Below are 72,089 nucleotides of genomic sequence, written 5' to 3'. Positions count from 1 at the left end.
TGCTAAGTTGCTTCAGTCGTGTATGACTCTTTGAGACTCCATGGACTATAGCCCACCCGACTCTTCTGTCCAGAGGATTCTGCAGGCAAGAATACTGAAGTGGGTTGCTATGTCGTCCTCCAGGGGATCTTCCCAACCCAGGGATTGAACCTGTATCTCTTGACTGTCTCCTGCATTGGCAGGCAGGTTCTTTACCACTAGCACCATCTGGGAAGCCCTGAATACTCCCTACCTCAATTTAATTTAGTGGCTGGCAAAAACCAAGCACTCAATAAAGAGTGAGTAGTGTTATTATTTTTATCAATAAAATGTTATTCCATTAACCTGAATTATTAATTGCCAATTTTTATTATTACCATTTAAACTTCAGAGTCAAAGCTACAGACCATGCCTGCATACCCACACACATACAAAACACACAATTATATTTCAGAAATACCCCTGGGGCCCGGCCTGAAATTACAGACTTATAAACCTGAAACAAAGCCAGTAAGATACCATAAAACAAAAGATCCAACAGGTGTAAACTTGTACCATTTTGTTAAAAGGGAAATACAGTCTGAGACACCAAGGGGATAGACAGGGACCCAGGTGACTGGCAGAATTGGGACAATAACCTGGGATTACTTTCTGTTCTGATAAGATTTTTGTAACTAGAAACAGATGGAGACCATGCTGCTTGAACAGAAGCACAATGGCCTGTGATGGACCTTATGAGCCCAAGGAACTGGATCTGAAAATGTAACTGTATCATTGAAATAATTCCACACATCGCTCTTTAAGAAGATGGAGTAATGGAGAAAGTGCTGGCTTGGGAGTCCCCAGAGGGCCCATGGAGGACTTCTGGGAGAGGTTCACTCTCTTAAAACCTGGCTCTCCCATATTGGCAGCCCCTGACCACGGCATGCACGGCTCTCCTCCATCCTTGTGAGTATGGCCTACTCTGTCTGGAGCACCTTAATCTCACTCCTTCTCCACCTCAGCCAGATGCTCTCAGGATCTCTGAGTTTTAAAACCAATGTGTGACAATTTGTATGGAAATACAAAAAAACCTCGAATAGCCAAAGCAATCTTGAGAAAAAAGAATGGAACTGGAGGAATCAACCTGCCTGACTTTAGACTATACTACAAAGCTACAGTCATCAAGACAGTATGGTACTGGCACAAAGACAGAAATATAGATCAATGGAACAAAATAGAAAGCCCAGAGATAAATCCACACACCTATGGACACCTGTAAAAGAATGAAACTAGAACACTTTCTAACACCATACACAAAAATAAACTCAAAATGGATTAAAGATTTAAATGTAAGACCAGAAACTATAAAACTCATAGAGGAAAACATAGGCAAAACACTCTCTGACATAAATCACAGCAGGATCCTCTATGACCCACCTCCCAGAGTAATGGAAATAAAAGCAAAAATAAACAAATGGGATCTAATTAAACTTAAAAGCTTTTGTACAATGGAGGAAACTATAAGCAAGGAGAAAAGGCAGCCTTCAGAATGGGAGAAAATAACAGCAAATGAAGCAACTGACAAAGAATTAATCTCAAAAATATACAAGCAGCTCCTGCAGCTCAATTCCAGAAAAATAAACAACCCAATAAAAAAATGGGCCAAAGACCTAAACAGACATTTCTCCAAAGAAGACATACAGATGGGTAACAAACACATGAAAAGATGCTCAACATCACTCATTATCAGAGAAAGCAAATCAAAACACAATGTGGTACCATCTCATGCAGGTCAGAATGGCTGCGATCCAAAAGTCTACAAGCAGTAAATGCTGGAGAGGGTGTGGAGAAAAGGGAACCCTCTTACACTGTTGGTGGGAATGCAAATTAGTACAGCCACTATGGAGAACAGTGTGGAGATTCCTTAAAAAACTGGAAATAGAACTTCCATATGCCCACTGCTGGGCATACACACTGAGGAAACCAGAATTTAAAGAGACACGTGTACCCCAATGTTCATCGCAGCACTGTTTATAACAGCCAGAACATGGAAGCAACCTAGATGTCCATCAGCAGACAAATGGATAAGAAAGCTGTGGTACATATACACAATGGAGTATTACTCAGCCATTAAAAAGAATACATTTGAATCAGTTCTAATGAGGTGGATGAAACTGGAGCCTATTATACAGAGTGAGGTAAGCCAGAAAGAAAAACACCAATACAGTATATGAACGCATATATATGGAATTTAGAAAGATGGTAATGATGACCTTATATGTGAGACAGCAAAAGAGACACAGATATAAAGAACAGACTTTTGGACTCTGTGGGAGAAGGCGAGAGGGGGGATGATTTGAGAGAATGGCATTGAAACATGTATATTACCATATGTGAAATACATTGCCAGCCCAGATGCATGAGGCAGGGTGCTCAGGGCTGGTGCCCTGGGATGACCCAGAGGGATGGGATGGGGAGGGAGGTGGGAGGGGGGGTTCAGAATGGGGAACACACGTAAACCCATGGCTGATTGATGTCAATGTATGGCAAAACCCACTACAATATTATAAAGTAATTAGCTTCCAATTAAAATAAATAATTAAAGAAAAACCAGTGTGTGAGATTCCCCAGTGGTCCAGTGGTTATGACTTTGCACATTCACAGCCAAGGGCCTTGGTTTAATCCCTAGCTGGGGAACAAAGATCCCACAATTGGGGCAGCGTGGCCAAAAATAAATAAAATTACAACGTGTCCTCTCTCGGAAACAATATTTTATCCCAAAGGTCAGTTGGTAAACATGGATATCGACCTTGGGTCATAACCCAATGCTATTGAGTAGGCCACTTCCCTGGGTAAAGAGGCATAAGGAATTTAAGCTCTAAAGCCACACTTCCCACCACTCTTCTGGATGAAAGGAGGAACAACTTATTCATGTTCCAGATGAAGAAACTGAATCTTAGTGAGATGAAGTGAGTTGCTCAAGATCACAGAGCTGGGGGTGGCCACTGAGCCCCACATCCACCTTCTCTGCTTCAAATCCAGGGTTATGCCCTAGACAGCCTTACTGTCTCCAGGTTCCATAGGCTTTGAGGGACCTTCTGCATTCAGGGTCTGGGGAACGGTCCCCTTCAGGTAGAGGGGAGACCTTAGGACGAACTCCAAGATACATCTAGAATCATCCTAGGCGGAGTTTGGATTCTATCTATGAACAAAGCACAGAGGTCCCCGTCTCTGGGGAATTTACCTCCTGGTTGGGAGGGAGAGCCAGTAAACCGTAAGTGTAACGAGTGGACGATAGTGTGCGCTTCCCGGGCGGTGCTAGCAGTGAAGGATACACCTGCCAATGCAGGAGACTCAAGAGACGTGGGTTTGATTCCCGGTTTGAAAAGATCCCCTGGAATAGGAATGGCAACCTGCTGCACTATTCAGGCCTGGGAAATCCCATGGCCAAAGGAGCCTGGCAGGCTACAGTCCATGGGGTCGCAAAGAGTCAGACACGACTGAGCGACTGAACACAAGCACACAGATGATAAAGTACTATTAAGAGGTAATAGAGGCAACTAAAAAGAAACAAAGGAAAAGGAATCAGGACAGGAGGAAGTGCTGCAGTTTTAAATGAAGTGCTCAGGGAAGGTCTCTCTGAGAAGATGACAATTTGAGCAAAGGCTTTGAAGAAGTTCAGAGGTTGACCCATGAGATATCTGGACACAGGGGATTCCAGGAAGATAGAAGAGATGGTGCAAAGGCCCTGAGGCAGAAGTATTCCGAATGTGTGCAAGGAGGACAGAGTGAGCTGCGGGCAGAGAGGTAAGGGAGGCAGGTCACAAAGGGCCTCTTAGGTGACCGGAAGAACTTTTTCTCCGAGTGAAATAGTATGCCATGGGAGGGTCCTGGGCAAAGGAGTAACATGATCTGACCTATATTTTTAAGAGTAACTCTGGCTGCTGTATTAGGAGTAGATTGTAGGGAGCAAGGGCAGAAGTATCTGGGCCCATTAATATGAACAGGTCAGGAAGACAGGAAATGAGCAGAACAGAGTTAGGAGATCAACCAGAGTGCTTTCCTAGAAGCCACAACAAGAAAGAGTTTTTTTTTTAATTAAACTATAGTTGATTCATAATATAGTATTTGTTTCAGGCATATAGCAAAGTGACCCACATATGTAAGTGTGTGTGTATATACACCCACATATATAAGTGTGTGTATATATACATATATATGTATACTTTTTCCTTATAGGTTATTAAGATATTGAATATAGATATAAGATGTTGACTTTATTTCCCTATACAGTAGGTCCTTATTGATTATCTATTATATATATATTAGGTTGCATATGCTAATCCCAACCTCCTAATTTATCCCTCCCCTCCACATTGCCCCTTTGGTAACTATGACTTTTTTCTGTTGCTGTTTTTTAAAAACTTTAAACTTTTTATTTTGTGTTGTGGCAGTTTCAGGTGAGCAGCAAAGGGACTCAGCCATCCATATACATGGATCCACTCTCCCCAAACCCTCCTCCCATCAAGGCTGGCACACAACACTGCGCGCCCCATGTCCTGCGCTACGGTAGGTCCTGGTTGGTTACCCATATTAAACATAGCAGTCTTTACACAACCTTCCCAAAGCCCCTCACTGTCCCTTCCCTTCCAGCAACCACAAGTTCTTTTTCTACATAACTTTGTTTTCTAAATCTGTGAGCCTGTTTCTGTTTTGTAAATTAGTTCATTTGTATTATTTTTTTAGAGTCCACATATAAATCAAATCATATATTCATCTTTCTCTGTCTGATTTACTTCACTTAATGGGATCACGTTCAGGTCAATCCATGTTGCTGCAAAGGCATTATTTCTCTTTTTTATGACTAATATTCCATTGTCTGTATGTACCCCATCTTCATCCGTTTGTCTGTCAACAGACATTTAGGTTGCTTCTGTGTCTTGTTTCTATTGTAAATAGCACCGCTATGAACATTGGGGTGCATGTATCTCTGTGAATTAGAGTTTTCATCTTTTCCGAATATATGCCCAGGAGTGGGATTGCTAGATCACGTGGTAGCTCTATTTTTAGTTTTTTAAGGTACCTTCATACTATTGTCCACAGTGGCAGCACCGATTTACATTCCCAACAGTGTAGGAGAGTTCTCTTTTCTCCATTCCCTCTTTAGCATTTATTACTTGTAGACTCTAAAAAAAAAAATCTTAAATTTATTGAGCACCTAGATATCTTATGTATTGTTCTAAGCATTTTATACATAGAAGCTCATCTAATCCTCATAACTGCTTTAGAAGGTAAATTTTATAGGTGAGAAAAGTAAAGTTTAGGGAGATTAAGTAACTTGTTATGCAGCCAGCAAACAAGAGAGTTAGGCTCTGTGGCTCCAAGGTGGTTCACTTAAACTCCTCTCTCTCATTATTCGTAGACTTTTTGGTGCTGGCCGTTCTAACTGGAGTGAGGTGATACCTCATTGTGGTTTTGATTTGCATTTCTCTAATAATTAGTGATGCATCTTTTGGGATCTTTTACTGGCTGTTTGCTTTCTCTGGAACAACTTCCCTTCAGCTCTTCCGGGTCTCAGCTCAGCCACTCCTCCTCAGAGGCGCCGCCCCACCCTTGTGTAAACTCTTCTGTGCACTTCTCACTGTGTAGGCCGACCTTGCTTATTTGGTTTGCCTGCTGGTGGTGCAGTGTAAAGAATTAGCCTGCAATGCAGGAGACGCAAGAGACATGGGTTCAGTTCCTGGGTTGGGAAGATCCCCTGGAGGAGGGCATGGCAGCCCACTCCAACATTCTTGCCTGAAAAGTCTCATGGACAGAGGAGATGGGGGGCTACAGTCCATGGGATCTCAAAGAGTTGGACACGACTGAGTGACTGAACACACATACATACTTCTGAGTGTCCTGCCTCCTCCTCTTGCACTGCTAGAATATAAGCTCCAGGCGGGCAGGGACCTTCTCTGTCTTATTCCTTTAGGTATCATCAGTGTCTGGAACAGTGTCTGGAAAATTTTCAATGCACTATAAACATCTGTTGCATGAATAAAGAAGTCCCTGATTTCCCCTGACAAGGAGCCTGAGGACCCGTATCACACAGGTAGTAGAATCTGACCCTGTTATTCCTATAGGCATGGCTCCTCCCTTCAAGCCACTTTATCTAGGGAACCTGGAAAAACACATTCCTCCCCTTCTGCGTCTTGATCTCAAGTTTTATGACCTTGTCTTTGGCTCCTGTGTGGGAATACCATGGCCATCCCTCTGGGGCAAGTACTAATGGCTAAGTTGCAATGAGCTAGCATCTCCTTACCTGTTTTTCTCCATTCTAAGATGGCTACTTTTCACATTTTAGCATTCCTCCAAATGGAATTCATTTTACAATTGATGAATACTTCCTTTTCTCCCTTGAAAACTCTTATTAAACCTATGGTGTATCTTGTGGTAATGGTGTCTTAGAATCTGGAAGTAAATTGCAGTGGAAACTCTATTGGTTTCCAGCAAGTAATGGTATTTGGAATAAATAATGGAAATTTCTCCCTTTCCCCTGGGTTGTATTCTTTCTGTTTTACACAGATACCATACAGAGTAGCCTCTGATATTTATTTTGTTGCTAATGATATATTTTCTCCTTGTCTACCTTCCTGATAGAATCTGGGAATTGAATAATGCAGGAACATAAATATATATCTAGATTTGTTCTGACAAGTTTCATATCACTGACTCTACTTGGAGGAGAAAATTTGACCTTAAGAAAAATTACACTGAGAAATCCAGCTGCTATTACAAAAACCAGGCACCACAGAGAAAATGATGCTTGGTCTATTGTAGTACCCATGTAATTTATGTCAACAGAAAGCCAATAACTTCATCATGATATGGAAGTAAATTTCAGTTGTGAGATCTTGGGATCTCTCCTGATCGGATAGAAAGAAGCATACTGCATAAATTCTCAGCTCCAACTTCCCGAAAGGACTTTGGTGGGAGGTGGGGGGTGATGGTGGGGACGGTAAGACAGATGGCTCTCAGATTGCTCTGATTTCTCATCAGCCATCACCAAACGCTGCCAGGCATTTGACAGAGAGAAAAGATTTATGCAGGAGCATCAGGGAGGTAATGGGAAACAGAAAATATGATTTTAATAAACATTCTTCCTAAAACTAAGGCTGTCATTTTAAATTGACATGCTGAAATTGATGCTTCTCCATCAAATATAGATTCATCTGGTCTTTTTTCTTAAAAAACAAAAACAAAAAACTCCAATCTGGATGCAAAAGCTGCTTAATCAACCTTTGGACTTTGGATTGCCAATCTGGATCTGGCAGGTATTAACACCATTTGTCCTAAGCTAGTTGTACAACTTTTTATTTGCTGTCAGTTGAAATGTGTTTTGAATGTGCTTACCTCCACTCTGCTGGCTGGTGGGCAGTGATCTCACACATCCTCCACACTGGACCACCATTCTGGGGTCTTGTGATGTCACGTCCTAGGGAGTGAGCATCCTTTAGTGACCAGGTGCCTGGGGTCACTGTGGACACATCCACCATCCCAGCCCACTTCTATGGTGCCCCCTCGCCACTCTTGGGCCTGGAACGCCTTTGTACAGATGTCCATTTTCTTACCTCTGTGGTGAACTAATTATTCTTCTTTGGGGCCCAACCTCTCACTGATGCTGGGAAAGATAGAGGGCAGGAGAAGGGGGCCACAGAGGATGAGATGGTTGGATGGCATCACCGACTCAGTGGACATTAGTTTGAACAAACTCCAGGAGGTAGTGGAGGACAGGGAGGCCTGGCGTGCTGCAGTCCATGGGGTCGCAGAGAGTCGGACATGACTGAGCAACAGAACAACAGCATCCACCTCTCACTAGGTCTCCAGGGGGAGGCTTGAATAAACTCTAGGAGGTAGTGGAGGACAGGGAGGTCTGGTGTGCTGCAGTCCATGGGGCTGCAAAGAGTCGGACACGACTGAGTGACTGAACAACAGCATCCACCTCCCGCTAGGTCTCCAGGGGGAGGCCTGGGGCTCCCAGGGCCGAAAGAATCCTGTTTCCTCAACTGGGAAGAATCTCTGTGTCTGGTTTGAGGGATATGCTTCCTTCCTCCTCTCTCTGAAAACTCCTTTTTCCCTCCCTACACCCTCCAAATTCTTCCTCAGGTGGGGCTAGGGTTATGATGAGGGGAGTGAGGTATCCTCTTCAGCCATTAAATATATGAGTACAAAGTTAAAAACTGTGGCTTTTACGAGGGTTTTCATTTGGATTTTTAAAAACTATTGCATTAGAACATTACTTTATCCTGATTATTAAGTGTTTGGGTGGTTCCTTAAATTTTGGGACCGGGGACACTGCTTCACCTGACCTCACCCTAATCCTGGGCACAGATTTTAGAAACAAAAGCAGAAGAAAATCCTGTGGCCTGAGTCTCTTTTTGTCTTGCCATGGACCCTGAAACCATCTTGAACTGAAGAAAGGAGGGAGGGGACATGTGGGGAGGATGTATCATAAATTAATATCTCAGGACACTATTGGGCCACACAGGAGCAGAGGGCTGGGCTATGTCTCAAAGACTCTTTCCAGCCTTAATACCAAGGAGCAGAGAGGATGAGATGGAGCTGGGGGCTCCTGGATAGACGTAGAGAAAGGGAGAAGCCCACTCCCCCACCCACCTCAGTTGTCAGCAGCAACTAAAATTACCTTTCAGCTCAGATTCCTGATTGGTCGACCGAGCATCGCTGGCTAGAAACATCCCAGCAGGGATGACTGGCTCTAACCTGCTGGACGCCTCTTAGTTTTCTTTTCCTCATTTCTTTGAGGCTCAACTGTTGACTTTCTACCTGTGGCCCTGGGACGCTCTATACTGCTGCACTCATTAAAAAACAAAACCCCAATCTCTTTTTCCCTGAAGAGTCTTTGTTTCCCAAAATGCCACTGGTGCAGCTTGATTCTATTTTTGTAAAAGGCCCCACTTTTGCCCAATGGCATCAACACGGCACTCTCACTATGGTGGGGAGCTGAGCCTTCAGATCTGAGGGTGAGTCCTTTCATCCTGCTCCTTTCTTCACGCTTGCCCTCAGGGGTGAAAATCACCACCATGGAGATCGTCTTGAAAAGTCTGAAGAGCTGTTGCCCTGCCTGGAATCGGAGGGGCCTGGCCTCTGTGACCCCGAGGCAGCTGCTTTCAAGCTGCCAGGCTTGGCGTTTTCAGCCCTCACAGACATCGCTCAGGGTTGCACATCGCCGTTTTCTCCACGTCGCGAACGCCCCCGAAAATAAGAGGAGCACCACAGGACCGTTCGTCCTCTGGCTGCCACCTTTGAGTGTTTCTTTTGCCACACTTTCCCCCAGCATCCCTTCCGTGGGCTTGGAGGCACTGTGTGCTGGTTTCGTGCGTTTTATTGTCCCAGGTTGTGTTTCTGTTGCTCCTTCCGGTCACTCTCGCACAGGTCAGAGCCTGCAGGGACATTGCACATCCTTCTGCACATTGCACATCTCTATCTGTCCCTTCCTTTCTAAGGCACTCTTCTCAGTGTGCATGTCTGTATAAGCTGCATCTTCCCGACGTCGTGAAGCTGCGAGGAAGACGAACAGGTAGAAGCGGGTGTATTGCTGGGTCATGGGGTGGGGGAGCTCATAGAAAAGGTTTTCTGGAGAACAGTCACTGCACTCCAGCCTTGCTGTCTCTCTGAGGCCCAGTGGCCTCGAACTGGTGGGCCCCCGCACCTGCTCCTGCACACTCCTTGATTCACCCCAGCTTCTTGGGCCTGCCTCTGTAGCATCTGTGGATGTCAAGGTACCCACGCTAGCTCTTAGGTCCCCATTACCCTGAAGCTTCTCTCCTCAGAGCCAGCAGGGCCACTGTCTCTGGGTCCATTTCCAAGTTCCTGGGAATAACCTCTGATCAGTCAGCATGGGTTTGATGGGAGATCACAGGGTACAGGGCAGCCCCTTTTGGAGGACACTGGGTTTCTCTAAGAGGAGGAGATGGGTTGGGCAGGAAATACTAGGTATCTGTGTGTGTGCTCAGTCATGGCCAACTCTCTATGACCCCATGGATTGTAAACCACCATGCTCCTCTGTCCTTGGAATTTTCCAGGCAAGAATATTGAAGAGGATGGAGTGCCATTTCCTCCTCCTGGGGATCTCCCCACCCAGGGATCGAACCCGTGTCTCGTGTCTCCTGCATTGGCAGGTGGATACCTTATTGCTGAGCCGCCTGGGAAGCCCAGGGTATCTCTGGTGCCCCACTAAATTCTTCTTCCTTTCTATCCACTGCTCCGTGGAACTTCTGAGAAGTTCACCTTTGGAGGGAAAAATGATCCTCTTCCGATGGTCTGACTCCCTGGTCTCCTCTGTTCTGGGTTCTGAGGCTAATGTAGGGCTAAGAGAGACCTTTCCCACACTCTGACTAAATATTAAAAAATTTTTTTCTGTGTGTACCTGTATGGGCTTCTCAGGTGGTGCTGGTGGTAAAGAACCTGCCTGCCAATGCAGGAGGCATAAGAGATGTGGGTTCAATCCCTGGGTCAGGAAGATCCCTTGGAGGAGGGCATGGCAACCCACTCCAATATTCTCACCTAGAGAATCCCATGGAGCCTGGTGGGCTACAGTCCATAGGGTCTCAAAGATTTGGACACGACTGAGGTGACTTAGCAGGCGTGTATCTTTATTAAACTCTTAAACAATAATTATCTCATCTATCCAGAATTAATTTTGGTACAAGGATTCAGGTAGGAAATTCAGATTTATTTCTCCCAAAGGTGACTAGTCAGCTATCCTGACACACATTTTGATTCATCCATTTTTTCGTTTCATTTTAAAGAATATCTTTTTTGTCACATGCTAACTTTCCTTATTACTTAAGCCTGTATCTAGATTATACATATCTTCCTCAGCTTATGACGGGGTTGTATCCCAATAAAGTCATTATAAGTTGAAAATATCTTAAGTCAAAAATATATTTAATACACCTACTTTACCGAATATCATAGCTTAATCAAGCCTAACTTACATGTGCTCAGAAACACTTACATTAGCCTACAGCTGGGCAAAATCATCTAATACACAGCCCATTTTATAACAACTGTCAGGACTTCCCTGGTGGTCCAGGGGTTAAGACCCTATACTTCCAATGCAGGGGGCCTGGGTTCAATCCCTGCTCAGGGAACTAGATCCCACATACCACGGCTAAGAGTTCGCGTGCCACAACTAAAGATCTGCGTGCTGCAACGAAGACGTGGTGGAGCCAAATAAGTCAATAAATATTCATAATAAAGTGTCGAATATCTCATGTAATTTATGGAATTCTGTACTGAAAGTGAAACACGGAATGGAATGCTTTTAAGTGTTATCTTTTGTTTACCCTCATCATCATGTAGCTGAATGGGAGCTTCCTCTGCCCAGCATCACAAGAGAGGACCTATTATAGAGGACTAGCCCAGAAAAGATCACAATTCAAAATCTGAAGTAAAAAACCAACTTTCTAACTCAACATACTTCTCTGTGCCACACCATAGAGTCGAGAAGCCATGTTGAATCACCGGAAGCCAGGGACCACCTGTATTCTAGTTCATTCATGTATTAACCCACGTGTCAGAATCACCCTGTTTGGATCACTGTGGGCTGCTTCTTTTAAACTGTGGAGTCGTTCTGTACATCTCGTCATTATTCTGACTGCTCATCCTTACAGAGGGGACTGGACCCTGCAGCAGGTCCCTCTCCACGGAGGGAGACCCCTGCCTCGGGAGTGCCTGCTGTGTGCCGGGCATTTCCCTGCCATGCCCACGTCGGCTGACCAAAGCTGCAGGGTCTGGCTCTGCTCACTGATCAGCCCAGTTGCCCATGCGGGAGCCTTTCTCAGCAAGGCCCGTGTACCCGAGCTTGCTTCCCACAGGCTCAGTGCAAGGGTGAGCTCAGCAGAGAGTGAGGTCACCCAGCCAAGAACCCTATTCCATTGAGCGTTGGCGGCGGGTTTCCTGGGATCCCATCACTTCATTTCCAGTTGGGTTTTTCTTAAAAGCCCATTTAGCAGACAGTGGAAAGGTTAGCACTGCTTCCAGGGTTCCCTTTGTCTGTAATTTTCCAGTTTTTAAGTTTTAGGCCTGTTTTTGCTCCTCTTCTGGTTTCCTGTTGCAATTTAGAATTTTTGACCCTAAGCTCAATTAGCTACTTTGATGGAGACTTCAGAAATGGAAGAAGAGGGACTTCCCTGGTAGTCCAATGGCTAAGATTCTGCACTCCCAATACAGGGGAGTATTCTGCACTCCCAATACAGTTTTGATCTCTTGTCAGGAAATTAAGCCCCACATGCTGCAACTAAGAGTTGACAACTAAGAGATGACATGTCACAACTAAGGATCTTACATGCCACAACTAAGACCTGGCACAGCCAAATTTAAAAAAAAAAAAAAAGAAATGGGAGAAGAGAATTAAATGCATAGATTTAGTTACCCCATGGATGGGAGCTTCTATACTTTTTAAAGGGAGAAATGGGAATATAAATGATTCCTTTCTTAAAGGCAATATTTCTAAAATGTGAGTCTGTGATAGATTATAGGGTTTGTCCACAACTCTACCTTCCTTCCTGGCCCTTGTCCTGGCTTCTCTCAACTTCCGTGGGAGAAATTTACATCCTGGTCCAGTTGATGTTGGCCATGTGACTTGCTCCGGCCAATAGGATGTGAGCAAAGATGACATGAGCAGAGGCTTTAACCGTGCTTACCTGTAGCTGGGTTTCTTGTGCTTCTGCCACCTGCCACAAATAGAGCGTGAGCTTGTTCAAAGATGAATGACACCGGGAACAGACTGGAAGCTGGCCTGCAGACTGGTGGACAAGAAAAACAGAGGGTTATTATGAGCCATTAGAATTTGGCGGTTGTTTGTTACACAGCACAGCTCTAGTGCAGCAACACCTGACAAATACTGAGTAATATATGGATCCTTTTTAGAGAAAGAAAATTCTAGCAAACTCTCCGTGTTGACAGAATTCATTCAACAAGTAATACTGTATATGTGTGTGTACTGAGGTGAGGGATAGAAACAGGGGGACCAGTTAGAAGAAGTAAATTGTTGTATATAATGAAACGTAAATATTTCAAACAATACTAGGCACACATTTCCTATTCTTTAAGTCCTGCTACTGCTAAGTCGCTTCAGTCATGTCCGACTCTGTGCGACCCCATAGACGGAAGCCCACTAGGCTCCCCTGTCCCTGGGATTCTCCATACAAGAACACTGGAGTGCGTTGCTATTTCCTTCTCCAATGCATGAAAGCGAAAAGTGAAAGTGAAGTCGCTCAGTCATGCCCGACTCTTAGTGACCCCATGGACTGCAGCCTACCAGGCTCCTCCGTCCATGGGATTTTCCAGGCAAGAGTACTAGAGTGGGGTGCCATTGTAAGTCCTAAGCAACCATAAAAGCAAAGCAAAATTACAAGTTAACCAAATAAAGCTATATCAATGACCTCTATCAACTCAGTGGAATGGATGATGCTTCCACAAAATTGTCTTTGTATTGCACGTATACTCCTTGCTGTTCTGTCTCAGATTCTTTTGGGTCACATATGCTCAGACCACTGTAAGCCCTGGGACTTTGCTGGTGGTCCAGTGGTTAAGACTCTGTGCTTACAATGTGGGGGGCACTGGTTTGATCCCTGGTCAGGGAAGTTCCACATGCTGTGTGGCATAACCAGACAACCCTAAAAAGACCACTGTGAGCCCTACAATGATGTAATTCCAAAAAGACTTTTCTACAATTGCTATGGCGCTCACAGCTGAGTCCTTTGGCTTTTCCTTCTTAGAATAAATGTTTCCTTAAGAAGTCAGTCCACGTCTGATCTTTTTCACTAAGAGGCAAGAATTAAAACAACAGCGGTGGACACAATCTCCCAGTAATATCCTACCTAACAAATGTAAAACAAAGGCCTGGAATTTGGTCTGATGATTTACCTTTATCAGGCTGACAATCTGGCACATGTATGTATTAACTTTTTAAGGCTATCATGAAAATTAAAACACAAAGAGGTCACACATCTTGGAAAGATTGTCAGACCCCCCATCCTACTTATGCAGTTTGGGATCTACTGCATTCAAGCTTTCTTCTTGTTGCTGAAAAGAAAGGAAGAGACAAGACGTTTCACAATCTGGGCAGCAGATGGCACTCACGACATTTAGAATCACACAGGGGAAGCACTGGTCCACAACAATTTGCTGGTGTTGCATTCAGTGAGTGTGCTGTTTTAAAATCTTTTAAAAACACCCCGCTCTGTACGGCCTTATTTGGGCTGAGTCGGCCGAGTTTAATCCAGTGTAGCTCAGGCCACTGGCCGCTCCTTGGGCTGTGCTCTGCTTTTTGCAGCAGCGTGGGCTTGTGGGGAGAGTTCCTACCCTTGTAAGGCACGGGCAGGTGGCTTTCCCAAGATGGTCTTCTCCAGAGCCTCTCACCTGCAAGGGTGTAAGCCCTATCTATTCTGCCCTTTCCATCAGGCCAACGGGCTTCGGAAAGGGCATCTGTGCTTTTACCCTTAGCAACATGGAAATCCAGCATGCACTCCCTTCAGTGGTATGGAGATTGTAAGATATTTTGTTTTCAATGTGGTATATGGCCTCAGCCACTCTAAACCTTGGTTTTCCATTTGGAAACTTGGAATAGCAACATCTTCTTAAAGAATGGGTACTTACAGGGTGCCTCACTTATATAAGGACCATCACCCTGAGTTCTTTGGGATGGAGAAAATAAAGAATCAGTCATAAAATGTAAGCTGTCACTTTGTCCAGCTGAATATTTAATGCCCAGGAAAGAAAAAGAAAGTTGCTCAAGGGAGCAAGTAGATGGGTATAGAGCTTAGATCTTTTCTCTCCCAACACAGCATGTATGTATGCATGCATGCATGTATGTATATGTATGCATGCATGTGTGTATGTATGCATGTGTGTGTTTGGCTGTGCTGGGTCTCAGTCGCGGTACAGGGATTGTTAGCTGCGGTACGAGGGATTTTTAGCTGTGGCATGTAAATTCTTAGTTGCAGCCTGTGGGATCTAGTTTCCTGACCAGGGGTCGAACCCAGGCCCCTGCATTGGGAGCATGGAGTCTTAGCCACTGGACCATCAGGGAAGTCTACCAATGAAGTTTTAAAAAAACCCATAATGGATATTTTCCCCCTTGGGTGCTCCAACTCTATGCTCACTGCTGGGCCAGCACTGTGTCAGGGCTGCTCACCTGGGCATGTCCTGCCCACATAATCCTAGTGTGGAGAACAATGGGGGCCACACTCTAGAATGAGAAGAATACAGGGCCTATTCAGTCTTCATTAACCTAACCCAACCCTGCGGTGTCCTAAAGTCCAGAAGCAGAGCCAGTAGTGTGTTACATTTTACAGTTTGAAGATGTCTTTGATATATATATACACACACACACATAAATAATTTGTATATGTATGATATAAATATACATATACATCATGATGTACATATATATATATATCATGTTGTGTGAAGTTGCCTCAGTTGTGTCTGACTCTTTGTGAACAATGGACTCTAGCCCACCAGGCCCTTCTGTCCATGGGATTCTCCAGGCATATGCTTCCAGATTTCAGGGACACTCATAGCAAGTATTGATTTTTCTTTCTTTTAGGTTGAGGGCTATTTAACATCCAATAAAATGCATTGATCTTAAGAGTTTAGTTTTGACAACTGAGTAATTGCTTTTTGAGAACGCAACTGAAGTCTAAAGGGGGATGGAGTAACACAATCTGTATGTGAGAGAATGAAACTTGCTCTCTCTGGCCTGTCTGGAAAGGGAGAAATACTGACTTCCAGAGCCCCATCAGGCTTCCTGAGAGGCAGGACCCCTGACTATACCTCCCTGGAAATTCTCCCACATCTCCCCCAGCTCACGGGAGAAGATGCTCAGGCCAATTTTACCGAGATCTCAGAAGACAAGGGGGGAGAGTGCACCAGAGCTGTAGCTGAGAGTCACAGGCTCTACTTTATATGCCCAGGACCCTCATTGAGGATCTGGGGGTCACCCTTCATTAACATGGGCAAATACCAGGCCTGTCTAGGTCCACTGCAGGGACCCCGTGTGGCTCCCGGCTTTAAATGCTTGGATTTTAATTCGTTACTTCTGAATCTTTGTCTTCTGTCTCCATTTTATGTTTCCTACTGGGTCCCACTTATTCTAGGGGCTGGTTTCTGCCAAGTCTCTGCCTACCAGTGTCTGGAGTGGTGTGAATCTGAATCTATCATCCTGGGTGGGCAGAGAGAATCATCTTTCTTTATGTTCTGTTCCTGTAGCCTCACTCTGCTGGGTGGACAGGAAATTCTGCCTTGGGTGTTACTGTGGGCATCTTTCCACCCTGGGATCATTTACAGAGATAAAGCAAAGGGTGGTTTTATTGCTAAGTCATGTCCGACTCTTGTGACCTCATGGACTGTAGCCCACAAGGCTCCTCTGTCCATGGGATTTCCCAGGCAAGCATACTGGAGTGAGTTGCCATTTCCTTCTCCAGGGGATCTTCCTGACTCAGGGATCAAACCCAGGTCTCCTGAATTGCAGGCGGTCTTCTGCATTGCAAGCAGATTATTTACTGACTGAGCCACCAGGGAAGCTAAAGGAAAGGGGAGGCCTCTCTGATCATGAATCATGGACCCACATTGGCTGATGTGGAGACCACTGATTGTCCCAGTCCATCAGGCCTGTTCAAGTTCAGCTTGGAGCACCAAAGTCTTTGGTGAGGATGGGGGCTTTGGGTCATTCGTCTAGCCCTCCAACCCTAACGTCCCCTTGAGGTCTCATGGTCCCCCTGTAGAGCCATCCCCAAGTCTCATGGACTCACAAGTCTCCCCATGGACCCTGCGTGGCATTCTGTCCTTGCCAGCACACCTGTTCCTCTCTCCACTCTGCCTCTGGGACATTTCCTCAACAGGGAGCCGTTGTGGAGACAGGAGAACACGCTCCTGAGCTCTAGTCACTTCTGCATCCCACTCTGCAAAAACAAACAAACAAACAACCCTGAGGCAAAGAATGACAAAGGCTACTTGCATGAAATTCAAGATAAACAACCAAACAGCACCCAGTAAAACATGAATTACTATCTTTCCCCAAAAAAGTATCCTGCCCAGTGTTTACAATACCCTAATGGTCTGCTTTGCTTATAATGTTTCAGAGTTTTCTCTCACTCACTTTCCAGAGCATTCAGTGTCCCTCTTGTCTGCTGGGATTTCTCTGGCATGATCAGGATGAATATGGCAGGGGCTTCATCAGTATTTTTATCTGGAAATAGTCACTACCTGTACTGATCTGAGCAGAAAGGCCACATCCTTATGGAACCATTTATCATACCTGGGGCAGCTGTCCTCAGAGGCATTGTTGCTTAGTTACCCACACTTATTCTCATGTTCGCGCTAAGAGTTTTGGGGAGAGCTGGAATATTGTCTCCTTACGGTGTTTAAACACAGAGATGGGACTTCTCTGGTGGTCTAGTGGTTAAGACTCCATGCTGCCAATACAGGGGGCATGGGTTAGATCCCTGGTCGGGGAACCAAGATTCCACATGCCACTAGGTACGGTCAAAACATCTAAAATTTTTTAAAAAATATATATTTAAAAAAATAACACTGAAATGAGCATTAATTATAAGAAGAGTTTTTCTCTGATGTACTGGAAAGACTTTGGCCACCTGATGCTAAGAACCATCTCACTGGAAAAGACCCTGATGCTGGGAAAGATTGAGGGCAAGTGAAGGGGGCAAAAGACGATGAGATGGTTGGATGGCATCACTGGCTCAATGGGCATGAGTCTGAGCGAACTCTGGGAGATAGTGAAGGATAGGGAAGCTTGGTGTGCTGCAGTTCATGGGATCACAAAGAGTTGGATGCAACTTAGCAACTGAACAATGACAACTGAAAAGACAACTGGAAAAGGCTAGGAGAAGTCTCTGGAACAATCTGGCAGTGTGGGTATATCATTTTGGGCTGAGGACAGCCCTCGGGGGTCACACTTGAAGGGTGAGGCTGTGCTGTAGCCCTAGGTGGCTTCCAGGTAAGACTCTCATTCCCAGTCCTCATTCCCTTGCCTTTGCAAAGTCACTGGACAGGGGAAAGATGGGGTGACACACACTGTGCTGCCGTCCATGTGGGCTGGCACGTACCAGCACTGGTTCTGGCTGATTAGATGTGCAGTGCAGCAATGGCACCCCCTCCAGTACTCTTGCCTGGAAAATCCCATGGATGGAGGAGCCTGGTGGGCTGCAGTCCATGGGGTCGCTACGAGTCGGACACGACTGAGCGACTTCACTTTCACTTTCCACTTTCATGCATTGGAGAAGGAAATGGCAACCCACTCCAGTGTTCTTGCCTGGAGAATCCCAGGGACAGGGAAGCCTGGTAGACTGCCGTCTATGGGGTCGCACAGAGTCGGACACGACTGAAGCGACTTAGCCGTTAGGCTCCAGAGGCTGGCACATCACCAAGGGGCCACCAGGTGGCGCTGCCAGCCATCTCACGTTTAAGACTCTCGGGTGAGGCAGGAATATCTGGAAATCGGTCCTTGTCTCCAGGGCACTGCGGTCGGGCAGAGGAGCCAGCTTGGCTCTGATCAGGGGGTGACCTGAGTTTCACAAGATGCAGCAATGCTCGGTCCTGTCGCCTGCTTCCTGACCCCGTACCTGAAGGATTAGAGTTGTATTGGCTTCTGATAAATGCTTTCCTCCACAATCTGGGTTTGGTATCTTTCTCATTTTCTGCCCTGCTAGGTTTAGTCTCTCAATGTTTCTGTCAGATAAGATAAAAACTGTGTCACTGTAACAAGATGTTCGTCACTGTAACAAGATGTTCTTGCTCATGGCAATGAAAAGCTTTGGGGATGAAGCATGCAACCCCATCCCTGATCCTCATGTAGCGTCCCTGACTCACTTCGTCCCACCCTAGCGGTCAGGGCGGAGGGCGTGTGTGCGGACCAGGCCCAGAGGTGGGCTGGAGCTTGGACAGGGGCTGGGGAGAGGGAAGAGCTGAGGATGCTGGGTGGTCAGAGGACAGGGTTGTTAATGGAAAAGGCTCAGATCTGTTGAAGGATCAGTTCAATCAGTTCAGTCGCTCAGTCGTGTCCGACTCTTTGCAACCCCATGAATTGCAGCATGCCAGGCCTCCCTGTCCATCACCAACTCCCAGAGTTCACTCAAACTCACGTCCATCGAGTCAGTGATGCCATCCGGCCATCTCATCCTCTGTCGTCCCCTTCTCCTCCTGCCCCCAACCCCTCCCAGCATCAGAGTCTTTTCCAATGAGGCAACTCTTCACATGAAGTGGCCAAAGTATTGGAGTTTCAGCTTCAGCTTCAGTCCTTCCAATGAACACCCAGGGCTGATCTCCTTTAGAATGGACTGGTTGGATCTCCTTGCAGTCCAAGGGACTCTCAAGAATCTTCTCCAACACCACAGTTCAAAAGCATCAATTCTTCAGCGCTCAGCTTTCTTCACAGTCCAACTCTCACATCCATACATGACCACTGGAAAAACCATAGCCTTGACTAGATGGACCTTTGTTGGCAAAGTAATGTCTCTGCTTTTGAATATGCTATCTAGGTTGGTCTTAACTTTCCTTCCAAAGAGTAAGCGTCTTTTAATTTCATGGCTGCAGTCACCATCTGCAGTGATTTTGGAGCCCCCCAAAATAAAATCTGACACTGTTTCCACTGTGGGGTGAGGCTTATGCACATACTTTGCAAAGAGTGAAAAGGTGCTCTGATGCTTTGATCAGGTGCATGTTGCTACACATGCCATAAAGACTGGATACAAATGTCTTAAAGATTAGAAGAACCATGTCACACTTCTGCCTTGAGGTGTCCTGGTTCCTCCAATGGACGGCTTCAGCCTTGGGGACATGTCTCCCAGGATGACCCAGGACACTGGCTGAGCTGCACCTGCGGGAACAGAACTGCAGACAGACGCGTCGTGGGCGGGGCCTGGAGCAGGGATGGGCGGGGCCTGGAGCCGGGGTGGGCGGGCCCTGGAAGGTGACAGGATTTTTAGGGAGGGTTTGAATGTCAGTTTTGGGGAAAACTAACTCTCTCTTTCTCAACAGCTAACAGCCCTAAAGAAGCAATAAATGCTTCCAGCTGCTCTGCCCAAGCTTGCCTGGAACCAGCTGTCATGAAGAGGAGATAAGGTCTCAGAAATGTTCAAATTGTATAGTTTTTTTCTAATAACAGAGTTGCTGACAGTTGTGAGGCCTATGCCATGTTACCTATTAAAATAGTTAAGGTCAGCCAACGTTTTAAAATCAAGAGAATTAAATTGTGTTAAATAGGCCCAAGACACACTGTTGGTTATAGCTTCAGAAACTTGGGTTTTTGTGTGTTGAAGAAGGTCAGTTTGTTATAAAAGAAATTCTCTTTATATAATAAAATCATATCATACTGCAAAGTCTAAGAAATCTTCACATTTGGAAGGGGGTGTGTTTGTGTCTGTGTATAAGAAAGTCTAAGTTTGGGGACTTTCAATGTGTACTTTTCTAGAAAAGTTTGCTTGCCAACTTCCCAAGATTAGCTGAAAGCCTCTCAGAACCTTCTGGAATGCTACTAACTTCCAAGAAAATGTATTGTTTCTTCTAGAAGGTTAGGGAGAATTGGTGGTGGTGCTCAGTTGCTCAGTTCTGTCCAACTCTTTATGGCCCCATAGACTGTAGCCCACCAGGCTCCTCTGTCTGTGGGATTTCCTAGGCAAGAATACTGGAGTGAGTTGCCATTCCCTTCTCCAGGAGATCTTCCTAAGGATCAAACCCAGGTCTCCTGCATTGCAGGCAGATTCTTTACTGTCTGAGCCACCAGTATGCCTTTTCCACGGTTGTTCCCAGCATTGTCCTGCCCTTCCTTCCATGAAAAGAAGGGAGTAATATTCCTCAACTTTAGTTTCATAGGTGTCCACAATCATCTGCAAATTGACCAGCCTCATTGACAAAATTTCCGTAATTAGGCAGGGTGGTGGTGGTCGGGAGGGGGTTGGAAATGTGCTCAGTGTATCAGGCAGCTGTTACTTTGTAACAAGCAAGCACACAAAAAGTCTCAGTGGCATACAACAAAAAGCATTTATTTAGCTCCTGCATCTGCAGGTCAGCTATATACCTCTCAACTGGACTAGTCCTTGCATCCTAAGTTGGCTGGGGGTTGACTGAGCTCAGTGGGGCATGACTGAGCTCTTCTGCTTTGACTGAACTGTCTGGGGAAGCACGTCTCCCTGCAAGCCTGCTGGTCTGTTGGGCAGGGTGCCTTGGCCAGCCACAGACCCAGGGCATATTTTTACAATGGCAGTGGCCGAAGTATAAGAGGAATGGACCCACTGCAAATGCTAGCTTTGTGTCATGTCTGCTAAGATCGCTTTCACCAAAGCAAGTTTTAGAGCTGATCTTGAAGTTAAGGGGCGGGGAGGCACTCTTACTCGTGCTTACGTGGGAGACCTGCAAAGTCACTTGGGAAGGGATGTGGACAGAGTGAGGGGTAAAGGGTTGGCTCCCAATGTTATCCATTAATACCACAGTGTACAAGATACTTCTCTACACTGCTCAAAAAACATGGGTGCTCTGTGTTATCTTCAGCCTGGCACTCAAGAATAAAGGGACACTTTCCTTTATCATCCTGGGTTGCCCTGTCTAGTTTTTGTTTGCCTCTAAGCCCTAACCCTGTTTCCCAGTGGAATTCGGGGTTTGCCTTCTCCAAGCAGTGTCACCCCTGGCACACCACCTCTCTGAACCTGCATCATCAGTCCCCTTTCTTGGCTGCTGGTCTGGGTGTAAAGCTCCTGGAAGGCTTCATAGATCTACTGAGCCTCTGAAGCCTGTCATCCAGCCTGTATGGTGCCCCGCAGGCGGTAGGTGCGCTCAGTAAATATGTTGTTTTCGGCCAGGAGCTGGGAATGAAAAAGCAGAGAAAGAAAAGTTGGTCTTCCAAGTGCTGTAGGGGTGGGGGAGGGGGAGAGCTTCTGCCTCAGCCATCAGGACTCTCTCTCTGCTCCGTTTTCAAGCTGGAGTTAGAACGAGACAGAGCAGGTCACTGGCTCATTCCAAGTCCTCGTACCACCCTGGGGGCCTCAGATCAATCCATTTTCTGTTTCAATGACTGTGTCTCCGCCTCACTGATCTCCCTCAGTTAGTTCACAGGGTTAGTTCTCAGGGTTGATTAGATGATGGAGATCATCATGGCCAATAGAAGGGGAAAAAGAAGTAGTGACAGATTTTCTCTTATTGAGCTTCAAAAATCACTGCAAATGGTGACTGTACCTGTGACATTAGAAGACACTTGCTTCTTGGAAGGAAAGCCACGACAAACCCTAGACAGCATATCAAAAAGCAAAGACATCACTTTGCTGAGAAAGCTCTGCATAGTCAAAGCTATGGCTTTTCCAGTAGTCATGTATGAATGTGAGAGTTGGACCATAAAGAAGGCTGAACACCAAAGAATTGATGCTTTTGAATTTTGGTGCTGGAGAACACCCTTGAGAATCCCTTGGACCACAAGGAGATCAAATCAGTCAATCCTAAAGGAAATCAACCCTGAATATTCACTGGAGGGACTGATGCTGCAGTGCCAATACTTTGGCCACCTGATGCAAAGAACCAACTCATTGGAAAAGACCCTGATTCTGGGAAAGATCGAGGGCAAGAGGAGAAGGGGACAACAGAGGATGAGATGGTTGGATGGCATCACTGATTCAATGGACATGAACTAGGGAAAACTCTGGGAGACACTGAGGGACAGGGAGGCCTGGTGTGCTACAGTCCATGGGGTCACAGAGAGTTGGACACAACTTAGCGACTGAACAACAACAATGAAATGTACACTTATGAGTGGCAAACAATCCTTTTACAGTGTCATCCCATCCTGAGGGTCTCATCTCAAGAGAAATTTTTCCTGTTGCCTCCTACCCTACAACAATAAGTTTACAATGGTTTATAATAAGTTTCCCTCTTTGTGCTGTACAGTGCAATGGGGGTTTGACAGATGTATAAACTCATTTATCATTAGTTTCATAGAGAAACATTTCACCAGCCACCTGTTTATGCATCCTTCTCCCTCCTTCCCTCCCCCAAACCCTCTTGTTCTGCTTTGATAAGTGAATTAGGAAAGGCAAGATGCTATTCTATGACCCTGGGATATTGGCATGGCTTTGCCTCTGACTTCTGTGTCATCAGGAAGGCTAGAGGGCTCCTCTGACTACAGCCATCCTGCAGGGTTAGGCAGACAGTCTGTAAGTGAGGCAGAGGGTGCGGAGAGCCCAGCACATGGTTGGGGGCTGCACACAGGTTGTCCCCCTCTCGCTTGCCTCTGTTGTGGGTTAGCTGATATTTGGCAGTTGGAAAGAGGGTGAGGCTGCCCTGGAAATCTGAGTAATTATACTTCCTTGAGATAACTCTTTCCCCTGCCTGCATCCTGAGGGGATGAGCATCAGGCTTCCCTGGCCCCAGGTAGGGGGAAGATCTGATGGGAAATTTGATTTTCTCTGTGAGTTTATGGAAGTCAGAGGCCAAGACTTGCATTAATCACCATGAGGATTATTGATGGCCCCATTGCTTGTGGGCATCACCTGTTCTGAATTGTCTTTTTGGGAGGACCATTGAGAACAACCTGAACCAACCCCTCGTGATTGGCTCTGACCCACCCTGACACCAGCTGCTGAAGGCTGGCTTCCTCCAGCAAGCCACCATCCACCCCCCTCCATCCCCCCCCGCCCCCCTCACTCCCCCCCCACCCGACACCATCCCTGCTCCTCAGTTCTCCTCTGACATGGGGAAACTTCTTCCTCTATGCATATTCAGCCGTCTGTGGCAGGATTTCACAACATAGACACTTTTCTTTAGCACAAGCTTTCATGATGCAGATTGGAAATGACGTAGCTTAATTTGGAAGCTTGATTTACAGTCAGGATACAGATATTGGTTCTAATGTAGAGCTTGTGCCTTGAACAGGAAAAAGGTGTTACTCACAACTCAAAACATTTGTTGGAGTGACTCTGTGCTTGGTTTATTTTATCAACAGAGGATTGATCAAGATCGTGCAGGAAACAGATGGCACATGCAAATGTAACGTAGGAGGGTTGAGAGAGGTGTTTGCTCCCAGGTAGTACAGTGGTAAAGAACCCTCCTGCTAATGCAGGAGACATGGATTCGATCCCTGGGTTGGGAAGATCTCCTGCAGAAGGAAGTGGCAACTCACTCCAGTATTCTTGCATGGAGAATCCCATGGACAGAGGAGCCAGGCGGGCTACAGTCCTTGGGGTCACAAAGAGTCGAGTCAGGCACAACTTAGCACCTGAGCACACACGTAAGGGAGGTGTTTGCAAAGGTGTGGATGGGGAAAGAGCACCAACAAGGAATGGGGAGATGCTGCAGGACCAAAGTCAGTGAGAAGCTGCCCACCTTCCTCGATGAGCAAGAGGCAGGGGCTTGGCAGGAGCTGTGGGTTTCAGAGAGGGGTGGTCTGGAAGGAGTTGTGACTTTGGGTGGAATAAAGCAGACGCTGTCAATGTGCTGTCCAGCAGGGAGAGAATCAGGGAATAAACACCTCACTTTCTCCCCTGCTATTCACTGGCTTGATGGTACCTCCACTTGCCAAATCCAGTGAGAAGCCAGAAAGCAAAAAAGCCTGAAAATGCTTTCCATCAAGATCAGCTGTCTGGGGCCCCAGGCAGGGTGGGGAAGTGTGGACAAAAGCTGGGAAGCAGAAGAGTGTGGTACCCAGCACACTTGGATTATAAGCAGGATAAAGGTGATAAGAATGGGAGGTGATCAGGGCTACTGAACGTGTTGCTGGTGAAAAGGAAACACCAGCGTTAGTTGCACGTGAAATAAAATCCTACATGTGCTCCCTGATGTCTGACTTTGCAGCTAGGTGGTAGAGAGGTGACCCTTGAACAAAACAAGAGTTAGCAATGCCAACCTGCATGCAGGCAAAAATCTGATGATAACTTTATACTCAGCCCTCCATATTTTCTGCACCCTCAACCAGCCATGGAGAGTGTAGTACATATTCATTGAAAAGAATCTGCGTACAAGTGGACTCAGGCAGTACAAACCAGTGTTGTTCAAGAGTCAATGGAAACTAAAATAGTATGGAGATCTCTCAGGAAATGAAAAACAGAATTGCTATACAATCCAGCAATCCCACTCCCAGGCAAATATCTGGATAAAATTATAATTCAAAAAGATACATGTATCCCTAATAGCAGCACTATTTACAGTTGTCGAGACATGGAAACAACCTAAAATGTCCATTGACAGATAAATGGATAAAGAAGATGTAGGACATACATACAATGGAATATTACTCAGCCATAAAAAATCAAACAATGAGATTTGCAGCCACATGAATTGACCTAGAGATGATCATACTAAGTGAAGTATGTCAGAGACAGCAAGATAAATACTATATAATATCGCTTCTACATGGAATCTACAATATGGCACAAATGAACCTATTTATGAAACAGGCTCACAGTTTGTTTTCCCTAAAAGTAGTCATAATTTGCAGTGATGTCATCGGTGAGTTTCTTATTGATTTGGAATGATGAGAGAAAAGGCATATCATCAATTGATTCTAGAAGCTAACATTAGTAGATGAAGGCAGTGGACATGGGACTCTTTCCTGTCTGGACTGAGTATGAGGGGAGGGGGGACCTCAGGCTTTCCGACAAAGCAAAAAGACTTAAAGTTACCAAAAGGGAGGAGAGAAGGGATGGAGTGGGAGGTTGGGATTAACAGATGCAAACTCATACATACAATGGATAAACAACGAGGGCTTACTGTCTAGCACAGGGAACTATACTCAATGTCTTGGGGTAAACCAAAATGGAAAAGAATAAAAAAAGAATGTATATATATGTGTGTGTGTGTGTGTGTGTGTGTGTGTGTGTAGCTGAGTCACTTTGTTGTACAGCAGAAGTTAGCACAACATTGTAAATCAACTCTACTGCAGTTAAAAAAAGTCAATGTCAAACATAAAAAAACCCTTTTATTTAAAATATCTGTGGGGCTTCCCTGGTAGCTCAGTGGTAAAGAATCTGCCTGCCAATGCAGGAGGCACGGGTCCGATCCCGGATCCAGGAAGATTCCACATGCTATGGAGCAACTGAGCGCATGCATCACAGCTACTGGGCCTGTGCTCTAGAGCTCAGGATCCACAGTTATTGAAGCCTGTGAGCCCTAAGGCCTGTGTTCTGCAACAAGAGAGTAGCCCCCACTCGCCACAACTAGAGAAAAGCCTGCAAGCAACAAAGACCCAGCACAGCCAAAAATAAATAATAAATAAAATAAAAAATATCTACATAAAAATAATTTATGAATCCCAAATTCTTAAAGCCCTGCCTTTTCACCACCTCCACATCTATTGCCACCGAAATAACAACTTTTATTGTGGTTTTTAAAAGTACATAGTGTAAATTTGTCTTCAACAATTTATACTGGCTTGTTGGCTATGTCCGGGTTCTCAGACCCCAGATTTTGCAAGCAAAATCCATCAGTTCTCCTTTTCATCAGAAACGCCACCGAGGGTTTTAACATTTAGATTCCTTTCTCCAAAAAACATTAGAATGGAGCCTTGGATGCCCAGAAATAGACACTTCAAGAGGAGGATTTGTGTATGAGTGATTTATGAGGAAATCTCTCTGTTGGGAAGGGAGTGTGGGAAGCCAAACAAAGGGGTGAGTCCAGGGGAAGCCACTGCCTAAGCCGAATTCTGAGGAGGGGCTCTCGAGTGTTAACCACCTGGCAAAGTCTCCCCAGCTTCCAGGCAGGGAACCAGGCTCTTACTCCCCTACATGTGTCATTGATGGCCACGGGCCCCACAGGGATACAAACTCCTGGAGCCTCTGGTTGTCTCCTCACGTGTGGCAGGCTAGCTCTGGTAGCAGAAAAGTTCTCTGAAAAGATCAGCTGGTGTAAACCCCCAGGAGTGAAGGAGGAGGGGCATCTGGGTGGAGCACGGGAGGTAAATGTCCCCTTGGAGTCTCAGGCACCAAGTGCCCGGGCTTAGAGGCAGCGATGGCTGGGCTCACCCTGGCACAGTTTTTTCCGTTTTCTTCTCTGTCTCCTGAGGTTGTCCCCTCTCCTCCCCATACTTGATATCAGAAAGACACATTTTATACTTTATACTTTTATATTTGCATGGTTATGCTTCTATATTTGCATGGTTCCTTGGGAGAAAGATTACCAGTTGCCTGGTTCCTTTCATTTTCAAGGTCATAGGGCTGCCACACTTCTCACTGTGTCAAAGCCTAAGATTTTAGCAGATGAGCATGTTTCCCATTTCCAAATATATGTCTGCACAATCTGGAAGAAATGGACAGATTCTTCTAAGACTGAACCAGGAAGAAATAGAAAATAAGAACAGGCCAATCACAAGTGCTGAAATTGAAACTGTGATGAAAAATCTTCCAAAAACTGAAAGTCCAGGACCAGATGGCCTCACAGGCAAATTCTATCAAACATTTAGATAATGTGTTCTTCTCAAATTCTTCCAAAACACTGTTGAGGAAGAATCACTTCCAAGCTCACCCTACAAGGCCATCACCTTGATATTAAAACCAGACAAAGATATGCTGCAAAAAAGGGAAATTACAGGCCAATGCCACTGATGAACATAGATGCAAAAGTCTTCAACAAAATACTTGCAAACAGAATCCAACGCATTAAAAGGACCATACACCATGATCAAGTGGGATTTATCCCAGGGATGCAAGGATTCTTCAATATAAATCAGTGTGATGTGCCATATTAACAAACTGAAGGATAAAAACCATATGATCATCTCAATAGATGGAGAAAAAAGCTATTGACAAAACTCAAAACACTTTTATGATGAAAAGCTGTCCAGAAAGTGGGCGCAGAGGGAAACTACCTCAACATAATGAAGGCCAAATACAACAAATCCACAGCTAGCATTGTTCTCAGCGGTGCAAACTGAAAGCATTTCCTTCAAGTTCAGGAAATAGATAGAAAATATAGTTATAAAAATATTTTTACCAGAAAGTGATGATTTAGTTTTCCAATTATCCATGCAGTTTGATTCCATTTTACTTTTAATCATCACATGCTTCAGGAGACTGGGAACAGAAAAAAGAAATGCTAAGATTTAAATGGGCCTCACATTCAACTGAGCTTGGTTAGTAAGAGTTATGTATTGACCCCTTCCACATGGTGTCTGCATTAATGTGACTCATTTAAACAGGACACATTTCCCTAAAAGTAGTCATAATTTGCAGTGATGTCATTGGTAAGTTTCTTATTGATTTGGAATGATGAGAGAAAAGGCATATCATCAATCAATACTAGAAGCTAACATTAGTAGCTGAAGGCAGTGGACGTGGGACTCTTTCCTGTCTGGAGTGAGTATGAGGGGAGGGGGGACCTCAGGCTTTCCAATCACATCCTGCATCCGCTCTTCCTTCCTCTGTGTAGACAGAACTTTGGCAGAGGTGGCTGGGCTGGTCCGTCCAGCCCGGTCTCCCCTCCTGGCCAGCACAGGCTGGTCAGTGATGTGTTTGTAGTCACTGTGTATATGCAGTCGTGTCCGACTCTTTGTGACCCCATGGACCGTAGCCCGCCAGGCTCCTCTGTCCATGGGATTTTCCAGGCAAGAATACTGGAATAGGTTGCCATTTCCTCCTCCGTGGGTCTTCCCGACCTAGGGATTGAACCCAAGTTGCCTGCGTCTCCTGCATTGGCAGGCGGATTCTTTACTGCTAAGCCAGCTGGGACAGTCTTTGTGCTATTCCAGCTTCCTTGTCACCACTGTTTCGGATGTGTCGGGTGTCCTGAAGTAGCTAAAGCAAACACAGATTAACAGATGTGTATGCACATTTTCTGTCACAATTCGAATGCAAAGGATGACTATTCTCTTAAGGACTTGTCCAAGACAATATGAGGCCAAGACAATATGAGGCAGTTTAAGAGGTGTCTTTTTGTCTACAAGTAATAAATGCTGGAGAGGCTGTGGAGAAAAGGGAACCCTCTTACACTGTTGGTGGGAATGCAAACTAGTACAGCCACTATGGAGAACAGTGTGGAGATTCCTTAAAAAACTGGAAATAGAACTACCTTATGACCCAGCAATCCCACTGCTGGGCATACACACTGAGGAAACCAGAATTTAAAAGAGACACGTGTACCCCAATGTTCATCGCAGCACTGTTTATAATAGCCAGGACATGGAAGCAACCTAGATGTCCATCAGCAGATGAACGGATAAGAAAGCTGTGGTACATATACACAATGGAGTTTTACTCAGCCATTAAAAAGAATACATTTGAATCAGTTCTAATGAGGTGGATGAAACTGGAGCCTATTATACAGAGTGAAGTAAGCCAAAAAGAAAAACACCAATACAGTATACTAATGCATATATATGGAATTTAGAAAGATGGTAACAATAACCCTGTATATGAGACAGCAAAAGAGACACCAATGTATAGAACAGTCTTGGGGACTCTGTGGGAGAGGGAGAGGGTGGGATGATTTGGGAGAATGGCATTGAAACATGAATAATATCATATATGAAATGAGTCGCCAGTCCAGGTTCGATGCATGATACTGGATGCTTGGGGCTGGTGCACTGGGACGACTCAGAAGGATGGTATGGGGAGGGAGGAGGGAGGAGGTTTCAGGATGGGGAACACATGTATACCTGTGGCGGATTCATGTTGATATATGGCAAAACCAATACAATATTGTAAAGTTAAAAAATAAAATAAAATAAAAAAACACTGAGCCAAAAAAAAAAAAAAAAAGAGGTGTCTTTTTTTTTCCTCTCCTACTTTACAAAAGCAGATCTCATGCCACAACTGTGCCAGTAAGCAGTTCTCAAAAGGCAGTTTAAATGAGTGTCTGTTAAGAAGTAGGCTCTGATTCACATTGTTGTATGGTAGAAACCAAGACAACATTGTAAAAATTTAAAAATGAACAAAAAGAAGTAGTGTCTCTGTTCTCTTGAAGATAAGGTTCTCAATGTCACATTATTAAAATCTGTGTTAAATGTCTAATCCAATTAGATTTCTCCATCTTACATTTACTGCTGTATTTCCTTGTAATAAGATTAGTAGATGCAAGCTATCACATATAGAATAAACAAGGTCCTACTGTTCAGGATAGGAACTATATTCAATATCCTATGATAAACCATAATGAAAAGAATATAAAAGAATGTATATATGTATATACTGAGTCACTTGCTATATACAGCAGAAATCAACCCAACATTGTAAATCAACTATACTTCAATAAAATAAATTAAAAACAAGGAAGAAGGAGCCGTGTGCCAGCCTCCCAGGTCCAGAAACGACAGAACTGTATAGAGGACGCTGGCCCGAAAGGTGGGCGACTGCTGCTGTGACAGCCTAGGATGCTCTTTACTGGCCAAACCGAAGAACCTTCAAAACCTTCATTCTAATCTTCATGAGTCCTAACTTTCCTCAATTAGAATTATCCAGCAGAGATCAGAGTCTTTATGCCACAATGTTTCATATTTGAATTTGGTTCACATGGGGCCTCCCAGGTGGCTCAGTGGCAAAGAGTCTGCCTGCCAATGCAGGAGACGTGGGTTCAGTCCTCGGGTCAGGAAGATCCCCTGGAGAAAGAAATGGTAACTCACTCCAGTATTCTTTCCTGAAAAATCTCATGGACAGAGGAGCCTGGCAGGCTACACTCCATAGGGTCACAAAGAGTCGGACACGACTGAGCATGCGCACATCATAAAGGGCAAAAATACAGCATGGCACACTGAACGTATAGAGCTAAACTTGTCTAGACATTTCTGACTTGTGTCCCCTTGCCCCCTAATTTCTAAAACATACAAATAGCTTATACAACTCATCAGTTCAGTTCAGTCGCTCAGTCGTGTCCGACTCTTTGTGACCCCATGAATCGCAGCACGCCAGGCCTCCCTGTCCATCACCAGCTCCCGGAGTTCACTCAGACTCACGTCCATCGAGTCACTGATGCCATCCAGCCATCTCATCCTCTGTCGTCCCCTTCTCCTCCTGCCCCCAATCCCTCCCAGCATCAGAGTCTTTTCCAATGAGTCAACTCTTCGCATAAGGTGGCCAAAGTACTGGAGTTTCAGCTTTAGCATCATTCCTTCCAAAGAACACCCAGGACTGATCTCCTTTAGAATGGACTGGTAAAAGCCAAAACAACCCAGTCAAAAAATGGACAGAAGACCTTAAGACATTTCTCTGAAGAAGACATACAGATAGCCAAAAGGCACATGAAAAGATGCCCAACATCATTAATTATGAGGGAAATGCAAATCAAAACTACAACTCACACCAGTAAGAATGGCCATGATTCAGAAGTCTATAAATAGCAAATGCTGGAGACGGTCTGGACAACAGGGAACCCTCCTACAGTGTCGGTAGGAATGTAGATTGGAGTGGTCACAATGAAGAACAGTATGGAGGTTCCTTGGAAAACTAAAAATAGAATTACCATATGATCCAGCAATCCCACTCCTGGTCATATATCCAGACAAAACTTTAATTCAAAATGATATATGCTCCTCAACATTCACAGCAGCACTATTTACAACAGGCAGGACATGGAAGGACATTGACAGATAAATGGATAAAAAAGATGTGGAACATACAGACAATGGAATATTACTCAACCATAAAAAGAATGAAATAATACTATTTGCTGCAATATAGATAGACCTAGACATAATCATACTACATAAAGTAAGCCAGACAAAGATAAATATCATATGATTTTTTTATATGTGGAATCTAAAAAAATGATGCAAATGAAGTTAAAGTCAAATGATCTTTAGGAAGCATTACTATGAACAAAGCAAGTGGAGGTGATGGAATTCCAGCTGAGCTATTTCAAATCCTAAAAGATGATGCTGTTAAAGTGTTGCATTCAATATGCCAGCAAATTTGGAAAACTCAGCCATAGCCACAGGACTGGAAAAGGTCAGTTCTCATTCCAATCCCAAAGAAGGGCAACGTCAAAAAATGTTCAAACTACCTCACAATTACGCTCATTTCACATTCTGGCAAGGTCATGATCAAAATCCTTCAAGCTGGGCTTCAACAGTGTGTGGCCAAGAATATCCACATGTACAAGCTGCATTTAGAAAAGGGAGAGGAACCAGAGATCAAATTGCCAACATTCGCTGGATTATAGAAAAAGCAAGAGAATTTCGGAAAAACATCTACTTCTGCTTCATTTACTACACTAAAGCCTTTGACTGTGTAGATCACAATAAACTGTGGAAAATTCAAGAGTTGGGAATACCAGAGCACCTTACTTGCTTCCTGAGAAACCTGTATGCACGTCAAGAAGAAATAGAACTGGACATAGAACAATGGACTGGTTCAAAATTGGGAAAGGAGTATGTCAAGGCTGTATATTGTCACCCTGCTTATTTAACTTGTATGCAGAGTACATAATTTGGTACATAATTTGCTGGGCTAGATGAAACACAAACTGGAGTCAAGATGTCAATAACCTCAGATATGCAGATTACACCACCCTTATGGCAGAAAAGAAAGAGGAACTAAAGAGCTTCTTGAGGAAGGTGAAAGAGGAGAGTGAAAAAACTGGCCTAAAACTCAGCATTCAGAAAAGTAAGATCATGGCATTTGGTCCCATCACTTCATGGCAAATAAATGGGGAAACAATGGAAACAGTGAGAGACTTTATTATCTTGGGCTCCAAAATCACTGCAGATGGTGACTGCAGCCATGAAATTAAAAGATGCTTGCTCCTTGGAAGAAAAGCTTTGACAAACTTAGGCAGTGTATTAAAAAGCCGAGATATTACTTTGCTGACAAAGGTCCATATAATCAAAGCTATGGCTTTTCCAGTAATCATGTACAGATGTGAGAGTTGGACCATAAAGAAGGCTCAGTGCCAAAGAATTGATACTTTCAAACTGTGGTGCTAGAGAAGACTCTAGAGAGTCCCTTGGATGACAAGGAGATCAAACCAGTCAATCCTAAAGGAAATCAATCCTGAATATTCATTGGAAGGACTGATGCTGAAGCTGAAGCACTAGTATTTTGGCCACCTGATGTGAAAAGCCGACTCACTGGAAAAGACCCTGATGCTGGGAAAGATTGAGGGCAGGAGGAGAAGAGAGTGGCAGAGGATGAGGTGGTTAGATAGTGTCACCAACTTGATGGACATGAGTTTGAGCAAACTCTGAGAGACAGTGAAGGACAAGGAAGCCTGGTGTGCTGCAGTCCATGGGTCACAAAGAGTTGGATGTGACTGAGTAACTGAACAACAACAATAATAAAATAGAAATAGATTCATAGACATAGAAAACAAACTTACGGTGAACAAAGGGGAAAGGTGGGGGAAGGATAAGTTAGGAGGTTGAGATTAATGTATACACTCTAATATATACAAAATAGATAACCAACAGGGACCAACTGTATAGCACAGGAAATTATACTCAATATTTTGTAATAAGCTATAAGGGAGGAGAATGTGGAAAAGAATAGATATGTGTATATGTATAACGGAATCATTTTGGTATACACCTGAAACTAACACAACATTGTAAATCAACTATGCTGCTGCTGCTGCTGCTGCTGCTGCTGAGTCGCTTCACTCATGTCCGACTCTGTGCGACCCTAGAGACAGCAGCCCACCAGGCTCCCCCGTCCCTGGGATACTCCAGGCAAGAACACTGGAGTGGGGCACCATTGCTTTCTATACTTTGATTTAAAAAATTATTAAAAAAAGAAAAAGAAGGCATCAAAATACAAGAGCTTTTCATTCATGCAGTTTTTAAAAAAATGAAATGATAGTTGATATAAAAATAACATGATAAGTTCCTTTAGAAATACTTAAATAAGTGATATAATGATCTACAGTGGTCTGATTTCAAAAATGTCAATACCTGTAGCTAAGTTCCTGTGCTGCTGCTGCTACTGCTGCTAAGTCACTTCAGTCGTGTCCGACTCTGTGCGACCCCATAGACGGCAGCTCCCCCATCAGGCTCCCCTGTCCCTGGGATTCTCCAGGCAAGAACAGTGGAGTGGGTTGCCATTTCCTTCTCCAGTGCATGAAAGTGAAAGTGAAAATGAAGTCGCTCAGTCGTGTCCGACTCTTAGCGACCCCACGGACTGCAGCCTACCAGGCTCCTCCGTCCATGGGATTTTCCAGGCAAGAGTACTGGAGTGGGGTGCCATTGCCTTCTCCAAGTTCCTGTGCTATCTACCTGAAATTATATCAACATTTTTGACTATACTCTAATATAAAACAAAAAGCTTAAAAATATATCAATACTTATGTTTGACACTATATCCCTTGCAATTCTTTAAATTTATGAAGAAAAATATGTGATTATATACATGGCTTTCCAAATTTCTCTTAGGGTATATGTGAATAAGAAGGTTGAAGACCATAGTGTATACAGACAGAATAGGGGGATATCTAGAAGGTCTTTTATTACAAAGACCCTTAAAGACCTGAAAGTTCCAAGTCTAAGCACTGTTCTACATATGAGGGTCAGTGCATCTATCTCATCTGCTTTCTGGGCCTGCTTCACAATGTCCCTTCCAACTTGTATATATTCCAATCACCTATATCTTTTCTCATGTCTTACTCAGTTCAGTCGCTCAGTCATGTCTGACTCTTTGTGACCCCATGAATCGCAGCATGCCAGGCCTCCCTGTCCATCACCAACTCCCGGAGTTCACTCAGACTCACGTCCATCGAGTCAGTGATGCCATCCAGCCATCATGTCCATCGAGTCAGTGATGCCATCCAGCCATCTCATCCTCTGTCGTCCCCTTCTCCTCCTGCCCCCAACCCCTCCCAGCATCAGAGTCTTTTCCAATGAGTCAACTCTTCGCATGACGTGGCCAAAGTACTGGAGTTTCAGCTTTAGCATCATTCCTTCCAAAGAAATCCCAGGGCTGATCTCCTTCAGAATGGACTGGTTGGATCTTCTTGCAGTCCAAGGGACTCTCAAGAGTCTTCTCCAACACCACAGTTCAAAAGCATCAATTCTTCGGCACTCAGGCCTTTTCACAGTCCAACTCTCCCATCCATACATGACCACAGGAAAAACCATAGCCTTGACTAGACAGACCTTTGTTGGCAAAGTAATGTCTCTGCTTTTTAATATGCTATCTAGATTGGACAAAACTTTCCTTCCAAGGAGTAAGCGTCTTTTAATTTCATGGCTGCAGTCACCATCTGCAGTGATTTTGGAGCCCCCAAAAATAAAGTCTGACACTGTTTCCACTGTTTCCCCATCTATTTCCCATGAAGTGATGGGACTGGCTGCCATGATCTTCATTTTCTGAATGCAGTAACATAAAGACAGCATTTCTTATGGAATCTGGCACAAATAGAAGGGAATGGCTTAATGTACCTATGAAAGGAGACACTTGGAATATTCCATGCCCTTTAGGCTATGTTCTATCTTATTAATTTCCCCATTTTCAATATTCAATGAGACTATAGCTTCATTTAGAAAGCTCCCTAAGACTGAGGACTGTTAAATAGGGCATGTGGAGCCCTGGGGCTTTTGTGGGGGTGAAGGTCACAGCCTACTCAATGTCCGGGATGGATATTGTTCCACTTCCTTCCTGAATTAACAGGTTCACTTAAATATACTAAAGTAAGGCTGGACATACTGTGGAATAGGATGCAAGGTACACAATGCGAATGTAAAGCTATCACACAAGACTTCTAGGAAAGTTTGAAATTGTGGTAGGAGCCAGAAGCCGTGCTTCCAGGACCACTGGGTGTTGAGTCCAGTGTTTGCTGCTATCGTGGAGGGCTCAGTGGGTGTTTGAGAAGCCCGCTCTTTGGGCTTCACCTCTTGGTGGTGGGGCTTGTTGCCATGGGCAGAGAAGAGACTCCAGACATCCTTAATGCCTACATTTCACACTGTTACAGATGTGGCTCTTGTTGTCTGGTCGTGCTGCTGGCCTTGCCCCGAGGCCATTCCAGATACAGTGTTTGAAAGGTGTTTGCAGGGTTTGCAGAAGTTCTAGTGGGTTTTCTTCTTGGCTGACATTCAAAGGGGAACTTTTTTTTGCTTGGGTTACAAGGAGGTCGATATCTCATTAAACAGCGATGACAGATTGCAGGAGCTCAAAGATAGCCTCTTGCCAAATGTGAAACAACCAATATGTTTATGAAATCATTTAATCCATAATCATGGCATGTAATGAAAGGGGCTGGTGGCCTGGCGTTGGCATTTACAAGGCTGATAGTGTCTTGTGTTTCTGTGAATTATGGATTGAGCAAACTCTGACTTATGAGTCGTGAGAAAAAAGGATCCATCCAGGCAGTTCTTGAAGCTTGTGGAGGAAAGGTGATGTCTTTAATCCATCTGAATATAAAAATCATGCTTCTGAGTTATTTCACTATTCTGTGGAGCGCTTTGCTCCTCTGATTCTTAGCATTTTCTGAAGGGTTTGGAGAGCAGAGGGGGTAACATTCAGTTTTGCTGATCATAAGCTTTTTATTTTCCAAAGATGCTATGGATGTGGTGCAATTATTTTCTGTTGCAATGCAGAGACAACAGAACTGTGACATTCAGTGCGCTGCTTGTATTGACCTTGAGGAATTACTTCAGTTGACCATTCATCAGATAAATTGAGAGCCATAATTTGGCCCTAAATAAGGCTGCAGACAGAGCATCTGTGAGATTTCTGTGGACTTTGGGTTTCTCATCATTTGCCATAGTGCAGAGCAACCCCTCTCTGAACTCTGGCTTCACTGATCAATATTTCAGTGGGTCATTAATTGTGTTCATAGTGATTCATTCCTTTATGACCACCGCAGAAAGGCCCCATTTGTCTGTCTCCACAGTTGCATATCTGTGTTGTGTTTGGGACAGCATGTCAAGTTTAATATGCATTTGGCAAATCCAGGCCTACCATGACCTTTGGTGTCTTAATCTGGAAGGTGATAACACTGTAAATGTTTATGCAGGTGATGAGGATGACACGATCCCAGGTGGGAAGCACCAGCATACTGATGCTCAATAAATGTCAGTTTGAATGTCTTGCTCCCACCAGTGTTAAATATTCAACACGTTCTCCCAGGGCAGGGAAAGGGTGCTGGGGTATAACTACATGCTCTCTTGGCTTTAATGAGGGTGGGATGTTGCCCAGAGTGAATCAAACCCTGAGTATTGGCTTGTAGGTGAACATCAAGAGAACCTAAGTATTGGCTGCATATCACTGTTGCATGGTTTATATATACATTTCCCCCCTGCTATTCCATATTCCCTAAAATCCACATTTTGAAGAAGAAAGGTACGATTTTGCCTATTAAATTTCAGCCACTCTTATGGCCCTTGCTTGAGCGCACTGCTCTCTGCAGTAACATTTTATCTGTACAGTTCTGCTGGATTTGGGGGCTTCCCTGGTGGCTCAGATGGTAAAGAACCTGCCTGCAATGGAGGAGACATGGGTTCAATCCCTGGGTCAGGAAGATCCGCTGGAGAAGGGAATGGCAACCCACTCCAACATTCTTGCATAGAGTATTCCATGGATGGAGGAGCCTGGTGCGCTACAGTCCATGGGGTCGCAAAGAGTCTGACACAACTGAGCAACTAACACGACACATTGCTGGATTTTAGTATTAAAAATAGTATTAAAATTAGTATTTTAGTATTTAGCCAAGATAAATGTGCTAAAAATACTTTCTGTGAGTAGCCAGAATCTGCAGGGGATTGGCTTGGCATGGAATCCATTTCTAGGTTTCCGCTTTGTCTCCTCCCCACGTTTTTTCTCATATAACTGGGATGTTTGAGTGATTTAGGTTGTGGTTAGATGTGGCAGATTACCTGAAGATAACACTTTACCAACCTTTGTGTGACCCCAGTATTTGCAGAGACACCTCTTTTGATGCAAGAGTTGTCTCATATTCACAACTTAGTCCTGGGGTTTATAAATATAGAAATATAAGGCCAATTTATATTTTTAGAAAGAGCCACTCCCTCTCCCCATATTCAGAGAAATATTTAATGTTATGTGCACAAAGATGTTGATAAGAATGTTCACTGCAGCTCTTTTTACGACAGCAACAACATCAAAAAAGAAAACTGTGATTATCCATAATTACTGAGACATCAGTGTTTGCGACCTTCACAAAAAATAATTCCACTTCAAATGCCAGTGGAGAAGAAAACCCTCTAAAACCACTTCAGTTCTGCAAACTCTTTGTGACATATCTAGAAAGGCCTCAGGAAAAGTGGTCAGTGGCAGCGCCAGAGGGGAAGGGCCATATTCATAAAATAAAATATTTGCTTCTGGGAATGGGAACCACTTTAAGCAATGGGAAGCAATCACACAGTCCTGTCTTTCCAATGTTCTTGCTAACAAGGGACGAGAGTGAACACCCAGGGCGGGGGTGTGGTGGGGGGGGTGGTGGGGGTGGGGCGAGGCAGTGGGGTGAGGGGAAGGGTTGGGAACCATGCTGATATTTCCACCTAAATTTCAAGATGTCCTAGAAGTTTTGGGTTTCATCTTTAAAAATTAATAGACGTTCTGTATTTTATGCCACAATAATCCATAATTTATATCAATATTTAGGAAGTTGAATGTTACTGCTATTAAGTAAAATCGATGCCCCCAAGAGCCTGCGGCATGTCTCTCTTGGGCTTTGAGGAACTCATGGCCTTCTGCCAAGGGTCAGTTACCCCAGGTGAAAACCTGAAGTTGGGTGCAAGTCTCCTTTATTAGACATGTTCTTTAACACAGAAATATCTGCTCCAGGAGGGAGGTGGGAGGGAGGTTCAAGAGGGAGAGGACATATGTATACCAATGGCTGATTCATGTTGATGTTTGGCAGAAACCAACAGAACTCTGTAAAGCAATTATCCTTCAATTAAAAAAAAAAGTAAACTAAAAAAAAAAAGAAATACTTGCTCGGATGATCCCTGAAGCAGCTGACTCTTAGTGAGGTAGTAACACTGGCTGTGGAGCATGTCAGGAGCAAAGGGGTCCGAGGGCAGGTGGTGGGGAGCCCTCAGGAGAGGCACAGAGATGACATGGAGGTGACCTCGGTTCTGGAGAGGATCTACCTACGCGGCTCTCTCTCAGCAGGACGACGGCCATGCTCCTTGCAGGCAGGCACGTACATAGGAGGAGGGTCTGTTTCGGGGCAATGAGACAGGTGTAGCACAGATGAAACGTGAGCATTGGTTCATGGTTCTGGCTGTGGTCACAGCTGGAACGAGGAGAAACAGCATGCGGTCTAGATACTGGGCTGCCTTGAAGGAGGTGGGAGAGCAGGTCTCTCAGTCTGTCAGCTGCTTGGGGACAGAGTGGAATTTCCCTCTCGGTTTCTGACACTTAGATAAAATTTAAAAACGCAGGCAGAGTGGGGCAGGTCTTTGTGGGGCGAGGGGATTCCATTCCGCCTTCACCTAAAAACAGAGGCTTCCTACTTCACACTGAAGAGCTGGAAGAGGTGCTGTCTCACCTCCACTGGCAGCCCCTGCTCTGGTCTGGTTTTAGGGGGAAGCATCAAAAGTGTCACTAGGACTGAGACTATGGACTGTTGCTGGTTCCGAGGGCCAGCAGAGAGCAGGAGAAGAGGCCAGGAGAACAAATACTAAAAGAACACAATCTCAGAGGCAGAGAGGGGTTTGAGTGTCACCGCTAGCCAAGGAGTAATAAAAGGATTACTCAGGACTGACTATATTCCTGGCGCTGCGAGTCGTCAAGTGAGTTGTCAAAGGAAAGCAAGAGGCTGGCTGAGCTCTCAGTATCGTTTTAGCTTGGGGATAATGAGGCAACATTTGGTTCGGACTAAAAATGTTCAGGCATAGATTTACTGTGAATGAGTCATGCACAGATGATCAGCTTGAGGTTGAAAGGGGGTCCTGGACTGTTCGGAGGTTCATAATTCACTGAAATGGCTTGGTCTCCCAAGGAGATAGACAATTCCTCCTTTTGTTTTATGAGAAGGGAAATATGAGCTTGTTTTTGTACAGGAGGCCTGGTTCCCGTCTCTCATTGTCCTTATTTTAAAAGTGAAACAGTGAGGTGACTAACACTGGATACATGGGATAGGTGGGCATACGCTGAGGAATTTATGACTTTATGAGACTCCTCTGGGCTTCATACTGCATCAGCCAATTCTCCTTAATAAAACTGACTGTATAAGTAACTGTGGGGGGTATAAAATACATGTCTAGGAATTACATATCACACTATAGAAAAAGGCTATATTCTTCACCCAGAAATATTTTAAAGGATTCGTCTAGTTTAAAATGGGCTATTTTTGAGACAATCCATGAGAAAAATATTTGTATGTAACTAGGTTTCTTGATGCTCACTGAGTATATCTAAATGAATAATTCTCTTAATTCTCATTTTCCAGTCATTGGAAACCTAACAACGAATTCCAGGATAAACACAGGAATCTTTCATGGGACCTACTGAGTGGAAATACCTGATGGTCCTCAAGCAGAGCTCGTACTCCAGCCTCTGCAGGAGCTGTCTGCTGGCTACACAGACATCTCTTTTCAGCTCTTTCAGGGCTCGCTTAAGTTTGAAAACGGGAAGCATACTTCTTGAAATGTCCAGGAAAGTTCATACTGTAGAGTTTCCTATGTTTGTGTTTTGAAGGAAGCTGGTAAAATAATTTGCTATTATGTTGTGGATGGAGTTTTCACAGTCATCGTCTTCACTTGTCATAATTTAAAAGGCTTGACAGATTTGTTTACTCATATATTTAAATATGGGGCTTCCCAGGTGGTGCTAGTGGTAAAGATCCCGCCTACCAACGCAGGAGGAAGATCCCCTGGGGGAGGGTGTGGCAACCCACTCCAGTATTCTTGCCTAGAGAATACCATGGACAGAGAAGCCTGGCGGACTACAGTCCATAGTGTCGCAAAGAGTTGGACATGACTGAATTGACTTAGAACAGATGCACATATTTATATATGGATGTAGTACTGTGTTAGGTGTTAGACAGCCAGAGAGTCAGTTTTAAGCAGTTGCCATCAATGTAGGGAAGATGAAACTCAGGCAAGGGACTTCCCTGGTGGTCCAGTGGTTAACACCCTACACATCCAAGGCAGGAGACGCAAGTTTGACCCCTGGTTGGGGAACCAAGACCCCACATACCTCGGAGTAACTAAACCTGCACAGTGCAGCTATGCGGAAGCCTGTGTGCTCTGGAGCTTGCACACCACAGCTAGAGAGTCTGTGTGCGGCAACGAAGGATTCCACATGATGAAACAGAGATCCTGCAGGCCACAACTAAGACCCGACACAGTTAAATAAATAAATAGTACAAAAATCAAACCCGCTGGTTATTATATTTGAAAAAGGCAAGTCTGAAAGTCCACCAAGAACATGACTGCGCACAGTACAAGCCCTGAGCTGACTCATATGCTTTCTAAACATAAGCTGACACTATAAACAAATGGACAAAAGCTATGGTAGCCACAGATGCACCACAAATCCTCAGGATGCTAAGACAAGCAGCAAAGGTTACAGCCTTATAGTGTTTTAGGAAGGAAAGCCAACTCTCAGAGCTTGTGCTAAGTAGTTCATTAATACCAGATTTTAGAAATCCAAGGGAGAACTCTGTGAGAGACTCTTGCTTGGAATGTCTCAATCTTGCTATTTCTATGATCAAAGGAAAGCAATTTAATAAACCAAGGATATTTCTCACATTTCCACCTCCATTTCCACCTGCTCGGTTATACATAAAATTGTCACCTGATTCCAAAAGGATAGTTGATTAATGATTATAGCCATCTCTAAAGATGAGATGGACCAGAGCACCACACCAGAGTGAGTTTCAGCAGGGTAACTTTGCACAAGTTAATATTTCTGAGCTTCAGTTTCTTCTTCTATATAATTCCTGTTTGGTTTATAAGTATATGACATGGATCAAATGAGATAATCAAAGTATATGCATTTGGAAAACTATCAAATTGTATTTAAATGTGAGTTGTGATTATGTTTCTCTACTCTTGCAGTTTTATAGATATTTTAATATTTCTCATTATTCTCCTTTTTAAAAAGTCCTTAAATATTCTCCAGACTAATTTGGGATTAGCTGGTTAATTTTTTCAAAATATGTTGTTGCAATTTTAATTTGATTGTATTTAGTTTATATATGAATTTGGGAAGAATTGACATCTTGACCACAATGGGTGGTTTAAGTTGATAACTTGAATTAATATGCAGAAATCTCCTACATTCATATATATTAACAATGAAAGGTCAGAAAGAAAAATTAAGGAAATAATCCCATTTACAATTGCAACCAAAAGAATAAAATACCTGGGAATAATCTACCTAAGGATGCCAAATATCTGTATGTAGAGAATTATAAGACACTGAGGAAAGAAATCAAAGACAACAAAATCAGATGGAGAGATATTCCATGTTCTCGGGTTGGGGGAATATTGTGAAGATGACTATACCACCCAAAGCAATCGACAGATTCAGTGTGCTATCAAATTACCAATGGCATTATTCACAGAACTAAAACAAAATTTTTATAATTTGCATGGAAACACAAAACATCCTGGATAGCCAAAGCAATCTTGAGAAAAAAAAAAAATGGAGCTGGAGGAATCAGGCTCCCTAATTTCAAACTAAACTACAAAGCTACAGTAATCAAGACAGCATGGTACTGGCACAAAAACAGAAATACAGATCAAGGGGAAAGGATAGAAAGCTCAGATATAAACCCCTGCACCTATGGGCACCTTATATTTGGCAAATGAGGCAAGAATATACAGTGGAGAAAAGACAGTCTCTTCAATAAGTGGTGCTGGGAAAACTGGACAGCTGCATGTAAAAGAATGAGATTAGAACACTTCCTAACACCATATACAAAGATAAACTCAAAATGGATTAAAGACCTAAATGTAAGGCCAGACATTATAAAACTCTTTGAGGAAAACATAAGCAGAACACTCTTTGACATAAATCACAGCTAGATCCTTTTTGACCCACCTCCTAGAGTAATGAAAATAAAAACAAAAATAAACAAATGAGATCTAATTAAGCTTAAAAGCTTTTGCATAGCAAAGGAAACCACAAAAAAGACAAAAAGATAACCTTCAGAATGGGATAAAATATTTGCAAATGAAGCAACTGACAAAGAATTAATCTCCCCAATACAAACAGTTCCTGCAGCTCAATACCAGAGAAACAAATAATTCAATAAAAAAAAAAAAAAATGGTGGAAGACCTAAATAGACATTTCTCCAAAGAAAACATACGAGTGGTCAACAAACACATGAAAAGATGCTCCATCTCACTGATTATTAGGGAAATGTAAATCAAAATTTCAGTGAAGTATCACCTCACACGGGTCAGAATGGCCATCAGTGCAAATTTGACACAAGAAGCAGGGCACGCAAAGCTGGTGCTCTGGGACAATCCAGAGGGATGAGGTGGGGAGGGAGGCGCAGGATGCGGGGACACATGTACATCCATGGGTGATTCATGTCAGTGTATGGCAAAAATCACCACAACATTGTAAAAGAGTGAAAGTCGCTCAGTCATGTCTGACTCTTTGCGACCCCATGGACTATACAGTCCATGGAATTCTCCAGGCCAGAACACTGGAATGGGTAGCTTTTCCTGTCTCTAGGGGATCTTCCCAACCCAGGGACCAGACCCAGGTCTTCCATGTTGCAGGCGGATTCTTTACCAGCTGAGCCACAAAGGAAGCCCACTGTAAAGTAATTAGCCTCCAATTAAAACAAATAAATTAAATAGCCCCCCCCCCAAAAAAAAAAAATCAACAAAAAATAAGTGCTAGAGCGGGTGTGGAGAAAAAGGAGCCCTTTTGCATTGTTGGTGGGAATACAAATTGATACAGCCACTGTGGAGAATAGTATGGAGGTTCCTTAAAACACTACAAATGGAATTACCATATGACCCAGCAATCTCACTACCGGGCATATACCCTGAGAAAATCATTCAAAAAGACATATGTACTCCAATATTCATTGCAGCACTATTTACAATAGCCAGGGAACGAAAAAGTGAAAAAAGTGAAAGTGTTAGATGCTCAGCTGTGTCCCACTCTTTGAGACCCTGTGGACTGCAGTCTTGCCAGGCTCCTCTGTCCACGGAATTCTCCAGGCAAGCATACTAGAGTGGGTAACCATTCTTTTACTCCGAGTTATCTTTCCAACCCAGGGATCAAATCTGGGTTTCTTGCATTACAGATGAATTCTTTACTGTCTGAAAGTAAGGAAGTCTTATTTACAATAGCCAAGACGCAGAAGTGACCTAAATGTCCATCGAGAGATGAATGGATAAAGATGTGGTACATATATACAAAGGGTCATTAGTCAACCATAAAACGGAATGAAATTGGGTCATTTGCAGAGATGTGGATGAACCTAGAGTCTGTCGTGCAGAAGGAAGTCAGAGAGAAAAACAAATATCGAATATTAATGCATATATATGGGATCTAGAAAAATGGTACAGATGAACCCATTTAATGCAGGGCAGGAATAGAGACACAGACATAGAGAAAGGACATGCGGACACAGAGGGGTGGGGAAGGAGAGAGTGGGATAAATTGAGAGATTAGCATTGACATACATACACTGCCATGTATAAAACAGACAGCTAGTGAGAAGCTGCTGTACAGCACAGGGAGCTCAGCTTGGTGCTCTGTGGCGATCTGGAGGGGTGGGATGGCCGGTGGGAGGGAAGCAAAAGAGGGAGGGGATATATACACACACACACATATAGCAGATTCATTTTGCTATACAGCAGAAACTAACATAATATTATAAAGCAATTATACTTCAGTGAAAAAGAAAACAAATTAGATACTTAGATATATCAGGAGCTCTACAAAAGATGCAGGTAAATGTGGACATATGGAGAATTATTTTCCCCCGTTTTCAAAACCATGCTAATTCAAAAAGATCTTCATTTTGTTTTCTTTGTATAACCAACTGAGAGGGTCTGATTTACTATACCATAAGACTATCCTCCAAGTAAAACAAGTGCTATTGGCTAACAGCTTAATCCATTATGGTTCCTTGATGATGATAGCTGACAATTACAGGGAATAAATTCTATTTAAGCAAAAAAAAACATGGCTTCCCTGACAGCTCAGTTGGTAAAGAATCTGCCTGCAATGTGGAGACCCTGGTTTGATTCCTGGGTGGGGAAGGAAAAAAAATTGATAACATGATATGTTGATTTCTTGCTGATGCATTTTGGTGTATTGTTTTGTTTTGTTTTTTTTTTAAATTTCGGCTATTGTATTCTTCAGCTCTATTTTCAAATCCATTGTTCAAATTCTCACTGTGTTTATCCATTCTTTTTCCGAGTACATTGAGCATCTTTATGATCGTTACCTTGAACTCTTTGTTGGGGAGTTTGCTTCTATAATGCAGCTTTAGAAACACAGTGGAAATCGTGCCATTCACTGAGAAAGGAGAGACTGGTCACTTCCTGCCTGTCCTCACACCCTTCCCCCTCCTACCCGTGCTAAGCTCCATGTCAGAATCCTTACTGTCAGGCTTCACTGTCCGATGGATTTTGGTTTGGCCAATGGGGGCCATGGCAGAAGACTGATTAGCAAGAAGAAGGGGGAAGCCAGGTATCTCCCCCTGCCTCAGGTGCTTCCAGTAGAGGCTTTGTCTCTTTTGTGGCTCTAGATTCTCTGAGCCTTCAGGGTCCCATCTTTTCCTGGACGGCACCAACTTCCAGACTCTGATGATACTTCCACCTCTTATTCCTTCCAGCCTTCATCAGGTGATGGTAACTCATCTATGGGTTGCTTCACCATCTCCAGTCTTCATCACCTGTGTTGTCAACTCCTGGTATTCAATCCTCTCCACTGGAAAGACCTAGAGTGACCCTGATTTCCTGATTAAATACCTGGGTTAGAACAACACTGGATGGAAGGAGAGGGGAAAATAAAGAACTTTCTGAAATTTGAGGTCTTTTGTTTTTAAATTAATTTTTATTGGAGTGTAGTTGCTTTACAATGCTGTCTTTGTTTCTAGTACAGCAAAGTGAATCAGCTACATGCTTACATATGCTGTGCTTAGTTGCTCAGCCCTGTCTGACTCTTTGTGACCTCATGGACTGTAGCCTGCCAGGCTCCTCTGTCTATAGAATTCTCCAGACAAGAGTACTGGAGTGGGTTGCCATGCCTTCCTCTAGGGGATCTTCCCAAACCAGGGAAGATCTTCTGCATTGCAGGTGGATTCTTTACCATCTGACTCACCAGGGAAGCCCGTGCTTACATATATCCCCTCTTTTTTGGATTTCCTTTCTATTTAGGAGGTATATTTTAGATATCAAAGTGGAGATGTCAAGGAGTGACTCCTTGATGGAAGAAGCCATATTATAATATCAAGCAGTTCTACTCAAACCTGTCCAGGAACATCAGGACATAAAGGGCAACATGGGTCATGGAATCAGACAAACTTAGATTCATTTCCTGTTTTACCACTTGCTGGCTGTATTAATTAGAAATACTACAGCAAAAAAACAAACAAATCCAAAACAAACACTTATGGCTTGGTGCTATAGAAATGTAACACAGCTAATTTCCACACACACAGGTGGGTATGTCGAGAATGAAGCTGGATGTGAACCTAGAATTCAGGTAAGAGGTGAAGAGATGACAATTTGGCACTCGCCAGCATATAGATGACACAAGTCTGAAGATGGATTATGTAATCCAGGGAGAAAACACAAGAAAGAAGAGAAGGGGTCCAGGGTGGCCCCAGGGAATTTTGACATTCAAAATTCAAATGGAAGAGGAGAAAACTGTGAAAGAACATATGAAAGACTTGTCCAGGAAGGTAAGAGGAAAATCAACAAAATATGGAGCTGCTGAAAGGAGAGAGGAGTTAAGGAAGAATGAGAGGCTATCTCAAAGGATTACAAAAGATTGAGTGATTAATATTACTCAAGAAGAGGAAAACAATGCACTGAATTTGTCAGCATAGAGCTCTCCCAAGGCCATTGCTAAAGCAGCTTTCTGGGAAGGTTGCAGACTGGAGTGAGGTGAAAGAAAATAAAAACAACTTTCATGAGTGTCTCCTACAAAGGGACACAGAGGCTTGACCTCCCTGGCTTCCAGTTACTTCTCTGCTTTGGTATTAGAACTCCTGGGACTTGTTGTGAATCTCCTGGGCCATCTGTGAATGCTTGCCTTTGGTGTGAGATGCTTCCAACTCTATAAATGGGGGAACAGGGGGTGGAGAGGAGGATGCATGTGAGCTTCTCAGTTCAAAAAATGAATGTCTTTCCTTTATGCTTAATAATATTTGGAAATGGCTGGTATGTGAGAGACACAGGCTGTCCCCGCAGGGTTGGGGCACTGATCTTGTCCCTCTGAATAGGCACGTGTGCTAATGGAGGCGTCTGGTATTGGAGGAACACCTCTCCGCTGGGCCATGAAGGCTGACAGCACCATGCATGTCACACGCGAGGCCACATCCTCCTCACTCTTAGCTATTGTTTAGCTCTGCTGCTGCTAAGTCGCTTCAGTCGTGTCCGACTCTGTGTGACCCCATAGACGGCAGCCCACCAGGCTCCCCCGTCCCTGGGATTCTCCAGGCAAGAACACTGGAGTGGGTTGCCATTTCATTCTCCAATGCATGAAAGGGAAAAGTGAAAGTGAAGTCGCTCAGTCATGTCTGACCCTTAGCGACCCCATGGACTGCAGCCCACCAGGCTCCTCCGACCATGGGATTTTCCAGGCAGGAGTACTGGAGTGGGGTGCCAGTGTTTCCCAAACTCCTCTTCATTATGATCCCTTAAGGAGCCTGTTGAGACATCTCTTCCTAATGGCCTCTATCCCATGAAATTTCATACCAAAGATATGCCATGTCTCTGTTTATGTACTATTTGTATATCTTTGTCTACACGTAAACGAGTAAATCTTTTTTCACTCCCCTAAAAATCAGCTTTATTGTGGTGTCACCTTCTTTGGGAATGCATGATCTTAGCATAATGATTTATATGATTTGGAGCGGGGCTCAGCAATTTTTTCCTATGAGGAGCTAGATAGTAAATATTTGAGGCTCTGTAGGCCATATATGGTCTCTGGCCTCTGAACAACTCTTTAAAAATCTCAAAATGATTCCTAGCTTGCTGGCTGTACAAAAACAGGCTGTGGGCCGGATTTGACTCACATTCCACAGCTTGCTAACTCCTTAATTTGTAATGATACAAAGGGTCAAATTTCAGAGTTTAGTTTGTTTTTTTTTTTTTTTTGCAGATTTCTTGCATGAGAGTTTGAAATATGTGATTTTATTTTAGGTTTAAAAGGCTACACAGAATTCATTCATTTATTTGCCAAGTAATGATTGACTATTTGTTGTAAAAGGTATAAAATAATTTTTCTTTTCTTGTTTTGTTTTTTGACAGTGCTTTGCACACTTTCCCTCTAATGTAGGCAAAGCTCCCCTGCCTGTAACTTGGCCTGAGGTCCGTGGAGCAGGGGAGGGGAAGCTGGTAGGAGCCGTTATGAATGCACTCAGTAACTTCAACATTATGGCAAAACAACCAAGTAAGTAACTAAGTGTTAAAATGAACCCAGCCAGTGATGTGCAGATCACGCTGTGGGTGATAACTAGGAGGATGCTAGACTGGTGTAGAGGGACTAGTTTGGGGCCTGAGATCAGATGGACTGGCTTTGTATCTGCCCTGAGTTTGGTCTGGTGGCATGACCTTGGACAAGTCACTTAACCTTTTAGTCTGTGGGTCTGTAAATGATACTGCAGGTGATAATAAACCACCACTACAGGGCTGCTGGGAGGACGAACTGTGGTCTGGATCCCTTAGAGCAGCTTGGGGGGTTGACTTCCTTCTCTCTCCCTTCATTTAACATAACTGAACTGAAGACAATATGAATACTGTTATGAATTATGTCCGAAGAGCAAGTACATACCCATTTCAGAGATGAAGACAATGGTGGCACTTTTTATAATTAGGATAATGGAATTCAGGAAGCACATACAGAGCACCGCAGGAAAACCCCCCAGGCAGTCTAGTTGGGGAATCTCCATTTTTTAGAGCATCTGAAGTGCTTCTGATACAGATGGCCCATGGGCTGCACTTTGAGAATCACTGCCCTGTTATTATACAGAAAAGTAAGTTGAGGTTTCAAGATCCCAGAGATATATAATTTATTTTTTTTACCAGGCTTCCTGGTAGAAAACAAAGCTAGTGGAAGTGATAGGATTCCAACTGAGCTATTTTCAAATCCTAAAAGATGATGCTGTTAAAGTGTTGCACCCAATATGCCAGCAAATTTGGAAAACTCAGCAGTGGCCACAGGACTGGAAAAGGTCAATTCTCATTCCAATCCCAAAGAAGGGCAATGCCAAAGAATGTTCAAACTACTGCACAATCAGGCTCATTTCACATGCTACCAAGGTCATGTTCAAAATTCTTCAAGCTAGGTTTCAACAGTACATAAACTGAGAACTTCCAGATGTACAAGCTGGATATAGAAAAGGCAGACAAAGAAGAGATAAAATTGCCAAAATCTGTTGGATCATAGTAAAAGCAAGAGAATTCCAGAAAAACATCTATTTCTGCTTCATTGACTACACTAAAGCCTCTGACTGTGTGGATCACAATAAACTGTGGAAAATTCTTTAAGAGATGGGAATATCAGACCACCTTACCTGCCTCCTGAGAATCCTATATGCAGGTTAAGAAGTAACAGAACTGGTTCCAAATTGGGAAAGGAGTACGTCAAGGCTGTATATTGTCATCTTGCTTATTTAACTTCTATGCAGAGTACATCTGCAAAATGCCAGGCTGGATGAATAACAAGCTGGAATCAAGATTGCTGGGAGAAATATCAAAAACCTCAGATAGGCAGATGATACCACTCTAATGGCAGAAAGCGAAGAGGAACTAAAGAGCCTCTTGAGAAGGGTCAAAGAGGAGAGTGAAAAAGCTGGCTTAAAACTCAACATTCAAAAGATGAAGATCATGGCATCCAACCCCATCACTTCATGGCAAATAGATGGGGAAACAATGGAAACAGTGACAGATTTTATTATTTTGGGCTCTAAAATCACTGTGAGTGGTGACTGCAGCCATGAAATTAAAAGACGCTTGCTCCTTGGAAGAAAAGCTATGACAAACCTAGAAAGTGAAAGTGAAAGTGAAGTCCCTCTGTCATGTCCGACTCTTTGCGACCCCATGGACTATAGCCTACCAGGCTCCTCAGTCCATGGAATTTTTCAGGCAAGAGTAGTGGAGTGGGTTGCCATTTCCTTCTCCAAACCTAGAGAGCATATTAAAAAGCAGAGACATCACTTTGCTGACAAAGGTCCGTATAATCAAAGCTATGTTTTTTTCTGGTAGTCATGTACAGATGTGAGCACTGGACCATAATGAAGGCTGAGTGCCAAAGAATTGATGCTTTCAAATTGTGGTGCTAGATAACTCTTCAGAGTTCCTTGGACCACAAGGAGATCAAACCAGTCCATCCTAAAGGAAATCAATCCTGAATATTCATTGGAAGGACTGATGCTGAAGCTGAAGCACTAGTATTTTGGCCACCTGATGTGAAAAGCCGACTCACTGGAAAAGACCCTGATGCTGGGAAAGATTGAGGGCAGGAGGAGAAGGGGACGATAGAGAATGAGACGGCTGAATGGCATCACTGACTCAATGGACATGAGTTTGAGTAAACTCTAATAGTGAAGGACAGGGAAGTTTAGCGTGCTGCAGTTCATGGAGTCACAAAGAGTCGGACATGATTTAGCAATTGAACAACCACCAGGCTTCCTGAAACTTCAGGGGCAATAAAGAGGGGAAAATGACAGGGTCTGGGGTAGGGGGTCTAGCATTGCTGTCTAACTGGCCTCTCTGCTAACAGGCTCCACAAGGAAACAGAATCTAGCTTGATCCAGGCTCACGTGGCCGTCCTAGGTGCCCTTCCAGGTGAGAGGGCCCAGCAGAAAGAGGCTCTGGGTATCCTGTCTGTTTGGGTCAGGGCCTCGGATAACGGGGGATTCAGGAAATGGATCAAAGGCAAGAGGAGAGGAATGATAAGACCTGTGGAGTCCAGGATCTCAGGCATAGTCACGTTTGAATGACCAGTTTTACTCTCCACTGACTGCAGGATAACTTCTCAAGGGTCTCTGTGTCCACAGCTGTAAAATGGGATAATTCCCACTTTAGAGTGATGCTATGAGGATGACATCATATAAGGTATTTAAAGCACCTTGTGTGGCATCTAGTGCATTGTAGGTCCTCAATAAATAGGGGATTGTTAGTGGGGCATGGGAGAGTTCTGATTCAAGATGAACCCTGGAGGGCTGATCGGGAAATCAGGCTCAGACCAGTCTGGAAAAAGCCAGAGGAATGGTCATCTCCTGAGCTGTGTAGCAGCAGTGAGGTGGCCCCTGTAACCCCTAAGAGGAGGGTGAGGCTTTGTGCAGGACTTACGCTACTTTGGACAGAGGTGACCTGAGTTCCAGGTAGCTGAGCCTGCAGATGGAAGGGCTCATTCTCTTCACTGCTGGGGCCTCAGCAGAGACCTCTATAGAGCCAGGCTTTGGGCTTCGGGGTGCAGGTCAGTGGGCGTGGCCAGCCTCACTGGGTCTGAGACCTCCTCCATACTCCAGCCAGAATATCCATTTTGCCGGGGTAGTCACTCTCAGATACTCTAACGTGGATGTGGGTGAGAGCTGAGAATCTACATCTAAAACCCTCCCCATGAACTCCCTTCCCCTCTGGTCTCCAGCATTAGAAACACTGTTCTGGGAGGTGGGAAGACAGGTGTAGGGAACAGGGGTCTTGGCTTTTTGTGTTTGAAGCCCCTTCTTTGAATTTGGGGAGCACGGTAGGAGGGATCATAGAAATCAATCTGCCATTGGCAAGAGCAGCCTCTCCAGTACGGTCCCATGACCACGTAACAATGTCTCACGCTGCCACCAGAAGCTCCTGTCACCCCAGTGGTGCCTGGTTCACCCTAAGAATGTTGCTTCAGTTTGTGCAAAACAATTACCGCTCTGACAGCACTCCTCAAATACCCGGGGGCGAGGGGCACAATCCTCGCCTTCGTCCTTGGAGTCCTGTTTGACTTCCTGCTGTGCCCCCACCTCTTAGTCCCAGCAAGCTGTACTCCCTCCACCTTGCTTTGCAGGACAGAGTGTCAGCTGATCATTCGGAATGTGCCCCCCTTACAGGAAGAGATCTTATGCATGGTCAACAGCTGGGGGTCCACTTGGCCACCACTGTTTTTCTTGGACGCTGGGGTTAAGAGCCATAGACATAGACACACAGACAGATGGGGGAGAAAGAGAGATGTGCAGAGCCCCAAAGCAGGAGTTGAACTTGATGGAGACAGGTGGGGCACCATTCAGGATGAAATATTTCCTTTTTCATAGGAGGCAGTGGTTGCAAATGATTCTCAGGCCAAGAGAAAGCCTCCACTTTTTGTTTCTCTGATGCCTTATGGGGTGAGAGGTTGTGCTCCCTGTGTGGACTGACTCCGCACACCCATAAATCAGCTGGGTCATCATCACAATGCTGGAGCTTTCCCGCTTCTGGTCTGGCTTCAGCAGTTCGGATGTGAACTGAGACAAGTCTTTGGAATTCACCCTGTTCCTCCTCTAGGGCATGGGAGCTTATCCCTGCGGTTTTTCTGTCTTTCCTTTGTTGGTGCAAGGGCAATGTGTTCATGCTAATTGGATGTGTCTGACTGAAACTGTTTTCTGCCGTCATGATGAATGGAAAATGATGATTATTATTTATAAGAATTTCAAACAAAACATACTCCTTATAAACGAATGTAGAACTAATGTTGTATGGAAATAGCATAATTTAAAAACCGAAGACATGGACATCTGTCAGCTCTTTTGCCATCTGCATGGTTTTGGAGGCAGTAGGCAGTTAAATGCATTGCCCTCAATGTGCTGAAGTTTCCCAGGCCTGGGAGTGAATCTCTGCTGCTAAAAAAGGCTCTGCCGAGTTGAGGTTTTGCAGGGTGGAGTACCAGTGGGCAAAGCTTTCAGGTCTTCGCAGGCCAGTGCTGTTTCAAGTGTGGTCTGAGGCCATGCCTGTTGGACAACTGTGTGAGCCTGGTCCATGAGGACTTAAGTATGAAAATGGTTAGCACACGGTTTAGTTTTCTCGTCTGTTTGAAGTTTTCTTAAAAAAAAAAAAAAATACATTTAGAATTGTGATAGCAGTTTGGCATCGCTGATGTGTCCCAGTGCTGACCAGCGACTTTGTCTTTGAACGGAATGTTGACTAGTCTGGTGGTGACCTTCATGATGAGTTGCATGTGGTGTGAGCTGCAAACTTGTCACACGTGGTTGGACCATGTGAAAAGTTGGAGATGAGTATCCTGAGTTTGTGGAAATTGCTTTAAACTCTCTTCTTCCATTTCTGTCAACATACTTTTCTATACAATTGGTCTCTACTGTGAGTCTATAATTCTAATTAAGACAAAACAGAAATCACTTCAGTTCAGTTCAGTTGCTCAGTCGTGTCCGACTCTTTGCGACCCCATGAATCACAGCACACCAGGCCTCCCTGTCCATCACCAACTCCTGGAGTTTACCCAAACTCATGTCCATCGAGTCAGTGATGCCATCCAGCCATCTCATCCTCAATCCCTCCCAGCATTGGAGTCTTTTCCAATGAGTCAACTCTTTGCATGAGGTGGCCAAAGTATTGGAGTTTCAGCTTCAGCATCAGTCCTTCCAATGAACACCCAGGACTGATCTTCTTTAGACTGGTTGGATCTCCTTGCAGACCAAGGGACTCTCAAGAGTCTTCTCCAACACCACAGTTCAGAGGCATCAATTCTTTGGTGCTCAGCTTTCTTCAAGTCCAACTCTCACAACCATACATGACCACTGGAAAAACCAAAGCCTTGACTAGATGGACCTTTGTTGGCAAAGTAATGTCTCTGCTTTTGAATATGCTATCTAGGTTGGTCATAACTTTCCTTCCAAGGAGTAAGCATCTTTTAATTTCATGGCTGCAGTCATCATCTGCAGTGATTTTGGAGCCCCAAAAAATAAAGTCTGACACTGTTTCCACTGTTTCCCCGTCTATTTCCCCTGAAGTGATGGGACCAGATGCCATGATCTTCGTTTTCTGAATGTTGAGCGTTAAGCTAACTTTTTCACTCTCCTCTTTCACTTTCATCAAGAGGCTCTTTAGTTCCTCTTCACTTTCTGCCATAAGGGTGGTGTTATCTGCATATCTGAGGTTATTGATATTTCTCCCGGCAATCTTGATTCCAACTTGTGTTTCCTCCAGCCCAGCTCTTCTCATGATGTACTCTGCATATAAGTTAAATAAACAGGGTGACAATATACAGCCTTGACGTACTCCTTTTCCTGTTTGGAACCAGTCTGTTGTTCCATGTCACTTGCTACTGCTGCTAAGTTGCTTCAGTTGTGTCCGACTCTGTGCGACCCCACTGACGGTAGCCCACCAGGCTCCCCTGACTCTGGGATTCTCCAGGCAAGAACAATGGAGTGGGTTGCCATTTCCTTCTCCAATGCAGGAAAGTGAAAAGTGAAAGTGAAGACGCTCAGTCGTGTCCGACTCTTGGCAACCCCATGGACTGCAGCCTACCAGGCTCCTCCATCCATGGGATTTTCCAGGCAAGAGTACTGGAGTGGGGTACCATCGCCTTCTCCACTTAGATACACCTTATTGCCTGTGACTAGCACTGTCAATCCAATTTTGGATTGCAAATGCCTAGGAGGTGAGCACAAATCTGGATATGAGAGATGAAGCCAGAGAATCAGCAGCCAGGGCAGGTCAGAGCAGGGGTGGAGCTGGGAGTAGGGACCCAAGTGAAGTTCAGGGGTGAAGAGTGGGACACCAAGTGGCTCCTCATTGTTGCGATGTGGGTGATGAATGGGGACGAGTTGGAAAGAGGGAGCAGGGAAAAAGAACCTGGTCTACTAATACCGTCCATATTTTAATCCTACAAACAGTCTTATGATGATATTTGTTCTAAGTTCAGGCTTCAAAATGGATAAAAACAAGTGCGTACGAATGCCAGCATGCCCATTATCCACCGAGTAGAACACCTGGGGCTTAGCTGTCTTCTCTAGGGAATGAAAATGAAGGTTTTGTCTGGCAAGGTGCTTTTGCCAACTGCTACCCATGGTGCAGTCAGAGCTTGAAATAGCACAAGGAACTGCTGGGGGCAGGAAGGCGATTGTACTGAAGTTTATTTGTCATTTAATTATAGTTAGGGCCACAATAAAATACAAGGAGGGAATGTTTTGCAAAAACTAGGAAGTTAAAAAGCATTTTTATTCCAAAACGGTTCAGTTGGTGCCAAAATGTCAAAACAGCAGGTGGTTCACTATTCTTTTTCATAAGTTCAATAATGTGATTTCAGAATTAAAAAGACTTACAAGTCCTGTGGACTTTGGTTGCGTTTCTTCATTGAGACACACCGAGACATGTCTTCCGAGTCAGTTTTATAATCATTTTTCCTTCTGCTCCCAAGCCCCGTGCACGCTTGGCAATGAAATAGCTGTGGGATATGGGGCCCTGGGATGACTTCATTATTTTGGTTTGACTGGATTGTTATCTCAGATGGGTAAAGCATTAAAAAAAAATAATAATATTGCAAATGAATGAAGTGAAAGCAGAAAACTTGGCCAAAGTCACGCAGGTAGGTACTGGCAGTTGGAGCTGGAATTCAGGTTTGTTCAGTGGATGGGGTTGACATGGAGTCTTGCCCGAGACTCTCGTTCACTGCTTAAATCATCAAATCACGGAAAATCATTTAACAGTCACCAGGCAAGTCAGATAGGAAAAGGACACACTACCAGAAGCCAGCAGGTCTTATTTACTGGTGTGCAGACCTAATCTGGAGATAGCAAGGAAGAACAGAAACCCTTATCTCTGACAGAGGCAGGGCAGCGGGGGCCAGCCAATTATGATGGAGATAGGAACACCAAGGGGCACTGGCCTCATCTGCTTCTCCTCTTACTTATTCTTGACAAACGTGATTTATGAATCCCAGTTCTTTTGTCCCATTATGGAATGGAGCTATCAGTTTCGTGTCCTGACACAGTAATTTTGTTCTAAGCCGTTCTGTCCCTTCTTTTGCATTTCCTGGCAACATCTGTGTACGCGCTTGTCAGTTCCATAAATCATCATAGATAAGCAAACCCTTTTCTTAACCTTTAGGAAAGATAACATGTCCAGTATTTTCTGAGCATATTCTTGCCAGGTTTGCTTTGGGGAGATAAATGGGACCCATGTTGATGGTGCATCACTAAACAACAGCATGATTTATGAGACGGACTGGGGTTTGCTCACTGTGGCTCTCCCAAAACCTTTTCAAATGTCTTGGAAGAATCATGGTGAGTTGAAAGAGGACATAGTAAAGATTTTTGGTGAAGACTTTCTATGGAGGATTTCTGCAGCTGTTCCTAGGCACCAAGGGAAGTAGAGTGTGAAAAGTTTTAATACAGTCACTTAAATTATCTAGATATTATTTTTGAGGGATATGAATCTTATGTTTTCTTTCTGTACTTTTACATAGATTCCACCAAAAGGTCTCAACCAAGAAGGCTCCTTCTAGCTCCCAAAGATATATATACGCAGTCTGCTTCTAGAATGAAGGGGCTTGAACTAAGATCCAGGAATGTATATAGCTTTGGAGAAAATCCCTTTACTATAGCATAACTATGGTCTTGCACACCTAAAGTAAGGATGTATCAACAAAACATATGTTTAGCATAAATGTCAGAGACAGAAAATGTGTTGTGGTTGAGACACAGGCAATGGAGTTAAACAGGGGGTGGGTTTCAACAACTCTTGTCCGTGGAGTGAACTTGGGCAGTACTGTAGTGTCTTGCTCCCTTGTAAAATAAGGACAATGCGTGTGTACCTGAGTGTCATAAGGATGAAGAGAGACATTATCCTGCCTTTCCATGAAGCATTTTCTTTCCTCCTCAGTATGGAGACTTGGACTGATCATACCTACTTATTTTATAGCACATGGTGGCCCTAATTCCCTACAGTCTCTCTCTTCTGAATTCATTTGTTGTCTCTCTCATCTCCCATTTCCATTCCTGGGTCCTGCTCTCAAGAAGCACCCACTCCAGAGGAAAATCAGAGGTATCGCATGATGGTGTTTAAATAATTTGACTTGCTGCCTTTTGCTCATCAGCTGGACAGCTGAGTTTCAGTGCCCGGGGCTGCCTTTTTAACTTAGTTCCATCTACAGAATCTAGAGACTACTAAGATGATATGCTTTAGAGTTGGCAGAATGAGGTTGGGACCTGTTTTTTTTTTTTTTTTTTTTTTTTCAGGATAAATACACACACACATACATGGATACACATGCTTTTCTTTCTTTTTCCTTTTCAGGGGACATTATGGGATTTTGTTTTTAGTAAGCATTCACTTACGCCAATTTTTAAAACTGCTAACCTTTTTTCATTTTGCTTTTGGATTAAGGGGGTATCTAATTTGGTCTTTACCATCCACCAGGGGTGGGACTTGATGCCCTTGGTCCTGCTCAAAATCCATGCCGTTTCTGCCTGAATTCCCTTTGGAGGCAGAAGTGAATAATTCCTAGCTCAGTTTATTCTGGGTCCCTTGCAGGGGAAATGGAATCTTTTTTACTTTTTAATCTCCAGTCTTTTTTTTTTTTTTTTTTTTTGCCACACAGCACAACTTGCAGAATCTTAATTCCTTGATCAGAGACTGAACCTGTGACAATACAGAGTCGCAGCCACTGGCCCACCAGAGAATTCCCTCCACGGTCTTTGTCTTTCTTTCTTCTTCTTTTTAGTTTTAAAGCCTTTATTGAATTATTGAATTTGTTACGATATTGCTTCTGTTCTTTACATTCTGGTCTTTTGGGCCTGAGGCACTGAGCTCTTAGCTCCCTGACCAGGGATTGAACCCACCAGGGATCGCTCCCCTGAATTGGAAGGCAAAGTCTTAGCCACTGAACCACCAGGGAAGGCCCTCCCCCAACTTGTAAAAAAATAAACGGAGCTTGTGACAGTTTCTAGTATGCATTATCTACTGCTATTCGAGTGTCGGAGGGATTTCCTTTTTGGGGCTAACAGATTATTGGTGGTACTCTCTTCCTCCAGGGTTTTCTTGGGGTTGCAGGATGCAATTAGATAAAGAGGAAAGGTCCTGAGGAAGGTGGCACTTATGTGGGTTGCTGGTCTAGCACCCTGATTGCCACACCACCATAAAGAGAAGTTTTGTTTTGTAAATCTTGAGGCTATAAACAAATAAGGCTTCACAATTTAAAAAATTTTCATTACAGATTGTACCCTTATAAAAGGAGTCTTTTCATGCCTTTAATTCTAATTTGATATTTGTATTATCATCATGGCTTTTTTCTTTATTAAATATTTGTTTCTGGTCCACAGTTTAACTTCTCTGTACCATTTTGGGTTAGGAGTCTGTATATGCAGGATACAGTTGGGTTTACTTTCTGACCGTGTGTGAGAATTCTCCCTTTTGACAGGGAATCTGCCTCTGGTCATTTGTTTTCTAATAGAAACATTGAGCCTTTCGACAACTTCTTTTCTGTTTACCCCCCTACGTATTTTTTTTCCTTTTATTTTCGCAGTCACTTGTTAAGTGAATGTCAAGCCTTCAGTTTAGCTCTTTTTGTTCAACTTTTTAGAAATATTCATCCCTTTTCCCAATTTTTAAATTCAATGACTAAAAGGTCCTTTTTATGTCATTCTTGGGATTAAGATTGATTATATTTCCCCCCTCACTTGATCTCTGATACTCTAATTTGGGATTATATATCTGGACTATTGTCACTATTGAATCCTTTTGCTACATATCTTTAGTTTTGATTCTGTTTTTGTGTGTGTGTTTGCATCAAACCAAGACTCAATTCTGATTTCTGTTTTTAATTCCTTGCCACAATTTCCCAATGACTTCATTTTTTCCAGTGAGTTGCTATCTTGAGTCCATACTTTACTCATTACTTTTCTAGTTTATTTTACATCTGACAAATAGAGTTGATGTGTTCTTGTATTTCAGTGAGAGCATAAATTAGATTTGTTATGGAAATTTCTTTTGCATCTTACAGCATGTCATTCAATGTTTGCTGTTTCCCTGCATCATGTAGGAAGTTGGGGTGGGGGGGGGGAAGGAGAATGAAAGGTGCCTAGTGTTGGGTGTGAGCAACCATGTGGATGACATCTCATTTGGATATTCCACTGTGGATATGTGAAGTCTGAGCTATCTTCTACATAATTCTCTGGTGGTATATTAAATTTAAAATTCACTGGACATATAAAGATAGTTGTCACCTTTATATGTGTGCTAAGTTGCTTCAGTCACATCCAACTCTATGGAACCCTTTGGACTGTAGCCCACCAGGCTCTTCTGTCCATGGATTCTCCAGGCAAGAATACTGGAGTGGGTTGCTATGCCCTCCTCCAGAGGATCTTCCCAACCCAGGGATCAAACCCACATCTCCTGCATTAGAGGTGGATTATTTACCATTGAGCCACCAGGGAAGCCCTTATGTATGGGTCTTATTTAAAACTATAGGACCTAGAGTTCATCAAATGAGGATAAAGAGAGAGAAGACAAGACCCAGTCCTGAGGAATGCCAGGGTTCCTGGGTAGGAATACATAGATTCGGGGTAGGGGCAGAGTCATAATGAAGCAGCTGCTACTGCTGTTTAGTCGCTTAGTTATGTCCATGTCTTTAGTGACCCCATGGAGTGTAGCCCACCAGGCTCCTCTGCCCATGGGATTGTCCAGGCAAGAATACTGAAGTGGGTTTCCATTTCCTTCTCCAGGGGATCTTTCTGACCCCAGAATCGAACCTGAGTCTCCTGTATTCGCAGGCAGATCCTTTACCACTGAACCACCAGGGAAGCCCATAAAGAAGCAGAAAAGGAACCAATTATGTAGGAGGAAAAGTAGGAGATAAAACGTTACAGAATCCAAGAAAGGCAAGTGCTTAAGGCCACTCATTACTTTCAGTATAGCATGAAATTAGCCATTTAGACAATCTAGACTCCTAGTCAAAATGAACTTCACCAGCTGAACATAAAGTTGAATATGAACTGGATGAAGCAAAGTGAGCAAGCATCTAATTAATATTTGGAATACCAGGAAAAAAAAAATAACTGCCTACTCTCTAGCATCCTTCATTCAACCTATGAGCATGGGTAGCATAATAGTTTTAGGTCAAATGTAGAACAGTTGAGATTTTTGTTTTAAAGTCTTAAATTATATCTGAACATCTGGTTCTGGAACCATGCATTGTTCACCCATTCTAGTAGTTTAAATAGAAAAGGTAGTTAATGAATACTCAGAGAATCAGGCATGGAGGCTCTGAAGTTAGGAGGAAAATAAAAATTATATTCACCAGGGCTCCTCAGAGGTACAGGCCCATGACTAAACATTCATCCCACACTTCTCATCAAGGACAGTGACCTGGCTGTTGGTAGGAATGTAAACTGATGCAGCCGTTATGGAAAACAGTAAGAAGGTTCCTCAAAAAACTAAAACTAGAATTGCCATGTGATCCAGCAAGCCCACTCCTGGGCAGAGATCCAAATAAAACTATAATTTGAAAAGACCCATGCACCCCTATGTTCATAGCAGCACTATTTACAAAAGCCAAGGTAAGGAAACAATCTAAATGTCCATCAACAGAGGAATGGATAAAGAAGATGTGGCGCATATATACAACGGAAAGCTACTCAACCATAAAAAAGAACAAAAGAACGCCACTTGCAGCAACAGGGATGCAACTACAGATTATCACACTAAGTGCAGTACACTAGAAAGAGAAAGACACCATACGATGCCACTTATACATGGAATCTAAAATATCACACAAATGAACATATCTGTGGAACAGAAACAGACCCAAAGACTTGTGGTTGCCGAAGGGGAGGGGGAGGGAAGGACTGAGAGCTTAGAGTCACCAGATGCAGAGTGGTATGTATACAGGAGAGATAAAAAAGAAGATCCCATTGCATAGCACTGGGAACTATATTCAATATCTTGTAATAAACCAGAATGGAAGAGAATATGAAAAGGAATATATATATGTTTAATTGAGTGAGTTTGCTGTACGGCAGAAATTAACACATTGTAAATCACCTATACTCCAATAAAATTAAAAAATAATAATTGACTTTAGCCTAAAAAAAAAAAAATGGACAGTGACCTGAGAAACTGCCGTGAAATCCGCTGGCTGACATTACAGATTCTGCAAGACCGATACTTCCCTCCCAAACTCCCCCTTCTTTCCAGTGAAAGGGACTCTGTGCTCCATCCTTCCGTGTCTTGCTTTCTAAAGGGAAATCTGTGGGGCCGTTTTACTTCCGTGTCCTAACTGCAAGGAAGGCCAGGAAAGCAAGTTCCCTTGCATTGGTGAGTCTCACAACGTGGAAAAAATAAAATACAGGAAGGGTCTTCAAAAGGTGCTGAAAGCCACCAATAAGACAGAAATACAGAAAACAGATTGAATCCCAGTAGTCACCGGAAGCCTTGGTCATAGGAAAACTGGGATAACAGTCTTAATCTACTTATGTAATCAGTCTATGTTCATTTCTTCTCATAGCATTTTAAGTTTGCTATCTTGCTAAAAAATTATTTTTAAAATTTTGATTTTTACAGCACATAGGAATAGCAAACAAGCATGATTCTTAATTCTCCTAACTTGCCATACCTGTCTTTTCTTCTTTTTTATTTAATCCTTTCAAATGTCATTGTCTGGGACTGACTCTTGAGGTGGTGATTTGAAAGCAGGAGGTTGTTTCGGGGGATTCTCTTGGTAATAACACCTGTAAAGGAAGTAGAGTAGAGACTTCCTTGGTGGTCCAGTGGCTAAGACCCCAGCTCCCAAAGCAGGGCACCTGGGTTTGATCCCTGGTCAGGGAACTAGATTCCACATGCCGCAACTAAGACCTGGCACAGCCAAATAAATAAATACATTAAAAAAACCCATTTTTAAAAAGGGAGAGTTGGGTCGAGGGAGAAATAACAGCGCCACCTGCAAGGTGTATGAACGTTTCCTCATCCATAAATGAGAATCATGTGTAAAGAAGCTTTGTGATAAAGTGAGGCTGGTAGCTCAGGTGGTTAAGAGTCTGCTTGCAATGCGGGAGACCTGAGTTTGATCCTTGGGTTGGGAAGTGCCCTGGAGAAGGAAATGGCAACCCACTCCAGTATCCTTGCCTGGGAAATCCCATGGACAGAGGAGCCTAGCGGGCTACAGTCCATGGGGTTGCACAGAGTTGGACACAACTGAGCGATTTTCACTTTCTTTCAAGACTGGAAAAGGCTGGGTTACACTAAGTAAAACAGGTTTTTCATCCTTTTCTTTGTTAACAGAATTTATGCATTGTGAATCTTTGACAGGAGTAGACAGAATTTTCTGATTTATTTGACCATGAATCTCCTTTTTTTTAAAAAAAAATTTAAGCCACACACTTTTGGGAAATGCTGGATCACCCTAATTCCTCTAGCCTTGGGGGCCTTGCAGTTGATGTACACAGAATTAAGCACCCTCCATAGACCTGACCTCGATGCTCAGATAATCCTCCATTTTTCCTTATTAAAACTAACTTTTATCTTATGAAAACTATCTTATTAGAAGATTTATATAAATGAAGGAGAAATGAAAAGCATCCACAGCCTTACCATCTGCACATCTTTGTTAAGACCTGTGTGCATATTCTTTCATAATTCAAAAATGCATATTTATAGTTACTAAAATATGGGATTGTGCCTTAATTTATTTTATGCCCTGATTTTTCACTGAATAATACACAACAAACAGGTTTTCATTTGCAAACCACATACCCACAAGATCATGTTTAATGTCGTATGGATATCTTGTAACTTAAGTCATTCCTTACTTTTGGACATTTAGATTTGTCTACAACATTATTGGGGCTTCCCTTGAAGCTCAGTTGGGAAAGAACCTGTCTGCAAAGCAGGAGACCTGGGTTCGATTCCTGGGTTGGGAAGATCCCGTGGAGAAGGAAACGGCAACCCACCCCAGTATTCTTGCCTGGAAAATCTCATGGACAGAGGAGCCTGGCGGACTACAGTCCATGGGGTTGTAAGAGATGGACACGACTTAGCGACTAAACCACCACCACAATGTTATTATGCAAACAATTCCCTTATTAACAATAGTGCTGTAATGGGACTGCCCTGGTGGTCCAGTGGCTAAGACTCTGTGCTCCCAGTGCAAGGGGACTTGGTTTGATCCTGGGTCAGGGAACAATGTCTCACGCTGCTACTGCTGCTAAGTCGCTTCAGTCGTATAGGACTATGCTGCAATTAAGAGTTCGAATGCTGCAACTAAAGGTTCCGCACGCCTCAACTGAGACCCAGTACAGCCAAATAAATAAAAAAAAAAAAAGGAAGCTCCTAATAAGCACAAATATTAAAAAAAAGTGCTATAAAAACCTTCCAGTGTCTAAGTCTTTTAATACTCCCTTAACAAGTCTCCCTTATTTTAAATCTCCCTTAACAAAACTTCCTTAATCTTAGAGAAGCTGTCTTATGATTCAGTTTTCTCCTCTCTAAAATGGGACTCTTAAGAGAATCTCCCTTATGGGGATGTTACGAGGCTAATGTGCTGTAGTCCATGGGGTTGCCAAGAGTTGGTGATCACTTATTGTGGGGGAGGGAGCAGCTGGTGAATGTGAATGGGAGTGAGGGCAGGGCCACACATTCCTCTTCAAAGAACTTGTTATTTAAAGGAATGGAGACATGGTGAACTGTGAGGGTGAATCACAGATCAAGTTTTCAGTTTTGTAACGGAGGAGACTTTTCTGCGTAGATGTCCGAGGACAGAGAGAATACGTCAGAAAATTATTTCGGCTTACATTCCTTCAGAGGTTACTTGGGATGGCCTTTTTGCATCTGTCATCATAAATCTCCATGAGGCAGATTAATCTCCATCTTAAGCTTCATGAGGCAACAATAAGCTTTATTGTTTTACCAATAAAGAGAGCGAAGCCAGAGTTATATAACTTGCTTAGTCACAGAGCAAGCAGGGTAGTCCTTCCGCCTAGTAGATGGACTGTAAAGTCTTGGCTTGTTTTTTATTTACTAAATAAAGATGATAGAAACATGTTCTTCTTCCTCCCATCCAAGAAATCCAGTACACATGTGGGTGGTACTGTGCATGTCCTGGGGTAGGCGGCGAGGGTCCGAGACCACTGAGAGACCTAGGGTGAGCTCACGCTGCTCACGTGGCCGTTTCACCTCCTGACTGAGCCCGGGTGTGCCTAGAGCACTGGGCAACATCACAGTGAACGCACTGAGCTCTTGGTAGAGCTTTCTGCATCTCTGCTGGATGTGGCCAAAGCAGCCAGAACGCTTGGCAATTGCATCCAGATGTTGCCTTTAGCTGGAACGCAAACAGCGTCTACCTCAGCCTCTTTCTGGATCCAACAGAAGAAGCTTTGGGTTTGGTGTACTTCTTAGTGGATTTGCTGACACATTTCTTTTCATTTAGGGCCAAATGTTCTGAAAGCAGAACCTGCATTGTATTTGCCAAACATGCATAAAAACACAAACAAAACTCATGTTTGCAAGCCCCAAATAAGTCCTTCTTACGCCTTAAGTGCCTCTGGAAACCATCCAGAGCCACAGTGGGTACACTGTCTGAACAGTCCTTCATAATTGTATATGCAAAGGCTGCATAGTCACGGTTGCGCAAATGTCTCTAATTGCCTTTGATTACATGGCACGCTCTGTCCTACTCTCTTGAAATGAGGGTTCTTTATAAACCAGTGGCTTCCTAAATTTGATATAGGTTCCCGTGGAGTGAAATTCTGTACAATGGAATTTTCTAATTGGAGCTGGGAGGAAAAGAGAGGGAGGAGAAATGGAAGGGAACACCAAATTCTAAACCGATAAAAAGAAAAATACAAATGTAAATTATTACATCCCATTGCTTTTCTCCCAAACAACTCTGTAGGCAGAATAGAACTGGCACTTTGGCTAAGTTCCTGCTGGGTGGTAGACTTGTGTAGTCTTTAATGACATCTGATGCTTCTTGGAGCCTTGTTGGATAAATAGAAAATTCAAAAGGGCCAACCGTAGGCAAGACAGAAGATGTGGGGGAATGTGTCTCATATTGTCTATTCATGCCTTCATAGGGCCCAGTATCCTACTCCTGGTCCATGCTGGGGATGGGGGTGAACAAGACTTACGAGGGACCCTAGTCACCAGATGGTTGTTGTCCGTGTGGACTGTTTGGATGGGAGCTGGAGAACTCCTGGGATTACCTCACACTAGATGACAAGGAGTAGTGGGTTGCCCACTGGCAATTATAGAAGGCGATGGAAAGGACAACAGCTTAGCACCTGTCCTGGTTTACTCAAAACTGTTCAAAACTCATGGTATAAAGCTGAGCTGGGACTTCCCTGGCAGCCCAGCAGTTAAGATTCTGCCTGCCAATGCAGGGGACACAGGTTCAACTCCTGGTCCGGGAGGATCCCACATACTGTGGGGCAACTTCCCGTGCCCACAGGAGAAGCTACAGCGAAGAGTAGCCCCTACTTGCTGCAACCAGAGAAAGCCCGTGTGCGGAACAAAGACCCAATGCAACCAAAAATAAATAAATATATATATACACTTTTGTAAAAGCTGAGCTGATTCCTGCCTTCTCTGAGTCCATTCATGTCCCTCAAGGCTGGGCCTACATTTTTGCTTATGTATTTTATGTAGTCTTTCACATCGGGGGTAAAAACTAATCAGATGTAACAAGCATAGAGACTATGCTGACAGGGAACCATTTTACAGGCTCTACATTTTATTGCTTATACCGCGTTTTCACCCAAACATGCTACATGTGTTCAAGCAGGAAACTTAAAGCCAGCAGTGATACAACATAACCAATTTTCTCTGGAGTCTGAAGAATACTGTTGGCCACACAGTGTTTAAAAAAATCATCTTTTTCTGAGTCATAGGTTCCTGGCTAAAATTTTTTGTAATGAATTGAGCCTGAATTTCCCATTTTGCAAAAGGCAACAAGAGTACCGATCACACAAATGGAATACATATAACACACCAGAAGACACAACTGCCACGAATCCTCCCAACTGGTACTGAATCCCAAAACACTTCCCAACACAAAAGGATCATAACGACAGACACTCGTCAGAACCAACTGGCAAAACAGCAGAATAACAGTGCTCGCAAATGGTCCTCAACATCAGACTCATGTCAGAACCATTGGCAAAGATGCCCAAATAGCACTTCGTGCTCGAAAGAGAAGTTAGCCGTCTGCTCACCGACAAACGTACTGGGTCACGGGGCTCGTCAGCTTGTCCAGATGCATGATTCCATTCCACCAAGGAGACGCGTACGCTGCAGCCAGTGCTGAGCAGGGGAGAGACAGGGAGACTCTCCCCCCAAAAATGGTCTCAGCAGCAGCTGGGAACATTGTCCCAAACCACCTGCCTGGGAGCAGTGACTCCTTGAAGGCTTCCCGGCAAGTCATCATGGCGGCGGCTCCGCTTTGGGGAAAGCCCAGGAGCCAGGTATCGCGAGAGCACAGCCTCACGCTGGCGCCAAAAACTCACCTAAAGTGGGTTCAGGTGTTTGCCACTTAAAAGCCAATACAGAGGCAAGTTTGTTGGAAAGGAAAGCTTTATTTTGGAGGCTAGCAACCAGCTGGGGGGTAGAGAAGGTGAAGGGAGGGGGCTCCATGCAGAAACAGCACAGTCAGCTCCGACAGTCATCTTGGTACTGGCCGTTGGTGGTCTGATCAGTGTCGTCTTGCTTGTTTTAAGAACAGTTAGTCTTCAGTTCTGGGGTCGGTTTGTTCCCGTTTGTTTGGGGCCAGTTCTCAGGATTGTGGCAGCTTACTACACGCCTACAGTTTGATCCTCATGTAGTTAACTTCTTCCATCTGGTGGGGGTTTCAGTATCTACAGAATAGCTCAAAGGATGTGGGTTGTCTTCTTCTCCTGTTCTCCAGTGTCTGGTGTCTTGTAATATTACGTTTCAGACAGAGAAAACTGCTCAATAAAAAATGCAACTCTACTTTTCTTAACTGTGCTCTAGACCATAGCTTTTTTGGTTAGTATTGTGGTTTTCATTTGGGTTCCTCAGAGGATAAATCCAATCCAGCTGTTCGGAGTTGGGGAATGCAGAAGTTCAGCCAGTGGGAGTGGGGAGCATAAATACGTGTCTTTACAATGAAATACCATGTGTTGAGCTGTGTGCACAATGGGCACTGCATTATGGGCCTTTTGAAACATTTTATCCTCTGACAGATATTCAAGAAACATATTATTCTTGCATATTAACCAATGGGGAGACTATGTGTCTGAAAGCATCAGAAACTTTCCAAGCCTTGGAATGTAATCAGATTTGTCTGAATCCAGAAGACATGATTTTTCTGATAATGGTTTGACTCATTTTAGAATTCCCAGGGTCTGGCCTCCTGCCCCCATTTTCCCTTGGATTCCCTTTCCTTAACTCCCAGTTCTCAGTGACAAGTCCTAGGGTGATCCTCTAGCATACTGAAGACTGATCTGATAGCAATAATTTATACTCTACATTGCTGATGTTGTCTCTGTTTTGGAATGCATTTCGGAAATGGGGTTTTGGAGGCTAGTTCTGTGTAGAACTGTTCCGAAAGGGCCTTTCAGATGTCTGAAGATGCTGGAATAAGGTTTGCCAACACTGCTGGTTACAGAGTTTTGGTGAACAATAATGAGGCCAAGTGATTGCAAAGGGACTGTGTTGCTGCTCCAATATCCCCTGAGGGGCTGGACCATCTTCCCAGCTGCCCCGAACATTGGCTGCTAATGTTTCACACCTGGAAAGCGGTCCTGGGCTGAGGGAAGACACCTGGCCTGAAGAGCTAGGGAAGTGACCAATATGGGAGCATAAGCTCCGTTACTTTAAGAAGTAGTTCTCTGTAGATCAGGACAAGGCCAGACTAACTATACCTGAGCCTCTTTCTCTTCTCTTTGTTCCTCAAGTTCTTCACCTATGAAACAGAAATAACAATAGTTCCTATCTCCTAGCCTTTTAGGGAGTATTAAGTGAGACAGACAATCCATGTGTATCACTCAAGGTTCAGTCAGAGAAGCAGAATTACTTTAAGTTACATAGAAGAAAAAGTTATTATAAAGACTGGAATATGCAACTGTAGAAAACGACAGAGGAATCTATGCCAGGCTGTGGTCTTGTCTTCTAACGTTGAGCTTAAAATAGCTTTTGTTAAGCAGGTCGGCAGTAAGATGGGAGAACTGGGTGTGGTTGAGAACAAAGACAAACTGGAAGCCATGAGAATAGACTGGAAGGCATGTCTGTCTCTCCCCACCCACAAACTCAGTGCCATGGCTGACATGCAGGAGAAGCTGGTTCCCTTCACCAAGAGCCATAGATGCCTCTGGAGAAGCTGCAGGAAGAAACAGAGCAAGAGTTGGAGGAAGTGACAATGATCACATATGACAGCTGCCATAGTGTCTAGTGCCTCGTACTGACCTTTGGAGCATAAAAAATATGGTGACTGCCTCACTTCCATATTTCATGTCTCTTGCAGAATTTCTCTTGTGACCTGCACTGACCTGGAACCCCTCAGGAAAGGGAATTCTGGGAGATGTAGTCCCAGCTTAGCTATGTGGTCACAGTGCAAAGCCTATGAAGGCTCCAGGAGTGTTAAGAGACTGAATGTATAGCATCATAATAAATGTTAAGTATTGGTGTGGCTGCATGATGAGAAGACAGAGGCAGAGGGTTTCTAGTCTGAGAAAACCAGGAATAAGGGTAGTGGTCCCCCAGGGCCCACTGGAAGTTCACATTTGAGGTGGAGAGGGTTACTCTGCAAGCTGGAAACCTTTCTGCTTCTCGCTGTCATAGCTGCCGATACTGTCCCAAGCTGGCAAGTTGGACTTCGCCTTCTCAGAGTAGTCTCCCCCTCCTGATGCATAAAGGCCCTCTTCTTAGCCCCTCTGGAGCTCTTTTTCTTCTGATTGCAGAAGAGACTGTAGGAAGAGGCTGGCTGTAGCCATAGAAACTCAGCTCAAAGCACGATTTTGTGTTCTCCAGGCAGGTGCCACAGCCTTTGGTGCTCTGGCTTACGGGCTGTGCAACGTGATTAGCTCAGACTGGTTTTTTTTTTAAGATTTTTTTTTTCTTGATATGGACCATTTTTTAAAAAGCCTTTATTGAATCTTTCACAATATTGTTTCTGTTTTATGTTTTGGTTTTTTGGCTGTGAAGCATGTGGGATTCTAGCTCTCTGCACCTCCTGTGTTGGAAGGTGAAGTCTTAAACCACTGGACCACCATTCAGACTCTCGACTCAATCAGTGCAGCCCCTGCTGCAGCAACATCAGCCCATCCCCATCCTGTCCCATAAGACTCCTAATCATGGTAGGAGATGGTGAGCTTTCTCCAAGAAATTATAAACAGGCTCTCTGGGGATCCCTGCAGACACTCCGAGCATTTCCATGAAGCACTGGTTGGTCTTCACATATAAACTGAAAGTAAATAGAGTGAAGAATCTGTACAAAGCCCTCTGATTTGTGCCCCCATGCCTCAGTTTATTTGTAGGGAAGATAAGGTTGTCAGCCACCTTCCTCAAAAGGCTATTCAGAGGTTTCATACTGGAGACTTGACATTTATTAACTAGGGTTAGATGAAACCTCTGATTTAATCTCCAGAAAAGAATGCTTTGAGTGTTTTAGTCATAGGGACCATATAAGCATGAAGAATTTTACCCATAGCTCTTGAAGGAGGCTGTGGTCAGTCAACAGGGGCATGGGCCAGTCCTTGGCATGTTCTGTTTATAGCTGCGTCCAGACAAGTGGAGAATGAGAGGAGATCAGTATATACTAGGTTGACTTATTAACTTTTCACTGTTCACATACTGAACAAATATATTCCAAAAATATTTACCATAGAAGAGGATAGAATCGTTTTGGTCAACAGGTTACAATTGGACTGCAGCTTCTTAATAGGGTAAGACCACTCTTGGGGGACAAAACTGTAAACATTGTTGAGCCTTCTGTGTGCCAGTCACTACACTATACGCTTTCATATAAACATCTCCTTTAATTTGCTCAATAGTTCTTCCAGGTGAGTATTATCAATATTATCTTTGAGGCTCAGAAATGTGCACGACCACAAGCTAGGGGCTTCCCTGGTGGCTTGGTGGCAAAGAACCCACCTGCAATGCAGCAGACATAGGTTCAGTCCCTGGGTCGGGAAGATTCCCTAGGTAAGGAAGAGGCAACCTACTCCACTATTCTTGCCTGGGAAATCCCATGGACAGAGGAACCTGGAAGGCTATATAGTCCCTGGGACTGGGAAAGAGTTGAACATGACTTAGCTATTAAACAAAGACGATGACAATACAAGCTCAGTTCAGTTCAGTTCAGTCGCTCAGTTGTGTCCAACTCTCTGCAACCCCATGAGTTGCAGCACGCCAGGCCTCCCTGTCCATCACCAACTCCTGGACAAGCTAGGCAGGAACTAAACCAGAGTTCCAACCTAGGCTGTATTAAAAAAAAAAATCCATGCTGTTCTCACTGTATTATGAAATACCAATAGTTGCTTTCTAGGTCAACAGCTGTATTATTTAGCACTTACTTTTTATGTTATTTTTGCAACAAAGAGGTAATCTAAGTAAAGAGAAAACAACCTTTTATGGACTATAGCAATTATATTTTAGAGTACACAATTATTATTAGTTCTTGTTAGTATACTAATAGTATTAATTATATTAGTATAATATATAATTAAATTATTTTTATATCTAGGCTTATAAAAAAGCAAATAATGTTACTATTCTTGTACATTTGTGAAACAGATTCTACTCCTTGAAATACAGACTAGTAACAGATGAATTCTTGCAAAGGGGAGGCCAATTGCATCTAGCTCTGGGAGGGAAGCTCCAGGGATCTGAAGGATACAAACATTAAAGAGAAAGCCGAAGCCTGATGTAAGAAAGCTTACTTGTGCAGTAAAATCACAGTACTTCAGGTCATTCCATTCCTCCTGTTTGGTTTAGGGGTGTAATGCCTATTTCTCCTGGAGAAGGCAATGGGACCCCACTCCAGTACTCTTGCCTGGAAAATCCCATGGATGGAGGAGCCTGGTGGGCTGCAGTCCATGGGGTAGCGAAGAGTCAGACATGACTGAGCGAATTCACTTTCACTTTTCACTTTCATGCATTGGAGAAGGAAATGGCAACCCACTCCAGTGTTCTTGCCTGGAGAATCCCAGGGACGGGGGAGCCTGGTGGGCTGCCGTCTATGGGGTTGCACAGAGTCGGACACGACTGAAGCGACTTAGCAGCAGCAGCAGCAGCGGTCTATTTCTCCAAGACTAAACCATCACCAAGAATCCTTCATTGTTTCTTGTCTGTGGTATGCTGGAAAGGTGACTTTTCAAATGTCATCTATTTGCTGTAATTATCCAAGTTTCAAATCAGAAGCACAATAGTGTTTAGCCTGAAAGGAAGACACTGATAAGCAAATGAGTGTGCATTTCACTCACATCAACAGTCAGCTGAATACGCTGATCTTACTCCATACATTTTACTTTTTTTTTTGACTATTACAAAAGTTTATTTAACAAAAAAGTTCAGTTAAGAAAATGTACATGACCCAATTTTTCTCATAGTAAAATGTGGAGAGGGGATGCGTGGAAGACTTTGATTGCTTGGGTGAACACAGCTGTTGTTCATACTCATTCCAAAGCTTCTAACATGATGATACTATTTCTCCATATTACCACCATTCCAATACATTTTGCTTTTAATATCTCTTGTAACTGGAGATTTTAAAATCATAGAATGCAAACTATTCCTATTCTTCTCCCCATTTCCCTACCCAACCTGAGCTGTCTCCAGAAGCAATAGAGAGGGAAAGCGGTAGGTATACAAAGGGGCCTTGTGGAGGCAGCCATGTCAGCAGGTGCTCTTGGAGATGTTTTTCTGGAGGTGGTGGTGGATTTACCTCGCCTTGTGACATGGACTGCACTCCCTGCCAAGGACAGGACAAAACCACATCTCGAGTCTAGGCTCCGAGTCTGATCTCTGTCTTGGTGGACTTTGCCGACTGATTTAACGTGCTGTAGGCAGACGTCATGCTCGTCTATTGCCGTGGCCTGGATGTGCCAATAGATTGTGTGCTGATCATGACAGATGGGCTTGGGGATTTTTCTCACGATGTCAATACTC

General features: G+C 43.8%; 1 long non-coding RNA gene across 1 annotated transcript; it reads right to left on the bottom strand.

Annotated features, from left to right (window-relative positions):
- Positions 1-21,007: 21,007 nt before the first annotated feature.
- On the bottom strand, positions 21,008-70,119 carry LOC112581168. Its single transcript, XR_006547532.1, has 2 exons — positions 66,179-70,119; positions 21,008-21,848 (listed from the first exon to the last, which is right to left on the bottom strand). It is a non-coding gene; the product is annotated as an uncharacterized LOC112581168 (long non-coding RNA).
- Positions 70,120-72,089: the final 1,970 nt, after the last annotated feature.

This window comes from Bubalus bubalis, chromosome 21 (genome assembly GCF_019923935.1).
Source record: "Bubalus bubalis isolate 160015118507 breed Murrah chromosome 21, NDDB_SH_1, whole genome shotgun sequence".
NCBI classification, from domain to species: Eukaryota; Metazoa; Chordata; class Mammalia; order Artiodactyla; family Bovidae; genus Bubalus; species Bubalus bubalis.
Note: the sequence above shows the minus strand (reverse complement) of the source record. Positions and strands in the feature narration are given on the sequence as shown.